The sequence below is a fragment of the Oncorhynchus gorbuscha genome, linkage group LG02, assembly GCF_021184085.1.
Source record: "Oncorhynchus gorbuscha isolate QuinsamMale2020 ecotype Even-year linkage group LG02, OgorEven_v1.0, whole genome shotgun sequence".
Lineage (NCBI taxonomy): Eukaryota > Metazoa > Chordata > Actinopteri > Salmoniformes > Salmonidae > Oncorhynchus > Oncorhynchus gorbuscha.
Window position 1 is genome coordinate 97,153,726 of NC_060174.1, and position 62,095 is coordinate 97,215,820.

Here is a 62,095-nt window from a genome sequence, read left to right on the forward strand (position 1 = left end):
AATCTGACCACAATTCTATCCTCCTGATTCCTGCTTACCAGCAAAAACTAAAGCAGGAAGTACCAGTGACTCGCTCAATACGGAAGTGGTCAGATGACGTGGATGCTACACTACAGGACTGTTTTGCTAGCACAGACTGGGATATATTCCCGGGAATCATCCAATAGCATTGAGGAATACACCACCTCAGTCATCGGCTTCATCAATAAGTGCATTGATGATGTCATCCCCACAGTGACCGTACCTTCATATCCCAACCAGAAGCCATGGACTACAGGCAACATCCGCGTCGAGTTAAAGGCTAGAGCTGCCGCTTTCAAGGAGCAGGAGATTAATCCGGTCGCTTATAAGAAATCCCGCTATGCCCTCAGATGAACCATCAAACAAGCAAAGCATCAATACAGGATTAAGATGAAATCCTACTACACCGGATCTGATGCGCATCGCAAACTATTATAGACAACAAAGGGAAACCCAGATACGAGCTGCCCAGTGACACGAGCCCACCAGACGAGCTAAATTCCTTTTATGCTCGCTTCGAGGCAAGCAACACCGAAGAATGCACGAGAGCATCAGCTGTTCTGGAGGACAGTTTGACAATGCTCTCGGTAGCCAATGTGAACAAAACCTTTAAACAGGTCAACATTCAAAAAGCCGCAGGGCCAGACGGATTACCAGGACATGTACTCAAAGCATGCGCGGACCAACTGTCAATTGTCTTCACTGTCATTTTCAACCTCTCCCTGATCGAGTCTGTAATACCTACATGTTTCAAGCAGACCACCATAGTCCCTGTGCCCAAGGAAGCAAAGGTAACCTGCCTAAATGATTACCGCTCCGTGGCACTCACGTCGGTAGCCATGAAGTGCTTAGAAAGGCTGGTCATGGCTCACATCAACAGCATACTCCCGACACCCTAGACCCACTCCAATTCGCATACCACCCCAACAGATCCACAGATTACGCAATCTCAATCACACTCCACACTGCCCTTTCTCACCTGGACAAAAGGAACACCTTTGTGAGAATGCTTTTCATCGACTACAGCTCAGCATTCAACACCATAGTGCCCATGAAGCTCATCACTAAGATAAGGACTCTGGGACTAAACACCTCCCTCTGCAATGGGATCCTGGACATCCTGACGGGCCGCCCCCAGGTGGTAAGAGTAGGTAACAACACGTCTGCCACACTGATCATTAACACTGTGGCCCCTCAGGGGTGTGTACTTAGTCCCCTCCTGTATTCCCTGTTCACCCATGACTGTGTGACCAAACACGACTCCAACACTATCATTAAGTTTGCTGATATCACAACAGTGTGTCAACGGTGAGACAGCCTATAGGGAGGTCAGAAAACTGGCAGTGTGCTCTTGATTGTGCTCAAGATGCTCTTGATGGTGCAGTCGTGAAGAGGGCGCAACAAAACCTTTTCCCCTTCAGGAGACTGAAAAGATTTGGCATGGGCCCCCAGATCCTCAAAAGCTTCTACAGCTGCACCATCAAGAGCACCTTGACCAGTTGAATCACTGCCTGGTATGGCAACTGCTCGGCATCTGACCGTAAGGCCCAGTACATCACTGGGGCCAAGGTTCCTGCCATCCAGGACCTATATAATAGGTGGTGTCAGAGGAAAGCCCGGTACCGAGCCCACTGAATCGGTACCGGTGCCCCCTGTATATAGCCTCGTTATTGTTATTCTTATTGTGATACTTTTTATTATTACTTTTTATTTCAGCCTACTTGGTAAATATTTTCTTCTTCTTGAACTGCACTGTTGGTTAAGGGCTTGTAAAGTAAGCATTTCACGGTTAAGTCTACACTTGTTGTATTTGGCGCGTGTGGCAAATAAAGTTTGATTTGATTCCAACACGTCAGTTCATCAAGTTTCAGCCCTGCTAGAGATGTCCCGGGCAACTGTAAGTGCCGTTATTGTGAAATGGAAACGTCTAGGAGCAACAACAGCTCAGCTGCGAAGTGGTAGGCAAAACAAGCTAACAGAACAGGACCACAAGTGCTGAAGCGCGTAGCGTATATATATTGTCTGTCCTCGCTTGCAACACTCACTACCGAGTTCCAAACGGCCTTTGGTAGCAATGTCAGCACAATAACTGTTGGTAGGGCTCTTCATGAAATGGGTTTTTATGGCCAAGCATCCGCTCACAAGCCTAAGATCACCATGTGCAATGCCAAGCATCTGTTGGAGTGGTGTAAAGCTCGCCGACATTAGAGTCTGGAGCAATGGAAACACGTTCTCTGGAGTGACGAAACATGCTTCACCATCTGGCAGTCCAATGGATGAATCTTGGTTTGCCAGATGCCAGGAGAACGCAACCTGCCCTAATGTATAGTAACAACTGTGAAGTTTGGTGGAGGAGGAATAATGGTCTGGGGCGTTCGGGCTAAGCCCCTTAGTTCCAGTGATGGGAAATCTTAACGCTACAGCATCCAATGACATTCTAGACGATTCTGTGCTTCCAACTTTGTGGAAACAGTTTGGGGAAGGCCCTTTCCTTTTTCAGCATGACAATATCCCTGTGCACAAAGCGAGGTCCACAAAGAAATGGTTTGTCGAGAAAGGTGTGGAAGAACTTGACTGGTCTGCACAGAGCCCTGACCTCAACCCCATCGATGAATTGGAACGTCGACTGCAAGCCAGACCTAATCGCTCAACATCAGTGCCCGACCTCATTAATGCTCTTGTGGCTGAATGGAAGCAAGTCCCCGCATTAATGTTCCAGCAAGCCTAGTGGCAAGCCTTCCCAGAAGAATGGAGGCTGTTATAGCAGCAAAGAGGGGACCAACTCCATATTAATGCCCATCTAATTTTGGAACGTGATGATCAACGAGTATGTGTCCGCATACCTTTGAGTGATGGAAGGGAATCTAGCTCTGACCCTTATTTATGGCCCTAGGCTTAAGGAATGGAAAGTATTTTGTGGCTTTAGGGGGAGTTTGCAGGAGAATGCCTTACCTTCTTTGCATAATTACTTCCAGACTATCTGCTGTTTCCTTCTCGTTAAGCTGCATACCCCTGTCAAGGAACATCAATGAGTTGATCCTTTGTGAGAGACATCCTTAACAACCTTTTATGGCTAACTTCAGCATTTCAAACAGATGAGCTTCAACAATCAGTCCACTGTACCATCATCATCTAACCCTTTGGTGAAATGCAATACTTCAATATCTGTGGAAATCTCCACTACTGCCATGCAAAGGAAATGTAATTATGGGTGCACACATGTTTTCCATTATATTCTGCTTATTTCTTCAGGTACTTTACACACCTTACCAACATAACATGACATAACATGTCTTGGTGTGTTTCATATTAGATAGCCAATGAAACAAAAGTCAAATACTCAGAAATGTATCTTTTTCTTTGATGTGTGGTGTGCAGACTTGGGTATCGCACAATTGGCCTGTCAATTAACGTATTATAATTGCATATTTGTTTTGAGTTGCAGGCCTCAAGGATTTTGTGCTGAGTGGTGGAATCTTTCACTCGGGAAGGAACTACGTTGGCTTTTTATAACATGCCGTGGTTAGAGATTTATGGTTTCTGGTCTAAATAGGATTTAGAGTGAAATGCAGAGAAGACCTGGGGGTCTGGATTCCGTCTCTAAGCTGCTCTTTGAAACACTGCCCATGCCTCCTCTCCTCTATATATTTCTATTACACCCTGAGTGTTGCTAGTCAAGCACCCTTTCCAAATGAGAATAGCCATATACACTATATATACAAGAGTATGTGGACCCCTTCAAATGAGTGGATTCAGCTATTTCAGCCACACCCATTGCTGACAGGTGTATAAAATCAAGCACACAGCCATGCTGTGAATGGCAGTAGAATGGCCTTACTGAAGAGCTCAGTAACTTTCAATGTGGCACTGTCATTGGATGCCATCTTTTCAACAAGTTAGTCAAATTTCTGCCTTGCTAGAGCTGCACCGGTCAAGTGTAAGTGTTGTTATTGTGAAGTGTAAACGTCAAGGAGCAATAACAGCTCAGCTGCGAAGTGTTAGACCACACAAACTCACAGAACTGGACCGCTGAATGCTGAAGCGTGTGGTGCATAAAAATCGCTTGTCCTTGGTTACAACACTCACTACCGAGTTCCAAACTGCCTCTGGAAGACACATCAGCACAAGAACTGTTCGTCAGGAGCTTCATGAAATTGGTTTCCATGGCCGGGCAGCTGCAGACAAGCCCAAGATCACCATGCGCAATGTCAAGCGTCGGCTGGAGTGGTGTAAAGCTTGACGCCAATGAACTCTGGAGCAGCGGAAACGAGTTCTCTGGAGTGATGGATCACGCTTCACCATCTGGCAGTCCGATGGACGAATCTGGGTTTGGCGGAACTCTACCTGCCCGAATGCATACTGCCAACTGTGAAGTTTTGTGGAGAAGGAATAATGGTCTGAGGCTGGTCTGAGGCTGGTTTTCACGGTTTGTGCTCGGCCCCTTAGTTCCAATGATGGAAAATCTTAACGCTACAGCATATTATGACATTCTAGATGATTCTGTGTGATTCCAAATTTATGACAACAGTTTGGGGAAGGCCCTTTCCTGTTTCAGCATGACAATGCTCCCGTACAAAAAGTGAGGTCCATACAGAAATGGTTTGTTGAAATCAGTGTGGAAGAATTTGACTGGCCTGCACAGTGCCCTGACCTCAACCCCATCGAACACCCTTGGGATGAATTGGAACGATCTCACTAATGCTTTTGTCCCAGTAGCAATGTTCCAACATCTAGTGGAAAGCCTTCCCATTAGACTGGAGGCTGTTACAGCAGCAAAAGGGGGACCAACTCCATATTAATGCCCATGATTTTGGAATGAGATGTTCGACAAGCAGGTGTTCACATACCTTTGGTCATATAGTGTACCATAGATGTAATTTGATGATAAAAGAGCATGTTCCAAACCTAGAGATGCTTAAAACTGTATTTTGTGGGCTCTTGGCTTAACATTGTAATAGGAAATAGTTTGACCTGATTTCAGATCTCAAAGAGGAGAGCTGTGGCATTGGCCACATGCTATCCGGATTGAAAAGCAGTTCTGCAGCAGTGTCTGTCAATCTGTCTTTCTCATTCACTGTTGTTATTGCTGAGGGAATTTCTGGGAATGCCAGAAGGGTGATTTCCAGTCCTTGTGTGGTAGATATGTAGGATCATAATTTGAGCCAGTTTGCTTCAGCAGGAAAATAATCCTGCAGTAACAGGAAATGTAAATTATTATGTGTGGACATTTTTGTAGAGGTTGATACATTTTTTGTCGGGGCAAATGAAGTCTGAATTTTCCAAGTGGAAATGACAAACTTTAGAAGCCGTTTTAAAACTAAAATACACTGCAATTTTGCATTTCCTGCCGTGCAGGAAAATTCTCAGCAACATAATAGTGTTCAATCGAAGATCCTACATCTGTACTGACGTATCGTGGACGTTTATCCCTCTAGAGATGGAGTTTCTTTAGGTTAAGTTATATTTCATCCTCATATTCTTCTTCTTATTGGGTTCCTTGCCTATGTTCTGTGCCACTATAGACCAGATTGGACCTACAGAACACTTTCACTAGAGGCCTTTGAATCAGGGGCTTGGTGCTGAGAGCTACTCCCTACTGAGAGGTGGTCCTTCTGTAGCTCAGTTGGTAGAGCATGGCGCTTGTAACGCCAGGGTAGTGGGTTCGATTCCCGGGACCACCCATACGTAGAATGTATGCACACATGACTGTAAGTCGCTTTGGATAAAAGCGTCTGCTAAATGGCATATATTATTATTATTATTATTATATATTATTATTATTATTATATATATTATTATTATTATTATTATTATTATTATTATATTATTATTATTGAGAGGTCCCTCTCTGACCTGGGTCAGTACTCAGTGGTTATTTTGGTGTAAGCCTCTCCCTTGTTTTCACCTGTATTTTACTACTGGAATGGGTGGCAACCTGCTTGTCCATCTGGCTTGGCTACTTATCCTTTCAGGAAAGAACTGAGTCAATATTAGTGAAGCCATAACTTAGTGATATGTTAAACAGTAAAGGATGCTTGAGTGACAGGGTCGTGAAGCCATAAATTGAAAAAACTTTTTTTTTTTTAATTAAACATTTATTTAACCAGGTTAAACCCATTGAGGTTAAAAAACTATTTTGCAAGGGCGACCTTGCAAGAAGGCAAAACAGGGAAATAGCAGCGTGTCCATAAAATATTACAGAAGAATACAAAATACACAAAAGACAAAGTGATATGTTAAACAGTAAGGGATGCTTGAGTGCCATTACTGACACACACACTAATAGATTTGCATGGGTGCGTACTCAAGCGACACACACACACACACACACACACACACACACACACACACACACACACACACACACACACACACACACACACACACACACACACACACACACACACACACACACACACACACACACACACACACACACACACACACACAGTGCGTAAGTACTCCAGATATAGGATCGGGATCAGAAAAGCCTGCTCACTAAATAAACGCAATCACACAAATCATACTTAATTTCTCTGCCAGAGTGATGTCACCAACTGATTGAAATGATCTACCAGCTTAACCTCAATAAAAAGACTATTAGCTCTATTGTTGGAGAATGAGCTGTAATGACAGACACGGCTTGTAACCTGATCCCTCTCGTTGAGAGATTGCCCTTGAGTCATTCCTTGGCTGGGTGGCTGGACACACTAATTCACCCAGCCTAAATCTCCTGTTCCCTGCCTTTTGTTTCTCTGTCATGTTCTGTGTTCTGGAAGCCAGGCAGAACGATCAGCTCTGGAGAAAAGGTTCTGGAGTAGTAGAGGTATACCTTCAAGTACAGTACCTTCAGATGACTGATAAAAGTTTATTATAGTTAACTTAAGTAAATTGGTGGAAGGAATGCCGTTTTTTCGAGCAATTCTGTCACTATATGCACAATACTCAGCTACCTGATGCCCGAGTAGACAAAGCCACCAACATAATCAGTACATAGTCATCAGAGTGTCAGATGATGGAACATACTATATACATTCTACAATCTATAAATATTATACATCTTCCTACAGTAACATATATTTTTAAAAGTTAACTTTAGACAGCTATGCAAGTCAGTTAAGAACAAATTCTTATTTACAATGACAGCCTACCCTGGCCAAACCCAGGGCCAATTGTGCACCGCCCTATGTGATACAGCATAGAATTAAACCAGGGACTGTAGTGACACCTCTTTCACTGAGATGCAGTGCCATAGACCACTGCACCATTTAACAGATGCTTTCATCCAAAGCAACTTAGTTACAGTGGGGCAAAAAAGTGTTTAGTCAGCCACCAATTGTGCAAGTTTTCCCACTTAAAAAAGATGAGAGAGGCCTATAATTTTCATCATAGGTACACTTCAACTATGACAGACAAAATGAGAAAAAACAATCCAGAAAATCACATTGTAGGATTTTTAATGAATTTATTTGCAAATTATGGTGGAAAATGTGTATTTGGTCACCTACAGCCAAACAAGATTTCTGGCTCTCACAGACCTGCAACTTCGTCTTTAAGAGGCTCCTCTGTCCTCCACTCGTTACCTGTATTAATGGCACCTGTTTGAACTTGTTATCAGTATAAAAGACACCTGTCCACAACCTCAAACAGTCACACTCCAAACTCCACTATGGCCAAGACCAAAGAGCTGTCAAAGGACACCAGAAACAAAATTGTAGACCTGCACCAGGCTGGGAAGACTGAATCTGCAATAGGTAAGCAGCTTGGTTTGAAGAAATCAACTGTGGGAGCAATTATTAGGAAATGGAAGACACACAAGACCACTGATAATCTCCCTCGATCTGGGGCTCCATGCAAGATCTCACCCCGTGGGGTCAAAATGATCACAAGAACGGTGAGCAAAAATCCCAGAACCACATGGGGTGACCTAGTGAATGACCTGCAGAGAGCTGGGACCAAAGTAACAAAGCCTACCATCAGTAACACACTATGCCGCCAGGGACTCAAATCCTGCAGTGCCAGACGTGTCCCCCTGCTTAAGCCAGTGCATGTCCAGGCCCATCTGAAGTTTGCTAGAGAGCATTTAGATGATCCAGAAGAAGATTGGGAGAATGTCATATGGTCAGATAAAACCAAAATATAACTTTTTGGTAAAAACTCAACTCGTCGTGTTTGGAGGACAAAGAATGCTGAGTTGCATCCAAAGAACACCATACCTACTGTGAAGCATGGGGGTGGAAACATCATGCTGTGAGGCTGTTTTTCTGCAAAGGGACCAGGACGACTGATCCGTGTAAAGGAAAGAATGAATGGGGCCATGTATCGTGAGATTTTGAGTGAAAACCTCCTTCCATCAGCAAGGGCATTGAAGATGAAACGTGGCTGGGTCTTTCAGCATGACAATGATCCCAAACACACTGCCCGGGCAACAAAGGAGTGGCTTCGTAAAAAGCATTTCAAGGTCCAGTCTCCAGATCTCACCCCCATAGAAAATCTTTGAAGGGAGTTGAAAGTCCGTGTTGCCCAGCAACAGCCCCAAAACATCACTGCTCTAGAGGAGATCTGCATGGAGGAATGGGCCAAAATACCAGCAACAGTGTGTGAAAACCTTGCGAAGACTTACAGAAAACGTTTGACCTCTGTCATTGCCAACAAAGGGTATATAACAAAGTATTGAGATAAACTTTTGTTATTGACCAAATACTTATTTTCCACCATTATTTGCTAATAAATTCATAAAAAATCCTACAATGAGATTTTCTGGATTTTTTTTCTAATTTTGTCTGTCATAGTTGAAGTGTACCTATGATGAAAATTACAGGCCTCTCTCATCTTTTTAAGTGGGAGAACTTGCACAATTGGTGACTGACTAAATACTTTTTTGCCCCACTGTATGCATGCATGCATACATTTTACATATGGGTGGTCCCAGAAAATGAACCCACTAGTCTAGTGTTGCAAACACCATGCTCTACCAACGGAGCTACATAGAGGACTATTGTCTTTGGTTTCATACCATGCCTTCCCCGCTTTACACGTAATTACTAAATCACTGTCTCAGTCAGAGCTTTCAGAGCCTCTGCTAAGGTGTAAATTACACCCAATGGCATATTATTCTTTAAAATCAACTGAGGTGACGGAATACCTTTGTGTTTAGTAGCTAAGAAAAATGACACCTGTTTGAGTCAACAAGATGTGATTCCTCATGTAGCGTCACAATGAGAAAGGTGAAAGAGAGGTGAGGCTTGACGTAAATAAACAATAGCAAAATATTGGAATATTCATACAATAAAACTGACCCAGACTACAAAACATACATATTATAGCCTACGTCGCACATGATAAATAACTACAAGTGATAAACCAATTCTATGATGGAAAGCTTTACTCTGTCATTTGATGGAGTTCAGAGTTCAGAAAGTTCTGTAGAGGGTGACATCTGCTGACCTTAGTATCTTCAACGGTATTACAATGATACGATATGTAATAATAATATAAACCTCATAATCAATGTTAGTAGCCTATTATGATACATGTATAGAGGCCCTGTAGGGCCAAGGTACAATAAGGAAAGAACATGGTCCTTTATTTGAGACATGACCATTTCAGAACATTATTCTTTTCTCACACATGGACCATTGCTGACACCCAATGGATGTAACGGAATAATGCAGCCTTGTATCTAACCAGGGGTGTATTCATTACGGAAACCGTTTACCGTTTAAGAACCAGACGGAAGCAAACAGAGCAAAATAAGAGATTATATTGGGCAGCGCCTCTTCCCCTCCAGGACGTTGAAAAGATGCAGCATGGAACCGAGGCTCTAGAGTGGCGCAGCAGTCTACGGATCTGCATCACAGTGCTGCAGGTGTCACTACAGACACCCTGGTTCAATTCCAGGCTCTATCACAACCAGCTGTGATTGGGATTCACATAGGGCTGTGCACAATTGGCCCAGCTTCATCTGGGTTTGGCTGGTGTAGGCTGTCATTGTAAATAAGAATTTGTTCTGAACTCACTTGCCTAGTAAAATAAAGGCAAAAAAATAAATGTTCTACAGCTGCACCACTGAGAGCATCTACGGCTACACCACTGAGAGCATCGACTGGCTGCATCATTGCTTTGTATGGCAACTGCACTGCCCTTGATCGCAAGGCCCTACAGAGGGTGGTGTGGATGGCCCAGTACATCACTTGGGCTGAGCTCCCTGCCATCCAGGACCTCTATACCTGTCAGAGGAAGGCTCAGAAAATTATCAATGACCCCAGCCACCCAAGCCATAGACTGTTCACTCTACTACTGCATGGCAAGCAGTACTGGAGCACCAAGTCTGAGACCAAAAGGCACCTGAACAGCTTCTACCCCCAAGCCATAAGACTGTTGAACAGTTAATCGAATGGCTGCGCGGACTATTGCCTTGACCCTTTGTTGCACTGATTCTGTGCACACTCACTGGACTAAACATATACACACACACACTAGTGGTGCGTGGGCCAACAGTCAGAGACAGTGTAATGATTTTTCGACAGGGGGTGCAGGAATGCACAAAGTAGATGTCCTAACCGACTTGTGAAAACCACAGTTTGTTAACATATATAAAGAAATTCCTGCACCCCCTGTCGAAAAATCAATACACTGTCTCTGACTGTAGCCTACAGTGCATTTTCTATAACGGGTTAGGGTTGGATGCTGGCCTCAGATTTTCACTTCATCACATATAGTCAGGTGGTTGTTTGAAATTGTGGGCGGGTGCAGGTAAACAAACTGTTGGCCCACACACCACGTGTGTATGTGTAAATTTGTGAAGTGGTTGAAAGACTCCAACCTACAGTGCCTTGCGAAAGTATTCGGCCCCCTTGAACTTTGCGACCTTTTGCCACATTTCAGGCTTCAAACATAAAGATATAAAAATGTATTTATTTGTGAAGAATCAACAACAAGTGGGACACAATCATGAAGTGGAACGACATTTATTGGATATTTCAAACTTTTTTAACAAATCAAAAACTGAAAAATTGGGCGTGCAAAATTATTCAGCCCCTTTACTTTCAGTGCAGCAAACTCTCTCCAGAAGTTCAGGGAGGATCTCTGAATGATCCAATGTTGACCTAAATGACTAATGATGATACAATCCACCTGTGTGTAATCAAGTCTCTGTATAAATGCACCTGCACTGTGATAGTCTCAGAGGTCCGTTAAAAGCGCAGAGAGCATCATGAAGAACAAGGAACACACCAGGCAGGTCCGAGATACTGTTGTGAAGAAGTTTAAAGCCGGATTTGGATACAAAAAGATTTCCCAAGCTTTGAACATCCCAAGGAGCACTGTGCAAGCGATAATATTGAAATGGAAGGAGTATCAGGCCACTGCAAATCTACCAAGACCTGGCCGTCCCTCTAAACTTTCAGCTCATACAAGGAGAAGACTGATCAGAGATGCAGCCAAGAGGCCCATGATCACCCTGGATGAACTGCAGAGATCTACAGCTGAGGTGGGAGACTCTGTCCATAGGACAACAATCAGTCATATATTGCACAAATCTGGCCTTTATGGAAGAGTGGCAAGAAAGCCATTTCTTAAAGATGTCCATAAAAAGTGTTGTTTAAAGTTTGCCACAAGCCACCTGGGAGACAAACCAAACATGTGGAAGAAGGTGCTCTGGTCAGATGAAACCAAAATTTAACTTTTTGGCAACAATGCAAAACGTTATGTTTGGCATAAAAGCAACACAGCTCATAACCCTTAACACCACATCCCCACTGTCAAACATGGTGGTGGCAGCATCATGGTTTGGGCCTGCTTTTCTTCAGCAGGGACAGGGAAGATGGTTAAAATTGATGGGAAGATGGATGGAGCCAAATACAGGACCATTCTGGAAGAAAACCTGATGGAGTCTGCAAAAGACCTGAGACTGGGACGGAGATTTGTCTTCCAACAAGAATGATCCAAAACATAAAGCAAAATCTACAATGGAATGGTTCAAAAATAAACATTGTTTAACATCCAGGTGTTAGAATGGCCAAGTAAAAGTCCAGACCTGAATCCAATTGAGAATCTGTGGAAAGAACTGAAAACTGCTGTTCACAAATGCTCTCCATCCAACCTCACTGAGCTCGAGCTGTTTTGCAAGGAAGAATGGGAAAAAATGTCAGTCTCTCGATGTGCAAAACTGATAGACATACCCCAAGCGACTTACAGCTGTAATCGCAGCAAAAGGTGGCGCTACAAAGTATTAACTTAAGGGGGCTGAATAATTTTGCACGCCCAACTTTTCAGTCTTTGATTTGTTAAAGTTTGAAATATCCAATAAATGTCGTTCCACTTCATGATTGTGTCCCACTTGTTGTTGATTCTTCACAAAAAAATACAGTTTTATATCTTTGTTTGAAGCCTGAAATGTGGCAAATGGTCGCAAAGTTCAAGGGGGCCGAATACTTTAGCAAGGCACTGTGTGTGTGTGTGTGTCTATGTATGTTGGAGTGTAATATATATATAATTTTTTTCTGCTTTTAATTTCCAACATTTTGGTAAGCTATTTGTTAGTAAATTTGTCTATAATTAGAAACATGCAGCTAATCTGTCATATGTTGCCCTAGAAGAATAAATAAACCCTTGCTCACCAGAATAATGTCATAAATCGATAGAATGAATGCTTCAATCTAGTTAAAGTTCTTTGGGATCTCTGCGTCTTTCAAGGAGCAAAGACGTTTAAGGACCAGGGAGAAAATGCAATAACCAAAAAAAAAAACTGGTAAAATTTTCTGTGCAAAATTTCCAAATGACACCATTCTGACCTGTTGAAAGGAAATGGGAATCAGTGAAAACAACCCAACATGTTTCTGATAAGATTTCAGTTTGGCTTGGATGCACATTTTATCTGGTTGAAATACTATCAGCTTTTATGATGCTGATAAAGATAGCACCTCTACAGATATCTAATTCTCTCAAGATGCTGAAAGAAATAATATTTCTCCACTAACGTTAATGTTCCCAAGTCAAAATGTAGCCTATATTTGGTGTATAATAATATAATAATATATGCCATTTAGCAGACGCTTTTATCCAAAGCGACTTACAGTCATGTGTGCATACATTCTACGTATGGGTGGTCCCGGGATCGAACCCATATTTGCCATGTGTATCATGTTACTGCAAAAAAATGCTTAATTCTGCAGGAGTTCATATTAGGATATGTCAGAGATTATGGTCCTACAGTCAGTGTCCAGATTTCAGTTTCCATTTAACCCATCTGAACAGCCGTTCCCTTGAAGTGCCATAGGCCTATTTTAAGTCCCACTCATGTGACTGTCAAATTTGTATAGTACCTCACTATCATCACACATAACAAAGTCGGCACTGCTATCATCCTCTTTTACCACAAACATTCCTTTTCTGTCCCTCCCTCCCTTCTCTTTATTTTCAAATCTCCATTTCACAGCTTTTGTCTTGTTGAATTAAACTCTGACATTGTCCTTTTTCTGTGGATCGAAGGTAACTTGTTTTCCATTTGTTTGACACTATTCCATTCCTTCCTTTCCAACCATTATTATGAGCTGTCCTCCCCTCAGTAGCCTCCACTGGCACACACACTTTTTAACTCTGCATTGTTGGGAAAGGGCTCGTAAGTAAGCATTTCATGGTAACATGTACACCTTTGTATTTGGTGCAAATTTGTGATAAATACAATTTGATTTGAGAAATTACTTAGTTGTGACTGTTGTTCACACCTGTATCTGCCCTCTCATTGGCTAGAATGGTCCCACCTGATCTGGCCTGCATTCAATCATTAAGGACATGTATTTCCATTCTTAGAGCGGTCACTCGGCTATCTTGTCAATATACTAGAGAATCTTTGATTTCTCTCAAAAATAGAGTTGACCCCTCAATTCCATGGTTGGAGAGTTGATTTGCGTTCAGAAACAATACTGTGGTTCATAAAGTAGAAAATAATGAAAATACAATATACTCATCAAAAAGTGCAGTTTGTCGTATCCATAAATAAGGATAGTATTTCATCCCAAGTAAGTGTTTATTAGGAAATAACCTAACCTGCGCAAGAAGCCTAAGCTTGGCAACAATTAATTTGAGTCTACTTTCAAATAATCTTTCTATAAACATTATAGTGTAGTTTATTTAATGCTTAATTAAATAAACATACATGCGTAAGGGCTATTGCTCATGATTAGTAGATGATTACAGGCTCTTGTAATTAATATTAACATATAGACCTATTTACTGATGTATAAGGCCTAATGTCAATATAATGAGTATGGAAACAGTCTACTAGTTTGTACGCAATTTATAGTTAAGACGGATTATATGCAACAGTGTTGCATTTTCCTTTATGGTTTTCATTCAAAATTGATCAATAGGCTTGTTGCTTGTAGGCATACAGGCTGTAGCTGCATGCACAAAACTGACCTCAAAATCGGAATCAGTTATTTGTTACCTAATTGTTAACTTCATTACTGAGTGGTCAGCAATTAATCATGAATAACAAAATGACCTAAAAGATTGGCACTTTACAGGTCTAAAATGCAAACTAGGCCGAGTGAAGCAGGAGTCCTGGTGGAATGTCTTGAGTTTCCAGAAAGATTTAGAACTTTCTGGACTGTGTCAACAGTAAACGTGCAGCTGGGCATGTATTATATTACCGTAATTACCTTCAGTCCAGACAGCAGTATGAATGTTGGTTGCATCTGTAGCCTAGTCTATATCCCAACATTTATTTTATCTTCCAAGACGTGTCGAACGGCTCGAACCAACTCATTATTTACATAACATTCCAGTTAAACTGGCTTCAGACATGTGCTGGAAAGTAGCCTACAAGAAGGAATTTGAACCATTCCACAGATGGCGTCATTTTGTGAGCTAGGTTGTAGGTGTGCTACCTTTTTATAATGTATACTTTTGGTAATAAGGACCTTCCTTCCATTAAGTGCGCCATGGTATCCACAGCCCTTCTATGACGGTTTGTCATCAGTAGCCAACTATACGAGTCTGATTTAATGCTAATACCACCGGTGGGGTTGAAGTGTCCCAGAATGAGGTGCGCATTTTGTAGGAGGTCTTTGACCTTCTCTACGGATGAGAGGAGGTTCTGTACGTGGCAGGGGTAACATCTCTGCTCGTCACACTACCGTTCTCTTGGCAGCAGGATATTATGCTCGCATTATCATCGTGGATTATAAAAAGAACAAGAGTCCCCCTGCAAAAACATGTTAAACTTTGTAATATCACAATTGTTTTGCACTCTAGTGTAGTACAACTGTTTTTCACAGCATTGAAAACACCTTTAAAAATTAAAAGGATACATTTACGTATTTAAAAAGATATATTGTAGTATTTATAACAGCATTTGAATGTTTACTCAAATACTGGTATGTTGAAAGCTATTCTTTAATGTATATATATGTCGAAATACACTTAATAAAATACAAATATAAGGTATTTGAATTACTCAATAGAGTCTGCAAAACTTAAATGGGTCTCTTGTGCTGCGTAACGGCGTTAATACAGAGTACTGGTGATTCCTTAATCCACCCAATCCATTCACTTCAATACACAGTATACGAGATGCTTATTGGCGTGTAAAGAGATAACTATTCTACCTGCCTCAGCTAAAATAGGGTGGGAAATACTCAGTAGGGTCTCTACTAACCAAATAGTTATTTTTGGAGGGGGACTGTGTCATACATACCCAGCAGCACTTCGTTCTCCACCACCCCTGTGGCCATTGATTTAAAAAGCCCTTATTAAAATGTATACAAATTCAACATAATCTGAATGAGTTGCACTGTTTAGAAATGAGGGCGTTTTATTTTGAAGGTGTCATTACCACATAAAACTGACGTCATCATTTGTGCTGCTGGCAGAATACTCGTACTAATCACTTACCCCGGGCGGTCTTGAATATATGTTCTGATGCGGTTAAAGGTGTAGGATAGTCTTGCAAGTGAAAGAAACGGTAAGATTTCATATACATTTTCATGTTCCAAATGCATACTGTCATGATATCTTACTTGATCTAATATGTAATATCCACACAGAGGCGAGCATCATGTTATTACTTTAACATGCTGTGTATGGTTGTCAATAACAACTGCCCTGTTTTATGGGACGTTCTTGATGCAAAACTTGGGATTTCTGCCGAATTATTTAATGAAATCGTGAATTGCTCGCTTTTGCGCATTTGTTTGCTTTACGTGCCTTGTTGGCAACTGTAGCATAATGCAGCAAAAATGTAACATGACTTGCAGAGAAAGTTTTACAAGTTTTAGCCAATATTGCAGAATGCCATTATAACTTCAGGTTTTTGAGGGGTAGGTAAGCTATAGGTATTTATAACATTACATATACATTCACCTTTCTCTCAACATAAAAAAAATAGAGCGAGTTCAGAACAATTTACATTCACGAGACCCAGAAGTGTTCCAGTGACGGGGATTTCTAGAAAAGTCGGTGTCTTGACTGACGTCACTGGCATTGTAACGGCGTGAAGTAGCAAGAAGATGTGATTTCCAGACGTTGAGACAGCCGGTCTGGGTTATTTTTGTCCTTATGCTGGGGAGTGTTATTGGATACTTTACTTTGATCCGTGAATCAAATATACACAACTAATTTATTTGTTTAACAGGGAAACAATAGAAAGATCCGCAATAGGCTAAGTAGCCTAGTTATAACGGTACTACAATGCATATTTGATATTGCCATAGGTGGAACCTCTTACTTTTAGTACATCTTTGTGTATTCTGGCTGCAGATATGGCAAGCAGCCATGCAGGTTACAGAACTGAGAAAACTAAGAAGCAAGCATCCCAAAACAATCAGTTTGAGAAATAAGAAATAAGAAAATGTCTACACATTTTCAGACTGAATTGAACAATTTCTGCTCTATAATCCATCAGACTCAGTAAAGTCGTCATTGACAAGTCTACATTGACGTCATTTACTCCTCTACAGCCCTACTGTCAGAGAGAACTGCTCAAATAAGACAAAGGAACAAAGTCATCATTCCCCAGAAACAAATTCGATTTAATTGGGGGAAGAAACTTGCAAATGACATTTCTTCTTTTCAATGTCATTATCTGTGTACAGAGACTCTACTACAATGTAGGTTTACATCTCAATATTCTGTTTAAAGAACATCATTACTTGTGGGAGCGTGTGAGTCTGTGTGCGTGTGCGGGCGTACGTCTGTGTGTGGTGTAAGTGTTTGCGAATGTTACTGCAATATAACACCAGAATTATTTGAGCCCATATGTGTACACAGCCAGGAGGGAGCTTGGTGTTAGATCAAGTTTGTGTAATGAGTGCCTGCACCGCTTGAGTCAAACTGTATGAACAGATATCCAGATAAATGCCAAAATAGAGGTGAGCTAGCAGTGACATCGTGAGGCTGACAAATCCTTGATTGGATGCTTTGCAGAATCATTGTGGAGCTCACATCAAAGGTTGCTCAGGCTGACAAACAACAAACAGTTGCAGTAAGACCTGGACTGTATTGAGGATCTTGATCACTTAGCCCTGACCTTGTGTCAACTCTGGACCCTTATCAAACTTACTGGATCTCAGCTCATCATACATATAGGAGAGGTCACTTGCTAGCCAATACTGCTCTGGAATAGTTCAGAGTTCTATTCTTGAACACATCTCCTTCTTTCAACTCAAGTAACACAGAGAAAACATTTTTTACTAGTGTACTGCCGAGATGGAAGGGAGTGAGCGGGTTGGCCTCCTGTTCCCTCTAAGCTTTACGGGGGCGTGCAGCTCCCTGGAGACTGCCGCCCAGAAGAATTATCAGCCTGCGCAGAGAAGCACAATATTCAACTTTTCCCCCATAGGTAACACTATCAACATTTGCTTTACTGTGGGAATTGTATCGAATCAATGCAATTTGAGCCACTTTCAATGCAACGTCCCCGAAACAACTACGCAAGACTTAGTATGCAAAACGCATCGGAGTAGGTTTCTATTGCATTGACAGGCACGACTCAGGCTTGTACTCGACACAGACCGGTGCACCATAACCAATCAGAGCTGCAGCACGCCTATATGCAAATATAGATCTGTGCCATTCACTTTGAACTTGACTGTGTTAACAGTATGAGCGGTCGTTAGTAGATGTGGTTGAGGCTTCTAAACAGCTTCTACCCCCAAGCCATAAGACTCCTGAACAGCTAATCAAATGGCATCCCAGACCTGTAGTATTCGGCGCATGTGACAAATAGCATTTGATTTGATTTGATTAGAGATCAAAGCGAGAACTGCATGTAGCAATGTGTGCACATTTGTTCATATCCTTTGCTAGTTTGTGAGTAATTAGCCCAGTTATAGATAATTTGCAGTCAGCAATGGGGGAGTGATTGCTTGTTACAAGAACCCAAAACGTGTACATTTCTAGACATCTTTGAAAGGCAAGTGGGGTAAAGAGCTTTTTTTTTGTCTTAAAGGGGGAGTGTTGAGTTTTGAGACAGGTTTGAATAAGCTAAGTAGCCAATAGGCAGGGTTGCATGATTTGTCTGATTCTCTGTAATAATGGTATGGGAAGTGTATAAACAGCCCTGCATGTTTCTTTTTTCACTCTCATGGGATGTAGAACTACATTGAACATCACACATTGGCTGCTGCTTTAGGCTGAATGATTGAACAGCTATTTCCATGTTAAGGGATGCATTTTCTCCATTGTTTTTGATGGTAGGCCACTCTGGTAGGTCTACATTATCATCATCCACAGTAATCTACTTGACCACTGTCTGAAACAGTAAAGGGGTACAGCCTCAGTTTTCACAGTAAACGCACAGAATTTTCACAACGTTGAAGTTTGCACTCAGCAGACCTGAAATTTGCTCAGCGCCCCAAAAAATTAGAGGGAAATTTTATTTTGAGGTGAAAGGTGTTGTGGGATGAATGTTTTTAGCAGTGTGTTGTGAGTAATGAGTTAATGTTAGGAAATGACAGATATCTGGAAAGGTGAAGTCTGAGGCTTGGGTGGGTTGTCTCAGCATGTTCTCAGCCTGGGGAGGGTGTGTGTGTTTATGCTTGATCAGATCATTTATCCAGATTAACTAGAGCATATCTATTTTTACACAGCAACAGTTTCACTGTGAGTTCATCCCAGCCTCTGGTCAATGTTAAGCAAAAATAAATCTAATGTACAATCAGTCAGTAAGTAGATTGGTATATAAATTAGAGCCCTACCGATATGTTTTTTGGGGGGTCCGATACCAATTCCATAATTTTGGGGGGACAAAACTTACCCATGCCGATATTTTATTATTATTTATTTTATTTAACCTTTATTTAAATCAAATCAAATCAAATTTTATTTGTCACATACACATGGTTAGCAGATGTTAAATGCGAGTGTAGCGAAATGCTTGTGCTTCTAGTTCCGACAATGCAGTGATAACCAACAAGTAATCTAACTAACAATTCCAAAACTACTGTCTTATACACAGTGTAAGGGGATAAGGAATATGTACATATTTAACTAGGCAAGTCAGTTAAGAACAAACACGACAAAAACGACGCTGGGCCAATTGTGCTCCGTTCTATGGGACTCCCAATCACAGCCGGGTGTGATACAGCCTATATCACAGATATACAGTGCTTTTGGAAAATATTCAGACCCCTTGACTTTCCACATTTTGCTACGTTACAGCCTTAATCTAAAATGTATGAAATTGTTTTTTCCCCTCATAAATCTACACACAATACCCCATAATGTCAAAGCACAACAGCTTTTTAGAAATGTTTGCTAGTAATAAAATAATAAACAGAAATATCACAGTTACATAAGTATTCGGATGCTATACTCAGTACTTTGTTGATGCACCTTTGGCATTGATTACAGCATCGAGTATTCTTGGGTATGATGCTACATGCTTGGCACACTGGTATTTGGTGAGTTTCTCCCATTCTTCTCTGCAGATCCTCTCAAGCTCTGTCAGGTTGGATGGGGAGCGTTGGTGCTCAGCCATTTTCAGGTCTCTCCAGAGATGTTCGATTGGGTTCAAGTCCGGGCTCTTTCGGCCAATTAAGGACAATTCAGAGACTTTTCCCGAAGCGACTTCTGCGTTGTCTTGGCTGTGTGCTTAGGGTCGTTGTCCTGTTGGAAGGTGAACCTTCACCCCAGTCTGAGCAATCTGGAGCAAGTTTCCATCAAGGTTCTCTCTGTAATTTGCTTCGTTCATCTTTGCCTCAATCCTGACTAGTCTTCTAGTCCCTGCGACTGAAAAACATCCCCACAGCATGTTGCTGCCACCACTATGTTTCATTGTAGGGATGGTGCCAGGTTTCCTCCAGACCTCCTTGGTATTCAGGCTAAGAGCTCAATCTTAAGAATTTGTTCTTAACTGACTTGCCTAGTTAAATAAAGGTTAAATATTATTTTTAATTTTTTTTAATTGTGGTTTCATCAGAGCAGAGAATCTTGTTTCTCATGGTCTGAGAGTCTTTAGGTGCTTTTTGGCAAACTCCAAGTGGGCTGTAATGTGCCTTTTACTGAGGAGTGGCTTCCGACTGGCCACTCTACCATACAGGCCTGATTGGTCGAGTGCTGCAGAGATGGTTGTCCTTCTGGAAGGTTCTCCCATCTCCACAGAGGACCTCTAGAGCTCTGTCAGAGTGACCATCAGGGTCGTTGTCACCTCTCTGACCAAGGCCCTTCTCCCCCGGTTGCTCAATTTGGCTGGTCGGCCAGCTCTGGGAAGAGTTTAGGAGGTTCCAAACATCTTCCATTTAAGAATGTAGCACTCGACCAATCAGGCCTGTATGTGTTCTTGTGGACCTTCAATGCTGCAGAAACGTTTTGGTGCCCTTCCCCAGATCTGTGCTTCAACACAACCCTGTCGACCTCATGGTTTGGTTTTTGCTCTGACATGCACTGTCAACTGTGGGACCTTATATATATCAGGATAAGGTAAGACCCAGATGCAGACTGTGTCGAAGTAACAATGTTTATTACAGCAACAGAGGCAACCGTACAGGATGGCAGGCAGGCTCAGGGTCAGGTCAGGCAGAGGTCAGAAATCCAGATAGAGGCAAAGGTACTGGGTCAAATTACGGTCAAATTATTTCCAAAATTTGGAAAAAGTCAAGGGGGTCAATACTTTCCGAAGGCACTGTAGGTAGTGCTTTAGCTAGAAGCCATCTCTGCTCCTCCTCTCCCTCTGCTCATAACATCACACAAATTATTATTGGACTCATCATCTGGAAAGACTCAAGGGATTGGTATAATTTTGATGAAAACAATGAATTGCAAAATGATGGCATATACTGTACGTATAAATCTATCAATTCTGCCCTCCCTTTTCAGTGTTTCACTTTTAAAAGTATAGCATAGTAATAAACAATTGGAAGCATAATGTAGAACTAGTCACAAATATTTAAGAATTTGAAATCCGTTGTCATAGCTTTCACGGTTCAATCAAAACTAGACTCAAACAGTTATTGATTAAGCTAGTTTTTTTCCCACTCCATAGAACACCTTTAGCATGCTTCAGATTCATGAGCTCTGTTTGACAATTAGATATCACACTGTATTTTACTAGACGTTGTTGGTGGTGGTAATCCCAAATTCGAGCTGGATTAAGGAGAAGAAAGGGGTCCAGACAGTTTGGAGTGAGCTGTGATTTATTAGACAAACTGTCAGTAAACAGTCATAACAGGAATTATATGGTGAAGCAGCTGGAGAGAGTTCAGAAACACTCTGCACAATGCTGCTTCACACCCTGTATAACCTCACTGGAAACTCTATCTCTCTCTCTCTGAAGTATGTCTTTTGTGTGTCTATGTCAACAGTCTTTGGGGTTTTATATAGGAGAGAGAAAGTGGAAAATGTTGTTTTGTCTTTGGTCGAATGAGTACTTCTTTCAACCAAGTAATTCCTCTGTATTTGTGAGCCAGACAGGTTTTTGGGATTCTTAACCATTAGGGAAGCAAATGAAGCAGCAGTCTAGTACACTCTGCCTGTCCCCTAACCCCATGACCCCATGAACCCAAGTTCCAGACATACTGTAAGTTGGTTACCAGACCTTTTAGCAGTCTTCTACTCCAAAGCTCCACTAGCTTCCCTCTGATGTGTTTTAGGAGGCGAGGAGAGCGTATATGATGAGTCAAGGGAAATTATTTTGAGATTCACTCTATTAGTCATCCTTTCTCATCAGGCACGTGACGGGCCAGCCCCAATGAAGGCCCTTGGTTTTGCAGCCATTTTAGACTCAGATGACAAGACGCCAGACAGCACAAGGCCTACCAAGTAACAACTGGCCAGTAATGGCTCACATATTAGGAAAAGGCCTGTTGGAAACTATTAACACACAGCATTATTGCACAGACAACTTTCAAATAATGGAAACATTGCCAGTTAAACAATTTTTCTCATATTGCATCTCTGAAAGCCTAATGTAATTTGTTGTGTGGATAATGAAAATATATGCCTGATTGACTAACTGACATGCCTTTCTTAATCGCCCCTGAGGGGATACATAACATTGAATTGAATTGAATGACTGACGTGATTGTGTAACGTCATTGCAGGTCTTGTCTACCAGTACAATGAGAAAATACCCGTCCCTCCTCTCCCTGGCTCTGGTCTGCTGCTGCTGTAGCATACAGGCTGAAGTCTTCACCTCTATAGGTAAGCCTATATGTACTGTATACCTATACCATTACGCCTCTGTAGTGTATGTCTGTACCACTATAAATCTATAAGTAGGCCTATACCATTACGCCTCTGTAGTGTATGTCTGTACCACTACAAATCTATAAGTAGGCCTATACCATTACGCCTCTGTAGTGTATGTCTGTACCACTATAAATCTATAAGTAGGCCTATACCATTACGCCTCTGTAGTGTATGTCTGTACCACTACAAATCTATAAGTAGGCCTATACCATTACGCCTCTGTAGTGTATGTCTGTACCACTACAAATCTATAAGTAGGCCTATACCATTACGCCTCTGTAGTGTATGTCTGTACCACTACAAATCTATAAGTAGGCCTATACCATTACGCCTCTGTAGTGTATGTCTGTACCACTACAAATCTATAAGTAGGCCTATACCATTACGCCTCTGTAGTGTATGTCTGTACCACTACAAATCTATAAGTAGGCCTATAGCATTACGCCTCTGTAGTGTATGCCTGTACCACTACAAATCTATAAGTAGGCCTATACCATTACGCCTCTGTAGTGTATGCCTGTACCACTACAAATCTATAAGTAGGCCTATACCATTACGCCTCTGTAGTGTATGCCTGTACCACTACAAATCTATAAGTAGGCCTATAGCATTACGCCTCTGTAGTGTATGTCTGTACCACTACAAATCTATAAGTAGGCCTATACCATTACGCCTCTGTAGTGTATGCCTGTACCACTACAAATCTATAAGTAGGCCTATACCATTACGCCTCTGTAGTGTATGCCTGTACCACTACAAATCTATAAGTAGGCCTATAGCATTACGCCTCTGTAGTGTATGTCTGTACCACTACAAATCTATAAGTAGGCCTATAGCATTACGCCTCTGTAGTGTATGTCTGTACCACTACAAATCTATAAGTAGGCCTATACCATTACACCTCTGTAGTGTATGTCTGTACCACTACAAATCTATAAGTAGGCCTATAGCATTACGCCTCTGTAGTGTATGTCTGTACCACTACAAATCTATAAGTAGGCCTATAGCATTACGCCTCTGTAGTGTATGTCTGTACCACTACAAATCTATAAGTAGGCCTATAGCATTACGCCTCTGTAGTGTATGTCTGTACCACTACAAATCTATAAGTAGGCCTATAGCATTACGCCTCTGTAGTGTATGTCTGTACCACTACAAATCTATAAGTAGGCCTATAGCATTACGCCTCTGTAGTGTATGTCTGTACCACTACAAATCTATAAGTAGGCCTATAGCATTACGCCTCTGTAGTGTATGTCTGTACCACTACAAATCTATAAATAGGCCTATACCATTACGCCTCTGTAGTGTATGTCTGTACCACTACAAATCTATAAGTAGGCCTATAGCATTACGCCTCTGTAGTGTATGTCTGTACCACTACAAATCTATAAATAGGCCTATACCATTACCCTTATATGTATGACATAACATCAGGGTTTTGTGTGTAGAAAAGTATTGAGTGGTTTGCCTAAATGTTTTTCCTGACCACCTAAATCCAAACAATAAAATCAAATTATAATACAACTTGTTCAGTGTAAACTTAAACAACTTAAACCAGATATAAAGTATTGAAAAAAATATAGTATTTAAATAAAGACTCTTTGAGAACTAACAATCACCAAATTAAAGCTAGACTGTCAGGGAGAATCTAAAATGCCAAAGATGATGCATTCAGGAGTATTTTGTCATGGCATGGGACCCACATTGATTTGGTTATAATGTTTGAGTCACTCAGATAGCATAAGAACATGGCATTAGTCAATAAAATAATTATCTCGATCACATTTTCTAAGTCTCTGAACTTTTCTCACATCTGACCCGCATAAAAGCAGCAAAGCTATCAACGGAAGGAAACGCCTGCATCAGACAAAGCTTAGGAGAGTTTACATCGTTTAAAGCAGCCTTATTAACAGATTTTCTCAATACAACAAATATTAGTAACTAAGCAAGTAGAAGTTGTTCTTATTCAGTCCAATTTCTGAAATAACATTTTGAACTTAATTTCACTCCAAGGGGCACCAGACGCCTGTATAATGTTCGTTGAAGTAGTAATTTACTTTACTTTGCTTAGTTTGGCAGCCATTAGACTAAGATACAAATGTGCCGTGAAGCTGTTTCACTGTCCTCCTGGCAACCGCATTGAGCTCACTCCTAACTGTCCAGCGTTGCTATGGAATTGTTTTCTGCATACATCGGCATCCACACCCCCTTACCTCAAAGACACATGGGTATTTATAATGCGGTGTGGTTGGACACATAATACTACACAATCTCAGCAGAGGAGGCTACGTGTTGAGCATTTTTTTGCGTTTTCACTTACTAAAGTCTGTGTCGGAAACTGTTCCGAAAATAGCTTAAATATTTCACGGACCATTAAACCAAAGCACATTCTGCATCCACTTTCTCTCAGGAAATGATGATCATGGGAAATGACTCGACCTGGTTGCCTAACACGTTTATAACATAGGTGTACAGTAGTCTGTTATAACACAAACGATTCAGGATATTGAATGAGTCATCTTCAGTTTTCAACTTCACAGAATTGCTTTTTTTCCCTTAAACCTTCTATTAGGTCAAATGACAGACCTGATATACACAGAGAAGGAGTTGGTTCAGTCCTTGAAAGAATACATCAAAGCAGAGGAATCCAAACTAGATGCTGTGAAAAGGTGAACACTACAATCTGTAACCATACAATCTGTAACCATACAATCTGTAACCATACAATCTGTAACCATACAATCTGTAACCATACAATCTGTAACCATACAATCTGTAACCATAGAATCTGTAACCATAGAATCTGTAACCATACAATCTGTAACCATACAATCTGTAACCATACAATCTGTAACCATACAATCTGTAACCATACAATCTGTAACCATACAATCTGTAACCATACAATCTGTAACCATACAATCTGTAACCATAGAATCCTTTTAGCCTTTTTCCCCAATGATGTTCATTTGCCTAACTGACAGATGGAATAGGTCAGTTTGTGAGATGATCAATGATCGGATTGTAGCACGACTGGAGATACTTTTCTACTAGCCTGAACCTGACTCTTTCCCTCCATGTGCTGTAGCTGGGCCAACAAGCTGGACGTGCTGACGCGTGCCTCCACCTTAGACCCGGAGGGCTACCTGGCCCACCCCGTCAACGCCTACAAGCTGATGAAGAGGCTCAACACGGAGTGGTCCGAGCTGGAGAGCCTGGTGCTGCAGGACCCTTCAGACGGTACGATAGGGATGGAGGGAGGGAGAGGTTACAGCTTCTATATAGCTTCTCTCTGTGTGGGTGTGTGGAGGCTTGTGGAGAAAGGGGTGTGGGGCCAATTGTGATCCATCATGCTCCAACCCCACATCTGCAGAGTAGAGTGGAGCTGAGAGAGAACACTGGCTGTGCAGCTGTAACTGTATCTGTTTACATTGGTCACGTCTTCAGTGTGTGCGTGTGTGTAATTGTCTTCTGTCTTACTTATATGTTTTGTCTTTGCATGCTGTATGCACAGCCATGCAACCGAGCATAAATGTGGACCCACCAACTTGGTGTTGTCAGATGTCTGGAAGGAGGCTAAATGGAAGGTCCAGTGTATTTGTTGATATTAGGGCTGGATCGTAACACACTCTGTGTGTTTGTAATCTAGCCATCACTAGAGGCAACAAAAATACCTGTAGATACCGTTATTATATCAGCTAGTCTCCCTTAGCCTATACGTCAGTGGTTGTCAAACCTCTCCTCAGTGACCCCAAGCCGTTCCATGTATTTGATATATTCCAGAGCTAGCACACCTGATTCATCTTGTCAACTAATCAGCAAACCCTTGATTAGGTGTATCAGGTGAGTCAACAAAATATTGAAATGTCTTGGGTTCCCTGAGGAGAGGTTTGAGAACCGCTGCTATACGTGACTAGAATCACAGTTTACATTCTCTAGTTATCTGAACCTCACACACTAGATCACATATTATATCATTGCACACCAGGCAGCTTCACTGCAGATGTTCTGTGCTTGGTGCCTTTGACTATCCCAAATAGCACCTTATTATTGCTGAGCGATTAGTGCTGTTTGAGATCGGTTTGGTTTCATTTAAAATTTACTTAAAATTAGCACTGTTTTTGATTTCAGTAATTTTTTTAGACAGTAAATGCACTATGCGTTATGTGGGGGGAATGCTCTAACAACACAGAATAAAACAATTATAAAAGTCCCATGATGCTAGTGACTGCCCATTACTGCTTATCACCTATTAACCATCATTTATTCATATAACTTTACTTTAATAAAATATTTGTTTTATTTAATGACTTTATTCCAAGTCATCATCTCATCTCTATAGAGCTGCTGCCAATGCTGTCTGACAAAATAACATTTTTAGTCATTTTTTAAAGTAAATAAGGCATACTTTTATGATCGCTGAATAGCAACTATCAATCACTTAGATTTTCAGGTAGAGATGCCTCGCGAAGCAACTGCTTTCTATCCCTCTCGCACATTCTCTCTTCTCTCCGTCTCCGTGTCTGCTCCACACAGAATGGACAAGTAAGCGGGCATGCAAAGGATTATGGTCATTGTAGTTAATTGTTGTGTTTTCTGCTCTAAACTATGTAGAATATTGGCCTGTTTGAAACTACAACTCCCTACTACATAGCACAGTTCAGGCTTGATCTGATTTATTTCTACAGAAACTTTGTATCGAGCTCACAGTCAATTTGTTATTTATGTGCCCTTGTCAATTTGTTATTTATGTGCCCTGGTCAATTTGTTATTTATGTGCCCTGGTCAATTTGTTATTTATGTGCCCTGGTCAATCTGTTATTTATGTGCCCTGGTCAATTTGTTATTTATGTGCCCTGGTCAATCTGTTATTTATGTGCCCTGGTCAATCTGTTATTTATGTGCCCTGGTCAATCTGTTATTTATGTGCCCTGGTCAATCTGTTATTTATGTGCCCTGGTCAATCTGTTATTTATGTGCCCTGGTCAATCTGTTATTTATGTGCCCTGGTCAATCTGTTATTTATGTGCCCTGGTCAAAAGTAGTCCACTATAAAATGAATAGAGTGGTACTTGGGACAAACGTTTCTATGACTCACAAGATTTGAATAATTTTAAACCGTTTCACTCTGTGTATGTATCACTGTGGTCCCTCAGGGTTCATCTCCAACATGACAGTACACAGGCAGTACTTCCCTGACCAGGAGGATGAGAAAGGTGCTGCCAAGGCACTGATGCGTCTCCAGGACACGTACAAACTGGACTCTGAGAGTTTCGCCAGGGGCAAACTGCCAGGTAAAGAAGGAGTGTTGTTATTCTCTCTCTGACTCCCTGCAGACACAGATAAAATCACTCCAACGCTGCCAGGGAAGATTCTAGAAGCCTCCATATGTGTTATCACAGTGTGTGAGCTGAGCGTATCTCAACCTGGCCCTTCCAGAACGCTTCGAACAAGCTAAGTGCTACTGCAGAGTGGTTTCTATTTCTTCCAGACAGATGTCTAACCTCTCCAGAAATGCAAGCTAAAACAGAACAGCCTTGACACCAAGAGCAGATGCTTTGGCCACACATTCACTGTGTATATTTGTTTTACGACAAATGTGCATCCGTTCTTAGTATTCTAACCCACCAAGTCTGACAACTCTGTCAGAAAAAGGATAAAAAGCAAAGTGTTTTGATATTCCCCTCTTATTGTTGCAATAGAAACATAATCTACAGTATCACAGCACCATTATGGATTTATGGAGCAATTGTATGGAGTAAACCTCATAAACAGTTCATTAACTGGTTGTAGATAGTCTTATTCATGGAAGTTGTTATGAAGTGCTAAGAACAGAATGGTGCATTAATACTACACTATACTAAGGGTGGCAACATTTCCCCAAATTCCAATACTTTGCAGAAATCCTGTTTGGAGGATTCACGGATTTCCTGCTAATTCCCTCCTGATTCCAGGAATCTTCCAACTGGGAATTCTGGAAAACCTGGTAATTTTGGGAAAGTTACTGTAATTTTGCAACCCTAACTATACTATACTATAACTGCAGGGATGCACCACAATGCCATCCTGACAGTGGATGACTGTTACGATATGGGGAAGACGGCGTACAACGAGGCAGACTACTACCACGCGGTGCTGTGGATGCAGCAGGCCCTCAGGCAGATGGATGCAGAGGAGGAGCACGTGGTGTCCAAGGCCGATGTCCTGGACTATCTCAGCTACTCCGTCTACCAGATGGGAGACCTGCCCCGCTCCATCGAGTTGACACGCCGCCTAGTGGCCATCGGTAGGACACACACGCGACATACCACTGAAACATCTTCAGAACTTGTTTCATATCCAGGAGCTTATTTTTAGGGGTGTTTGAGAACACGAGAGACATCTTTCTCTCTCACTATCTCAATTACTTATATTCTCACTCTCCCTCACACATTCTCACTATCTCAATCTCTTATACTCTCACTCTCTCACACAGATTCCTCACATAATCTAATATTCTCATGCATTCTCACATAATCACCATCTCACCAACTCTCATATACATCTTCCATAGTTCCAGGGTGTAACCAAGAGAGTGGTCATGGTTTACTATTTTGAACTGCATCAGTGATGTTGTGTGCTGAAGGCTGCAATTATGGCGATCTGGTTGCTTTGTTTGAATGTGGAGTTAAATGGACCAAACCCGAAGGCAAACAGCTAGGAAAATCTACCAGCGCTGCCATATTTACCAAGGAAAGAATCAGATGTAAGAGAGTAACATTAGCTAGTGTAGTTAGCTAAAATAACATATTGCCGGGTAGTTCCCTAGTTTTGGTATGTTTTTTGTGTTTGTGGCAGGAAAAGGGCAGGATAAGTGGCTGGAAAAGTGCTACTTTTAACCCTTTAAAGCGTTTGAAGTATATTAAGGGAAATACAGTACTAGGGAGTTGTCAGTAGATTGTTTTTGTCAAGGTAACTGTAACTGACCCAACTAAAATACAGTGCATTCAGAAAGTGTTCAGACCCTTTCAATTTATCCACATTTTGTTACGTTACAGCCTTATTTTAAAATTGATTAAATACATTTTTTCCCTCATCAATCTACACACAATACTGTATGGGATGCGTACTGGCGGCAGAGAAGTCAGGCACAGGAGAGCAAAAAGTGATTTCCAACGGCGCAGTTTAATAAACAAAACCACCATAAACAGAACCATAAATCAATTGGTAAACAAAGCCCATTACACACGAGCATAACGTGCACAAACACTACAATAAACAATTCCCTACAAGGACATGGGTGGAACAGAGCGTTAAATTCACAACATGTAATGATGGAATTGAAACCAGGTGTGTGGGAAGACAAGACAAAACAAATGGAAAATGAAAGGTGGATCAGCGATGGCAAGAAGACCGGTGACGTCGACTGCCGAACGCCACCCGAACAAGGAGAGGGACCGGCTTCAGCGGAAGTCGTGACAAATAACCCATAATGACAAATCAAAAACAGTTTTTTTGAATGTTTGCAAAAAAAAACAGAAATACCTTATTTGCATAAGTATTCAGACGCTTTTCTATGAGACTCAAAATTGAGCTCAGGATGATCCTGTTTCCATTGATAATCCTTGAGATGTTTCTACAACTTGATTGGAGTCCACCTATTCAATTGATTGGACATGATTTGGAAAGACACACAACTGTCTATGTAAAGTCCCACAGTTAAAAGTGCATGTCAGAGCAAAAACCAAGTCGAAGGAATTGTCCGTAGAGCTCCGAGAATGGATTGTGTCTAGGCACAGATCTGGGGAAGGGTACCAAAACATTTCTGCAGTATTGAAGGTCCCCAAGAACACAGTGGCCTCCATCATTCTTAAATGGAAGAAGTTTGAAACCACTAAGATTCCTCCTAGAGCTAGCCGCCCGGCCAAAATGACCAATTGGGGGAGAAGGGCCTTGATCATGGAGGTGACCAAGAACCCGATGATCACTCTGACAGAGCTCCAGAGTTCCTCTGTGGAGATTGGAGAACCTTCGAGAGGAACAACCCTCTCTGCAGCACTCTACCAATCAGCAGGCCTTTATGGTAGAGTTACCAGACGGAAGCCACTCCTCAGTAAAAGGCACATGACAGCCCGCAAAAGGCACCTAAAGGACTCTCAGACCATGAGAAACAAGATTCTCTGGTCTGATGAAACCAAGATTGAACTCTTTGGCCTGAATGCCAAGTGTCATGTCTGGAGGAAACCTGGCACCATCCCTATGGTGAAACATGGTGCTGGCAGCATCATGCTGTGGGGATGTTTTTCAGTGACAGGGACTAGGAGACTAGTAAGGAAAGATGAACGGAGTAAAGTACAGAGAGATCCTTGATGAAAACCCATTCCAGAGAGCTCAGGACCTCAGACTGGGGGGTGAAGGTTAATCTTCCAACAGGACAACGACCCTAAGCGCATAGCCAAGACAAGTACGGAGTAAAGGGTCTGAATACTTAAGTAAATGTGATATTTCTGTTTTTTTGCTTTGTCATTATGGTGTATTGATGAGGAAAAAACTATTCAATCAATTTTAGAATAAGGCTGTAATGTAACAAAATGTGGAAAAAGTCAAGGGGTCTGAGTACTTTCCGAATGCACTGTAACTGAATGCAATGTTGCCATATAATCCCTAGTCTTGCCTCTCATCTCATAACACGTAATGGCAATTATGAAATAACTGCAGTTGACTGACTCTAAAGACCACAAAAGGGCATCTTATTTCAGACATTCAATGTAAGTGTTTCTATCCTTGAAAATAAAATTAAAAAATACATGTTTTAGTAGCATGTAGAGAGAGACAGTTGTTATTCACTTCAACCAGTGATGAGAGTTACACATTGTCGAATTGTGCAATCACACAATTAATTAATGCTGATTCTAATATATTTCCCTCATATTCCCCATGTCCTGTTAGTCTGCGTAACTGCATGACCCGTGGTGTCCTTACAGACTCTAGCCACCAGAGGGCAGGAGGAAACCTGCGTTACTTTGAGAAGCTGCTGTCCAAGCAGCTGAACGAGCTGAACCAGGAGGGCCAGGAGCCAGCCACCGAGGAGCCCATCCAGCTGGGGACCTACAAGAGACCCAAAGACTACCTGCCTGAAAGGGAGATCTATGAGGCCCTGTGCAGGGGAGAGGGAGTCAAAATGGTAAGAGACTGATTGACTGACTCTTCAATGACAGTTGATTAGGGGTAATGGCCAAAAGTTAGATTTACAATCTGTATGGCTATGCCTCGATAATGTCAATCTAGAGAGAGGCCCATGATGAATAAACTGTCTGTCACGTCTAATCAAGGTGGGTGGAATCAGGCGCAGAGAGCAGATAGCGATATGAAAGTTTATTCTCCGGTGAACAAGAAACACGGTCAACCCAATACACACAAGGTAAACAATACAACACAGGATAAAAGGCGAACCGGAGAATAAGAACACAAGATACACCGACAGACATAGATGACAAATAAACAATCCCGCACAAAACAAGGGCGGGACAACCAACTATATATACAGACACTAATAAACTAAACAACACACAGGTGAAACCAATCAGACAAAACCAACAGATAAACGAAAAGGGATCGGTAGTGGCTAGTAGGACGGTGACGACGACCGCCGAGCACCGCCCGAACGGGCAGGAGAGCCAACCTCGGCGGAAGTCGTGACAGTAACCCCCCCTGACGCGCGGCTCCTGCAGCGCGCCGCCACCGTCCTCGAGGACGACCCGGAGGGCGAGGTGCTGGGCGATCCGGGTGGAGGCGGTGGAATTCTATCAGGAGAGAAGGGTCCAAAATGTCCCTCACCGGAACCCAGCATCTCTCCTCCAGGCCGTACCCCTTCCAGTCCACGAGGTACTGTAGGCCCCCCACCCGGCGTCTCGAATCCAGAATGACTCGAACTGTGTACTCCGGGGACCCCTCGATGTCCAGAGGGGGCGGAGTGACCTCAGGCACCTCACCTTCTTGCAGGGGACCAGCCACCACCGGCCTGAGGAGAGACACATGAAACAAGGGGTTAATACGGTAATACCTAGGAAGTTGTAACCTGTAACACACCTCGTTTATTCTCCTCAGGACTTTGAACGGCCCCACACACTGCGGCCCCAGCTTCCGACAGGGCAGGCGGAGGGACAGGTTTCGGGTCGAGAGCCAGACCCTGTCCCCCGGTGCAAACACGGGGGTCTCACTGCAGTGCTGGTCAGCGCACCTCTTCTGCCGTTCTTCCGCTAACCGTAATGAGTCCTGAACGGCTTTCCAGGTGTCCTTGGAGCGCTGTACCCATTCCTCCACAGCAGGAGCCTCGGTCTGACTCTGATGCCATGGAGCCAGGACCGGCTGGTAACCAAACACACACTCAAAAGGAGACAAGTTAGTAGAGGAGTGGCGTAAGGAGTTCTGGGCTAGTTCGGCCCATGGAACATACCTTGCCCACTCGACCAGGCCGGTCCCGACAATAGGACCGCAGAAACCTGCCCACATCCTGGTTTACGCACTCCACCTGCCCATTACTCTCGGGGTGAAAACCTGAGGTTAAGCTAACCGAGACCCCCAGTCTCTCCATAAACGCCCTCCACACTCTGGACGTGAATTGGGGACCCCGATCAGAGACGATGTCCTCAGGCACCCCATAGTGCCGGAAGACATGGGTAAACAAAGCCTCAGCAGTCTGCAGGGCCGTAGGGAGACCGGGCAACGGAATGAGGCGATAGGACTTAGAAAACCGATCCACAACGACCAGGATCGCAGTACTTCCCTGGGACGGGGGAAGGTCGGTAAGAAAATCCACCGATAAGTGTGTCCACGGCCGTTGTGGAACGGGGAGGGGTTGTAATTTCCCTCTAGGCAGGGGCCGAGGAGCCTTGCTCTGAGCACACACTGAGCAGGAGCAGACATAAAATCTCACGTCTTTAGCCAGTGTGGGCCACCAGTATCTCCCTCTCAGACTCTGCACTGTCCTCTTGATACCAGGATGACCCGAGGAGGGAAGAGTATGAGCCCACCGAATCAGCTTGTCCCGGAACACCCTCGGCACGTACTTGGCCCCTACTGGACAGTTAGGAGGAGCCGGCTCTGACCGTGAGGCCCTCTTTATCTCAGCGTCCACCTCCCATACCACCGGTGCCACGAGACATGACGGAGGAATGATGGGAGTTGGCTCAACTGACCGTTCCTCGGTATCATAGAGGCGAGACAGTGCGTCAGCTTTGGTGTTTTGGGAGCCTGGCCGATATGTGAGGGTAAACTGGAACCTGGTAAAAAACATGGCCCATCTAGCCTGACGTGGATTTAGTCTCTTAGCTGCCCGGATGTACTCAAGATTACGATGGTCAGTCCAGATGAGAAAAGGGTATTTAGCCCCCTCAAGCCAATGTCTCCACACCTTCAGAGCCTTGACTACAGCTAACAACTCCCGGTCCCCCACATCATAGTTTTGCTCCGCTGGGCTGAGCTTGCTCGAAAAGAAAGCACACGGGCGGAGCTTGGATGGCACGCCCGAGCGTTGGGACAGCACGGCTCCAACCCCAGCCTCGGTCGCATCCACCTCCACTATGAACGCTAAAGAGGGGTCCAGATGCGCCAACACGGGCGCATTGGTGAACAGCTCCTTCAGACGACTGAAAGCGCTGCCCGCCTCTGCTGACCAGCGCAAGCGCACCGGTCCTCCCTTCAGCAGTGAGGTGATGGGAGCAGCCACCTGACCAAAACCCCGGATAAACCTCCGGTAGTAATTGGCAAACCCTAAAAACCGCTGCACTCCTTTCACCGTGGTCGGAGTCGGCCAATTACGCACTGCTGTAACGCGATCATCCTCCATCACCACCCCGGAGGTGGAAATACGATACCCCTGGAAGGAAACGGACTGTTTGAAAAACTCACATTTCTCCGCCTTGCAATACAGGTCATGCTCCAGTAGTCGCCCAAGTACCTTACGCACCAGAGACACATGCTCCGCGCGTGTGGCAGAATAGATCAAGATGTCATCAATGTACACTACCACTCCCTGCCCGAGCAGGTCTCGGAGAATCTCATCTACGAAGGATTGGAAAACGGCTGGAGCAGTCTTCAACCCGTATGGCATGACGCTGTACTCATAATGACCAGAAGTAGTACTAAATGCGGTTTTCCACTCATCTCCTCCCCGGATACGTACCAGATTATACGCGCTCCTCAGGTCCAGTTTTGTGAAGAAGCGTGCCCTGTGAAATGATTCCATTGCCGTAGCGATGAGAGGTAGTGGGTAACTAAACCCCACTGTGATGGAATTTAGACCTCTATAATCAATACACGGACGCAGACCTCCATCCTTCTTCTTCACAAAAAATAAACTCGAGGAGACGGGTGATACGGAGGGCTGAATGTACCCCTGTCCCAGCAATTCAGAAACATATGTTTCCATCGCAACTGTCTCCTCCTGGGACAATGGATACATGTGACTCCTAGGAAGTGCAGCGTTTTCCAGAAGGTTTATCGCGCAGTCCTCTCGACGATGAGGTGGTAATTGGGTCGCCTTCCCTTTACTAAAGGTGATAGCCAAATCGGCATATTCAGAGGGAATGTGCACGGTGGAAACTTGGTCTGGACTCTCCACCGTAGTCACACCAACGGCAACTCCTATACACCTACCTGAACACTCCTCTGACCACCCCTTAAGAGCCCCCTGTCGCCAGGAAATCACCGGGTTGTGTTGAGCTAACCAGGGAACCAACTGTAGCTCAGTTGGTAGAGCATGGCGCTTGTAACGCCAGGGTAGTGGGTTCGATCCCCGGGACCACCCATACGTAGAATGCATGCACACATGACTGTAAGTCGCTTTGGATAAAAGCGTCTGCTAAATGGCATATATTAACACCATTGGAAACGCAGGTGAATCTATAAGGAACAGGCTAATCTGCTCCTTATGATCACCCTGCGTTACCATGTCCAGCGGCACCGTAGCCTCCCTAATTTCTCCTGACCCTAATGGTCGGCCATCTAAGGAGTGCACGGGGAAAGGTCGATCTAACGACACCAGGGGAATCCCTAACCTTAACGCAAGACCACGATCCATAAAATTCCCAGTTGCGCCTGAATCGACTAGCGCCTTATGCTGTAGAGAGGGGGAAAACCCAGGGAAAGAAATCAATACAAACACATGACCGACAGGAAGCTCTGAATGAGTTTGGTGCTTACTCACCTGGGGTGATCGAGCAGTGTTCCGCCTGTCCTCCCGACTCCTAGACAAGTTCCTCCAGCACCGGTCGGACGTGTGCCCTCGTCGACCACAACTGGTGCAGGAGGACACTCCTCCTCCGGTCCCCCTCGAAGCCGTACCTCCTAATTCCATAGGGATAGGGACAGGGGGGCTGGGGATAGGAAACGACAGGACCTGATCCGAACGCCCGCGAGCAGCCAGCAGGTTGTCGAGACGGAGAGCCAGATCGATAAGTCCATCCAGTGTGAATGTGGTGTCCTGACATGCCAGCTCCCTGCGGACGTCCTCCCTGAGACTACATCTAAAATGATCAATCAAGGCCCTGTCGTTCCATCCTGCTCCTGCTGCCAAAGTCCTAAACTCTAAAGCAAAATCCTGTACGCTCCTCGTTTCCTGACGCAGGTGGAACAGCCGTTCACCCGCTGCCTGACCCTCGGGTAGATGGTCAAAAACAGCTCGGAATCGGCGGGTGAACTCTGGGTAATTATCCTTAGCCGAATCCGGACCATTCCACACTGCGTTGGCCCACTCGAGGGCTTGCCCAGTCAAACAGGAGACTAGGGCGCACACACTCTCCTCTCCAGAGGGAGCAGGATGCACGGTAGCCAGGTATAGTTCCAGTTGAAGGAGGAAACCCTGGCACCCAGCCGCTGATCCGTCATACTCCCGTGGGAGTGTCAGCCGTAGAGCCCCGGAGCCAGATGTGGTCTCAGAAACAGGAGGTGCTGGAGAAGGGGTTGCTAGAGATGAGGTGGGGAGGCCACTCCTCTCCCATAGCAGAACCAATCCGGTGAATCACGCTGGTATGATGGAGGACCCTCTCCTCCATCGATGGGAGAGGAGACGCTTCTGCTCCTGCTGATTCCATGGGTGGTGCGGGATTCTGTCACGTCTAATCAAGGTGGGTGGAATCAGGTGCAGAGAGCAGATAGCGATATGAAAGTTTATTCTCCGGTGAACAAGAAACACGGTCAACCCAATACACACAGGGTGAACAATCCAACACAGGATAAAAGACGAACCGGAGAATAAGAACACAAGATACACCGACAGACATAGATGACAAATAAACAATCCCACACAAAACAAGGGCGGGACAACCTACTATATATACAGACACTAATAAACTAAACAACACACAGGTGAAACCAATCAGACAAAACCAACAGATACACGAAAAGGGATCTGTAGTGGCTAGTAGGACGGTGACGACGACCGCCGAGCACCGCCCGAACGGGCAGGAGAGCCAACCTCGGCGGAAGTCATGACACTGTCAGAGTGGTGACATGAATGAGGGATTAGTGCTTAATTTGAGCTGGATCCTGCCGGACTGTTTTGTTCCGGAAACCATTTTCCAGAACCCGGTACCTCTCGTGGTATGAAAAATAATTTTCACTATGTGCAATGTACAAATTTTTAAAAAAGCAATCAGGGTTAATTCAATTTGCCTCCTCTTTAATTATCCTGTCCCCTAAAAAACATAATGTGAAAACGTACCTGATATTCTAAGAATTGATTCGTGTTGGGCCGGCCCGGGTTTATGGTTTGAGCAACATTCTAGCCTAAAGACCAACGCGTGACCGTTGCTGTGGTAAGAGAAGCTTGCGCCTGTATCTCTCACAGAACTGGAATGAGATTCCCTTTCTATGATATCTCTCTGCTCTGATAGACATGAGCCTGCAACATTCATCTCTCCACCTTTGCATCTTCTACGACCGGTCTATCGATGTCACCGCATGAAGAGGAATAAACAGACTCACCCCATCGCAACGTCCTCCAAAGGCTAACTCTCTAGCCCTCGCTATCTCCTTGCTTGCTAACTCGGCATGCTAACTGCTAGCTTGTTTAGCTTGTTTAGCCCAGAACACACAAGAACCTCCAGAACCTAACCCAGAAGCTATTTAGCTACCAGCTAGCTAGCTACAAGCTAGCTAGCTACAAGCTACTTAGTCATTGTTAGTTCTCATTTTTAGATTACTTAACCTATCCTAGGTATTCCTTAAAGAGGTGGGGTTTCAGGTGTCTCCGGAAGGTGGTGATTGAGCGTGAGGGAGTTTGTTCCACCATTGGGGGCCAGGGCAGCAGTTTTGAGCTACAACTTCCTCAGTGGTAGGGATTTGAACGCAGTGCCCTTGTTTGGGTGTAGGGCCTGATCAGAGCTACCAGCTGCCAGCTTCAGCTGGAAGCCAGTGGAGAGAACAAGCGTGAGAGAACTTAGTCATTGTTAGGGGTTTTCTCTTAACCTGGATTAGGATGAGGCACACTCTCTTAACCTGGATAACACCCGCCAGCCCCTCTGCCCCTGGACTCTGATCACTTGGCTACATAGCTGATGCACACTGGACTGTCCATTAATCACGGTACTCGATTCTGCTCGTTTGTTTTATCTGTCGGCCCCGTTGCCTAGTCAATGCCATTTTACCTGCTGTTGTTATGCTAGCCGATTAGCTGTTGTCTCACCCACTGTTTTAGCTAGCTTTCCCAATTCAACACCTGTGATTACTGTATGCCTCGCTGTATGTCTCTCCCAAATATCAATATGCCTTGTATACTGTTGCTCAGGTTAGTTATCATTGTTTTAGTTCACTATGGAGCCCCTAGCCCCACTCCTCATACCCCTGATACCTCTTTTGTCCCTCCTCCAACATATGCGGTGACCTCACCCATTACCACCAGCATGTCCAGAGATAAAACCTCTCTCATCATCACCCAGTGCCTGGGCTTACCTCCGCCATACCCGCACCCCACCATACCCCTGTCTGCGCATTATGCCCTGAATATATTCTACCATGCCCAGAAACCTGCTCCTCTAATTCTCTGTCCCCAACGCTCTAGGCGACCAGTTTTGATAGCCCTTAGCCGCACCCTCATACTACTCCTTCTCTGTTCCGCGGGTGATGTGGAGGTAAACCCTGGCCCTGCATGTCCCCAGGCACCCTCATTTGTTGACTTCTGTGATCGAAAAAGCCTTGGTTTCATGCATGTCAACATCAGAAGCCTCCTCCCTAAGTTTGTTTTACTCACTGCTTTAGCACACTCTGCTAACCCAGATGTCCTTGCCGTGTCTGAATCCTGGCTCAGGAAGGCCACCAAAAATTCAGAGATTTCCATACCCAACTATAACATCTTCCGTCAAGATAGAACTGCTAAAGGGGGAGGAGTTGCAGTCTATTGCAGAGATAGCCTGCAAAGTAATGTTATACTTTCCAGGTCCATACCCAAACAGTTCGAACTACTAATTCTGAAAATCACTCTCTCCAGAAATAAGTCTCTCACTGTTGCCGCCTGCTACCGACCCCCCTCAGCTCCCAGCTGTGCCCTGGACACCATTTGTGAATTGATTGCCCCCCATCTAGCTTCAGAGTTTGTTCTGCTAGGTGACCTAAACTGGGATATGCTTAACACCCCGGCAGTCCTACAATCTAAGCTAGATGCCCTCAATCTCACTCAAATCATCAAGGAACCCACCAGGTACAACCCTAACTCTGTAAGCAAGGGCACCCTCATAGACGTCATCCTGACCAACTGGCCCTCCAAATACACCTCCACTGTCTTCAACCAGGATCTCAGCGACCACTGCCTCATTGCCTGTATCCGCTACGGTGCCGCAGTCAAACGACCACCCCTCATCTCTGTCAAACGCTCCCTAAAACACTTCTGTGAGCAGGCCTTTCTAATCGACCTGGCCCGGGTATCCTGGAAGGACATTGACCTCATCCCGTCAGTTGAGGATGCCTGGTCATTCTTTAAGAGTAACTTCCTCACCATTTTAGATAAGCATGCTCCGTTCAAAAAATGCAGAACTAAGAACAGATACAGCCCTTGGTTCACTCCAGACCTGACTGCCCTCGACCAGCACAAAAACATCCTGTGGCGGACTGCAATAGCATCGAACAGTCCCCGCGATATGCAACTGTTCAGGGAAGTCAGGAACCAATACACGCAGTCAGTCAGGAAAGCTAAGGCCAGCTTCTTCAGGCAGAAGTTTGCATCCTGTAGCTCCAACTCCAAAAAGTTCTGGGACACTGTGAAGTCCATGGAGAACAAGAGCACCTCCTCCCAGCTGCCCACTGCACTGAGGCTAGGGAACACGGTCACCACCGACAAATCCATGATTATCGAAAACTTCAACAAGCATTTCTCAACGGCTGGCCATGCCTTCCGCCTGGCTACTCCTACCTCGGCCAACAGCCCCGGCCCCCCCGCAGCTCCTCGCCCAAGCCTCTCCAGGTTCTCCTTTACCCAAATCCAGATAGCAGATGTTCTGAAAGAGCTGCAAAACCTGGATCCGTATAAATCAGCTGGGCTTGACAATCTGGACCCTCTATTTCTGAAACTATCCGCCGCCATTGTCGCAACCCCTATTACCAGCCTGTTCAACCTCTCTTTCATATCGTCTGAGATCCCCAAGGACTGGAAAGCTGCCGCAGTCATCCCCCTTTTCAAAGGGAGTGACACCCTGGACCCAAACTGTTACAGACCTATATCCATCCTGCCCTGCCTATCTAAGGTCTTCGAAAGGCAAGTCAACAAACAGGTGACTGACCATCTCGAATCCCACCGTACCTTCTCCGCTATGCAATCCGGTTTCCGAGCCGGTCACGGGTGCACCTCAGCCACACTCAAGGTACTAAACGACATCATAACCGCCATTGATAAAAGACAGTACTGTGCAGCCGTCTTCATCGACCTTGCCAAGGCTTTCGACTCTGTCAATCACCATATTCTTATAGGCAGACTCAGTAGCCTCGGTTTTTCGGATGACTGCCTTGCCTGGTTCACCAATTACTTTGCAGACAGAGTTCAGTGTGTCAAATCGGAGGGCATGTTGTCCGGTCCCCTGGCAGTCTCTATGGGGGTGCCACAGGGTTCAATTCTCGGGCCGACTCTTTTCTCTGTATATATCAATGATGTTGCTCTTGCTGCGGGCGATTCCCTGATCCACCTCTACGCAGACGACACCATTGTATACACTTTCGGCCCGTCATTGGACACTGTGCTATCTAACCTCCAATCGAGCTTCAATGCCATACAACACTCCTTCCGTGGCCTCCAACTGCTCTTAAACGCTAGTAAAACCAAATGCATGCTTTTCAACCGATCGCTGCCTGCACCCGCATGCCCGACTAGCATCACCACACTGGATGGCTCCGACCTTGAATATGTGGACACCTATAAGTACCTAGGTGTCTGGCTAGACTGCAAACTCTCCTTCCAGACCCATATCAAACATCTCCAATCGAAAATCAAATCAAGAATCGGCTTTCTATTCCGCAACAAAGCCTCCTTCACTCACGCTGCCAAGCTTACCCTAGTAAAACTGACTATCCTACCGATCCTCGACTTCGGCGACATCATCTACAAAATTGCTTCCAACACTCTACTCAGCAAACTGGATGCAGTTTATCACAGTGCCATCCGTTTTGTCACTAAAGCACCTTATATTACCCACCACTGCGACTTGTATGCTCTAGTCGGCTGGCCCTCGCTACATATTCGTCGCCAGAACCACTGGCTTCAGGTCATCTACAAGGCCATGCTAGGCAAAGCTCCGCCTTATCTCAGCTCACTGGTCACGATGGCAACACCCATCCGTAGCAGCGCTCCAGCAGGTGTATCTCATTGATCATCCCTAAAGCCAACACCTCATTCGGCCGCCTTTCGTTCCATTACTCTGCTGCCTGTGACTGGAACGAATTGCAAAAATCGCTGAAGTTGGAGACTTTTATCTCCCTCACCAACTTCAAACATCAGCTAGCTGAGCAGCTAACCGATCACTGCAGCTGTACATAATCTATTGGTAAATAGCACACCCATTTTCACCTACCTCATCCCCACAGTTTTTATTTATTTACTTTTCTGCTCTTTTGCACACCAATATATCTACCTGTACATGATCATTTATCACTTCAGTGTTAATCTGCAATATTGTAATTATTCGCCTACCTCCTCATGCCTTTTGCACACATTGTATATAGACTCCCCTTTTTTCTCTGTGTTATTGACTTGTTAATTGTTTACTCCATGTGTAACTCTGTGTTGTCTGTTCACACTGCTATGCTTTATCTTGGCCAGGTCGCAGTTGCAAATGAGAACCTGTTCTCAACTAGCCTACCTGGTTAAATAAAGGTGAAATAAAAATAAAAAAAAAAATTAAAAAAATTCATCAACCCTTAGTAAACCTGTGATTGACTAGATACAATGCTATTTCACAGTGCTGATGTAAAAACGTGTGTTATGGCTTACACCCCATGCTATAATGTGGATAAAGAGTTACTTGTCTAACAGAACACAGAGGGTGTTCTTTAATGGAAGCCTCTCAAATATAATCCAGTTAGAATCAAGAATTCCCCAGGGTAGCTGTTTAGGCCCCTTGCTTTTAATTTTTTTTACTAATGACATGCCACTAACTTTAAAGCCAGAGTGTCTATGTATGCGGATGACTCAACGCTATACACATCAGTTACTACAGCGACTGAAATGACTGCAACACTCAACAAAGAGCTGCAGTTAGTTTCAGAGTGGGTGGCAAGGAATAAGTTAGCCCTAAATATTTCTAAAACTAAAAGCATTGTATTTGGAACAAAACACTCACTAAACCCTAAACCTCAACTAAATCTCATAATAAATCATGTGGAAATTGAGCAAGTTGAGATGACTAAACTGCTTAGAGTAACACTAGATTGTAAACTGTCATGGTCAAAACATTTTGATGCAGTAAAAGTTGAGATGGGGAGAAGTCTGTTTTTAATAAAGCGATACTCTGCCTTCTTCACAACACTATCAACAAGGCAGGTCCTACAGGCCCAAAGTTTTGTCACACCTTGGCTACTGTTCAGTCGTGTGGTCAGGTGCTGCAAAAAAAGGACTTGCAATTGTCTCAGAACAGGGCAGCACAGCTGGACCTTGGATGTACACAGAGAGCTAATATTAATAATATGCATGTCAATCTCTCCTGGCTGAAAATGAAGTAGGGATTGACTTCATCACTACTTTTATTTATGAGAGGTATTGACATGTTGAATGCACCGAGCTGTCTGTCTAAACTACTGGCACACAGCTCTGACACCCATGCATACCCCAAAATACATGCCACCAGAGATCTCTTTACAGTCCCCAAGTCCAGAACAGACTATGGGAGGCACACAGTACTACATAGAGCCATGACTACATGGAACTTTATTCCACATCAAGTAATTCATGCCAGCAGTAAAATTAGATTTTAAAAAACAGATTTAAAAAACACCTTCTGGAACAGCGGGGACTGTGATGCAACACACACATTGGCACAGACACATGCATACACACACACACACACAATAACATACACACTATACATACACATGAATTTAGTACTGTAGATATGTGGTCCAGTAGGGGCCCGAGGGCACACAGTGTGTTTTGAAATCTGTAAATGTATTGTAATATTTTGTAAAATTGTATAAACTTCCTTCATTTTGCTGGACCCCAGGAAGAGTAGCTGTTGCTTTGGCAACAGCTAATGGGAACCATAATAAATGCAAATACAAGTAGAAACATACAGTGCCTTGAAAAAAATAATCTCTAATTTTTCCTATTTTGTTGCATTACAACCTGTAATTTAAATATATTTTTTTAAGGATTTCATGTAATGGACATACACAAAATAGTCCAAATTGGTGAAGTGGAATTTAAAAAATAACTTCTATTCTAAACGGAATAGTGGTGCGTGCATATGTATTTACCCACTTTCCTATGAAGCCCCCAAATAAGATCTGGTGCAACCAATTACTGTCAGAAGTCACATAATTAGTTAGATTGTACACAGGTGGACTTTATTTAAGTGTCACATGATCTGTCACATGATCTCAGTATATATACACCTGTTCTGAAAGGCCCCAGAGTCTGCAACACCACTAAGCAAGTGGCACCACCAAGCAAGTGGCACCATGAAGACCAAGGAGCTTTCCAAACAGGCCAGGGACAAAGTTGTGGAGAAATAAAGATCAGAGTTGGGTTATAAAAAAGATCAGAAACTTTGAACATCCCACAGAGCACCATTAAATCCATTATTAAAAATGGAAAGAATATGGCACCACAACAAACCTGTCAAGAGAGGGCCGCACACCAAAACTCACAGACCAAGCAAGGAGGGCATTAATCAGAGAGGAAACAAAGAGACCAAAGACAGCATAGCCTAGTGGTTAGAGCGTTGGAATAGTAACCGAGTTGCGAGTTCAAACCCCCGAGCTGACAAGGTACAAATCTGTCCTTCTGCCCCTGAACAGGCAGTTAACCCACTGTTCCCAGGCCGTCATTGAAAATAAGAATATGTTCTTAACTGACTTGCCTGGTTAAATAAAGGTTAAATTAAATTTAAAAACCCTGAAGGAGCTGCAAAGCCCCATAGCGGAGATTGCAGTATCTGTCCATAGGACCACTTTATGCCGTACACTCCACAGAGCTGGGCTTTACAGAAGAGTGGCCAGAAAAAAGCCATTGCTTAAAGAAAACAATAAGCAAACACATTTGGATGTTTGCCAAAAGGCATGTGGCAAACTTCCCAAACATATGACCATTTGGTCAGATGAGACTAAAATGAAGCTTTTTGGCCATCAAGGAAACGCTACGTCTGGCGCAAACCCAACACCTCTCATCACCCCGAGAATACAATCCCCACAGTGAAGCATGGTGGTGGAAGCATCATGCTGTCGGGATGTTTTTTATCGGTAAGGACTGGGAAACTAGTCAGAATTGAAGGAATGATGGAAGGCGCTAAATACAGGGAAATTCTTGAGGGAAACCTGTTTCAGTCTTCCAGAGATTTGAGACTGGGACGGAGGTTCACCTTCCAGCAGGACATTGATCCGAAGCATACTGCTAAAGCAACACTCGAGTGGTTTAAGGGGACACATTTAAATGTCTTGAAATGACCTAGTCAACGCCCAGACCTCAATCCAATTGAGAAGCTATGATATGGCTTAAATATTGCTGTAAACCAGCGGAACCCATCCAACTTGAAGGAGCTGGAGCAGTTCTGCCTTGAAGAATGGGAAAAAATTCCAGTGGCTAGATGTGCCAAGCTTATAGAGACATACCCCAAGAGAATTGCAGCTGTAATTGCTGCAAAAGGTGGCTCTACAAAGTATTGACTTTGAGGGGGGTGAATAGTTATGCACACTCAAGTTTTCTGTTTGTATCACAATAAAAATATATTGCATCTTCAAAGTGGTAGGCATGTTGTGTAAATCAAATGATACAAACCCCCAAAAAATACATTTTAATTCAAGGTTGTAAGGCACCATAGTAGGAAAAATGCCAAGGGGGATTAATACTTTCACAAGCCACTGTAGTTGCTGGAGTCAGTGGTGTAAAAAGTACCCAATTGTCATACTTGTAAAAGTTTAGATCCCTTCATAGAAAATGACTCAAGTAAAAGTGAGTCAACCAGTAAAATAATACTTTAGTAAAAGTCTAAAAGTATTTGGTTTTAAATATACTTAAGTATCAAAAGTAAATGTAATTGCTAAAATATACTTAAGTATCAAAAGTAAAAGTATAAATCATTTCAAATTCCTTATATTAAGCAAAACAGACGGCATCATTTTACTTTTTATTTAGGGATAGCCAGGGCCACACTCCAACACTTCAACATAATTTACAAACATAGCATGTGTGTTTAGTGAGTCCACCAGATCAGAAGCAATAGGAAAGACCAGGGATGTTCGCTTGACAAGTGTGTGAATTGGACCATTTTCCTGTCCTGCTAAGCATTCAAATGTAAAAAATACTTTTGCGTGTCAGGGAAAATGTATGGAGTAAAAAGTACATTGTTCTCTTTAGGATTGTAGTGATGTAAAATTTGTAAAGAAGGGAAATAATAAAGTAAAGTACAGATACCCCAAAAAACTACTTAAGTCATACTTTAAAGTATTTTTACTTAAGTACTTTACACCACTGGCTGGAGGTGCTTCAGCACCCCTGATACATTGAAATACATTTGCCAAAGTTATAGAATTACTGCTGTCTATTCAGAAATAAATTAAATAATTCAGAATACTGCACCAGGAGCAGACCTATAATTTAGCCACAGAGGATCAACAATAGCTTGTAAATTTCTTTTAAAAAGTTTTATTGCCTATCTGTGGATTGTGTGTAGCCCAATCACAAGGCATGCCTACAGTCAGGAATGCACATCTGTCAGTGAACCGCATACAGCCGCCAAAACAAGCCTTTCGCAATATTTAGAATACAATCGCGGGAAAAACACAAGTTGGAAAGCAAATGGTTCCTGCTGAAAAGAGATGACTAATCTGACTGTAGGCTTCCAAATAGTTATCAACTTCCAAATAGGCCTATTGAGTGAAGAGAATTGTTTTAGAGAGTTAAACAAGAGCAATATAAGCTTTTGGCACGAGCGCATCAGCCATCGCCAGTGAGTGAGCTACGCATCATTCGGTGAGACAGTGAAACTGGAGAGCTTTTTTAGGACTATAATTTCCTCCTCATATTGTACATTATGTGTGTCTCCACACACCTCGGTCTAGGCTACAGATGGATTCAAGACAAGGACGTTTTTATTGATCTCTGATTCTCAGTTTGTCAGTGTGAAAGTACCCTATCATTTCGATCATATGTGATGTATTAAAAAAGATTCAGCTAAAGTTACCAATTATCTAAAATTTGTAGAATTGCATGAAATGCATTCATAAATGGCCCAGTTTTTCTAAGATTCTAGGCCCCCCCCCCTGTGTGTGCAGCTTCTGAAAGTGCCTCCACTCTACTGCTCTATGCCAACACGCAAGAGCGATGATATGCATGCAATGTTTTATTATAAAGTTGTTTTTTTCTGGTGTTCCGGTACCTCAGAACCCCTCAGGTCACACCCAACTCAGCCCCATATTCGTTCCGGCACCTCCCAATTTACAAATTAAGCACTGGAGAGAAGATGTGAGGTAACTTAACAGGGTTTTGGAGAAGAGATGTGAATTCCACTTTAACTCACACTCCCAACCCATTCCACCCTCCACCCCATCCAGACCACTGAGAGGCGCAGCCGGCTGTACTGCCGCTACCATGACGGGAACAGGAACCCTCGTCTGCTGCTCCAGCCCATGAAGGAGGAGGATGAGTGGGACAGCCCACACATCGTCCGCTATCTCAACGCTCTGTCAGACCAGGAGATAGAGAAGATCAAGGAGCTGGCCAAGCCCAGGGTGAGAGGAGCAGCAGACTGGGCCAGTTCCAGTTCCACTATAACCTTAGATTGTCTCTGTTAGTAGATGGAATACTATACCGTATGTCTCAGTGGTAGTATTGAAACATCATATCATAAGAGAGAGAATGTCTCAGAAACACACTATGATGTCAATATTAATTTATACTCTATATGTCTTTGTATAGCTTGCAAGAGCTACTGTTAGAGACCCCATAACAGGCATTCTGACCACAGCAAACTACAGGGTATCCAAAAGGTGAGTCATTATGTAGATCATGTTTAGTCATGACTCATCTCTGGGTGAATGAGTCATGTTGTTGGGTTGAGTCAGTGGATGTCTTGTCCTTCAGTGCTTGGCTGGAGGGGGAAGACGACCCTGTTATTGAACGCGTCAACCAAAGGATAGAGGACATCACAGGCCTGACAACGCAGACTGCCGAACTACTTCAGGTACCGATCACATACATAAGACATACAGTCTACCCATGGCCGTGGAAGGGGGCTGGGGCGTTAATTTCAACTTATCAGATGGTGCTGCAATCCCCTCAGCACCCCTACTTCCTGCGGCGATGAGCCTACCTGGTAGACATAGATAACTATACATATAGTCGTGTTAGACAGGGGTATACTGTAGTTACACTCATATCAACATTGGGCATCATGTTAGAATACCACTCTTCACTTTGTGAAACTTAGCTGGTCATTTAATAGTCATCTGGTTTTGTGTGAGTCGTTGTAAACTTCAGGCTTCAAAAGTTATCTGATCGGATTTCGGCAATCGGATTTGATTAACTGCATAGAAATAGGATGAATAGAACAGGCATATCATTGACTTGAATGGGGACGCCCATTCTGTTAATTATATTTATACGACTTTAATCCTATCTGATTCAAGAAACCCGATCAGTTAACTTCTGAAAAATGAGGCCCAGAGGTTGTCCAATAACTTAGCTTCTACTCTTTGTCTCACTAAACAGGTTGCTAACTATGGGGTCGGAGGACAATACGAGCCACATTTTGATTTCTCCAGGGTAAGGGTAACCTCTAGACGGGGACTAAAGTGTGCTCTCTGTTGCATCTGGGAAGGGATGCAACAGTCATGTAGTCGTTTATCCTGCTGTGATCTATAGAGATGTACGCTTTCACACGTGTAGCCACACGCCACTTGCTTATGTTGTTTTTCTCCATTACAATGACAATACATGTTGACCTAAAAATAAATTAGAGCTGCACATTTAGCTGTCAACATGCAAGACAGTGTCAAAGGTCAATGTGGACCTGTAAAATTAGGGGGATTCTGGCTCTCACCGACTGCTAGAGTCTGCTTCCCAAATGGCAACCTACTCCTTAAGTAGTGCACTATCGAGTAAAGGGAATACAGTGTAATTTGTGGCACAGATAAGAGTGTTGTGTATCCAAGAGGGGCCCTGAATTCTTAAACGGCAGATTGCCAAAGGAGACCTAGATGACAGTTCAACCACGTCCATAACCCCAAGGGCATATTCCTAGAAGGAGAATAACTCAGAGGCCATATTCCTAGTAGAGTAAGAATAGTTAGGAACAGTATGTACAGATATATTGTTCTGTTTTGTTTTTACCCTGTAGGCAACTGCAACCTACCACAGGTGAAATAAATGACATCATAAACAAGAATCCTTACCTCCAACCAAATTCATTTGAATTTTGTAACATTTAGTCCAGGTCATTTTTTACTTTGAAGTGAAAAATCTCAATTTAAGTTTAGACAAATACATGTGTAAACAAATACATGTGCACACTCCAAAAGTACTCAAGTTCAATTTACTTGAGAAGAAATAGTGAATCATGCAAAAAACAAGACATTCAACACAACGTCAGAAGCTGGTTTGAAGTTGTTGGCATGCAGATCACAGCATGATGAAGATTGCATTTTGAGCCTTGGGGACCTCAGGTTTTATATTCAGTGAGTATGTTTCTTCCGGAAGATTCAGGAAGATTTCAGACTGCACGCAAGATGCTCAGGTCCTCAACCCAGTGGTAGACAGTGTCTCCACTGATTCTTAGCGGCACCCAGTTGAAGTGCACAACGTACTGTATCAATTGGACTACATGAAAATATATCCACTTAATCTAATCTATAATCAAAGGATTCAATATTAGATTATATTTCATATACTAAATATTCAATTGTTGCTCATATTTTTGTGAAATTAGTCAATTTATCCCAATGATTTTCAATAACTAAATGAAGTCAAACAGATATTAACAATCAATTTGGTCACAAAGGATTTCTTTAATGGGGGGATCCTAGAGACATTTTAGTCTGGGTTAAAAGTTATAAACATTTGTTGCAGCGTCCTCAGGACATCATGGTCGATGGAAATAGACTTGCTACCTTCCTGAACTACGTAAGTACATGTCTCTGTGTGTATTCAACTTGTGTTTTACTTCATAGAAAGAGGAACCTGATGCTTTCAAAACATTAGGCACTGGAAATCGTGTGGCTACTTTTTTAAATTACGTAAGTATGGGAATCCAGTTGCTGCTGTCAATTTACAGTAGCAACTAATGATTTAGGGCTCTATTCAACATTACAGCGTGATTGAAATTTAAAGGCAATGTTCCCGCTTTAGCGGAGTCTGCATTCACGTTGAATGCTGCATATGTCGGCTCAATCGGCAATTACCTTAACAGATTGAATAGAGCCATTAGATTCTTCTTTGTGGCTCTCTGTTTTACATAATTGTTTTTCGCACATCCATGACCTCCATTTCAATATTGGACTTCAATTGATTGCCAAATGGTTGAGAAACATGGAATGTCAATCAATGTTACCGCATACTCATAAAATCACTGGCCGTGCCCGAATACACATACTAGTGTGCTAGATACTTAAACTGCATACTACGTACTCGTCATCGCATACTATTTATCACCTACCGGTTAGTAAAAAGTATACAGCATGCCACGGCCGCAATGCAGTAGCGACTCCTGACAGGCTGAGTTGGTGGGGCGGAACTGAGTGTGGGTGTATTTTTTTTCCAAATTCAACAGACATGCATCGCATTAACCAGCCTGATAATAGTTATTTTCTCTAAACTCTGAAAATAATAGGAATGGAGTTATAGGCCTACTCAGGCTGTTTATAGCCAGACTATCACATTATAGCCAGACTATCACAGCCAACTATACCGTAGTATAGAAACTGATCGGAGTTGTGGTGGTCAACATACTTGATCTTGCTATAACTGCTGGTTTGAGTTAGGGCAATCATGGTGGTGTCCATTAAAACACAGAAATTATGTCCCAAAAAGCAGCAGCTACTCTTCCTGGGGTCCACACAAAACATGAAACATGACATAATAAAGAACATTAATAGACAAGAACAGCTCAAGGACAGAACTACATCAATTAAACATGTTTTTTTTTTAAAGACACATGTAGCCTACATATCAATACCAATACATACACAAACTATCTAGGTCAAATAAGGGAGAGGCATTGTGCCAAGAGGTGTTCATTTATCTGTTTTTTGAAACCAGGTTTTCTGTTTATTTGAAAAATATGAGATGGAACAGAGTTCCATACAATAAGGGCTCTATATAATACTGTACACTTTCTTGAATTTGTCCTGGATTTGAGGACTGTGAAAAGACCCATGGTGGCATGTCTGGTGGGGTAAGTGTGTGTGTCAGAGCTGTGTGTAAGTTGACTATGCAAACAATTTGGGATTTTCAACAATGTTTCTAATAAAAAGATGAAGTGATGCTGTCAATCTCTCCTCAACTCTTAGCCAAGAAAGACTGACATATATAGTATTTATATCAGCCCTCTGATTACAATGAAGAGCAAGACGTGCAGCTGCCCTTCTCTATAAGCATTCTGAAAATCTGTATTTGGTCAAACACAATTCTTCCCAACAGTTTGCTAAGAGCTGGCAGCAAATTTAAAGGTTTGTTGTTAGAACCAGTAAAGGCCGCTTTACCACTCTTGGTTAGCGGAATTACTTTGACTTCCCTACAGGCCTGAGGACAAATACTTTCCTCTTTCCTTAAAGATATGACAGATGGAAGTGGCTATAGAGTCAGCTACCATCCTCAGTAGCTTTCCATCTAAATTGTAAATGCCAGGAGGTTTGTCATTATTGATCATTAACAATCATCTTTCCACCTTTGCCACACTAACTTTACAAAATTCAAACTCATTATTAGTGTTTTATGCATGAATATGATGGCTCACTGTTTGCATTTCCTGCCTAAGTTTGCCCACTTTGCCAATTAAGTGATCATTAAAATAATTGGCAACATCAAATGGTTTTGTGATAAATAAACCATCTGATTCGATAAAAGATGTAGTTGAATTTGTCTTTCTCCCCTTCATTTCATTTAAAGTTTTCCATAATTTTTAATATCATTGATATTGGCTTAATAATACAGATTCTTCTTTTTTGTTATTGAGTTTGTATTTGTATTTATTATGGATCCCCATTAGCCAAAGCAGCAGCTACTCTTCCTGGGGTCCAGCAAAATTAAGGCAGTTTATACAGTTTTAAAACATTACAATACATTCACAGATTTCACAACACACTGTGTGCCCTCAGGCCCCTACTCCACCACTACCACATATCTACATGACTAAATCCATGTGTATGTACAGTGCGTATGTTATCGTATGTGTGTGTATGCATGTGTCTGTGCCAAAGTTTGTGTTGCTTCACAGTCACCGCTATTCCATAAGGTGTTTTTTAAAATCTGTTCTTTAAATCTAATTTTACTGCTTGCGTCAGTTACTTGATGTGGAATAGAGTTCCATGTCGTCATGGCTCTATGTAGTACTTTGTGCCTCCCTCTTGTGCCATGTATTGTGGGGTATGCATGGGTGTCAGAGCTGTGTGCCAGTAGTTTAGATAGACAGCTCAGTGCATTCAACATGTCAATACCTCTCATAAATAAAAGTAGTGATGAAGTCAATCTCTCCTCCACTCAGCCAGAAGAGATTGACATGTATATAATTAATATTAGTTCTCTGTGTACATCCAATGTCATGCAGGTGAAAGAGGACCCAAAAGCGACTTAACAGAAACAGAGTTTATTTAAGTCCAAAACGGAATAACAGAAATCCTCTAGACTTGTAGAGGGGAAACAACTGGAGAAGCGGCCACAGACTGCAGGTCGCTTCGGGTAGGCACAGGCCGTAGTCGACAGAGACACCTGCTCACACACAGCATCTGATGAAGGCAAAAAACACGACAGGACAGGGCGATACACAATCACGGCAAAAACACGACAGGACAGGGCGAAACGCAATCACAGCATGGTGAATACAATACAAGGAACCGACGGGACAGGAACGGATCACAAAGGAATAAATAGGGACTCTAATCAGGGGAAAGGATCGGGAACAGGTGTGGGAAGACTAAATGATGATTAGGGGAATAGGAACAGCTGGGAGCAGGAACGGAACGACAGAGAGAAGAGAGAGCGAGAGAGTGAGAGAGGGAGGGGGAGAGAGAAGGATAGAACCAAACAAGACCAGCAGAGGGAAACGAATAGCATGGGGAGCACAGGGACAAGACATGACAATAAATGACAAACATGACAGTTTCTCTGCAGCACTCCACCAATCAGGCCTTTATGGTAGTGGTCAGTAAAAGGCACATGACAGCCCTCTTGGAGTTTGCCAAAACGCACCATAAAAACTCTGTAGACTATCTTATATATATTAGGTCCAGCCTTTGGAACTTTGTTTTTCCTAGATATCGCTATTATATTGTAATCACTACATCCTATGGATTTGGATACCGCTTTAAAGCATATATCTGCAGCGTTAGTAAAAATGTGATCAATACATGTTAATGATTAGTCACATAACTTCTCTATTTGCATTAAGTCAGCTAGTCAGATGTGCAGCCATTTAGCCACTCTTTTTGCCCCATCTCTTTCAACCATACAGTTTTTCAATTTCTCATCTATCAATGGAGCCTTAACAGTTCTAAGAGTCAAAAAATAAAAAAATGCCTGTAGCTCATTTACAGTGTGGTTATTGCGGCGTAGTTTGATGTTCAAAGGGCTGTTGTCCGGTTTATTATTTCAGTTGAATTGTTGAAGATCATGAAGATGGATAAGGTTGAGTATGTAAGAATGGGATGGTTAACAAGGACAGTTAACTAGGTAACAAAAACATACATGGTAGTGATTTCACATGAACAAGATAAACAAATATACTCAATGAATCTCAATAACATATTAAATGAATATTACATTTAAATTTAAGTCATTTAGCAGACGCTCTTATCCAGAGCGACTTACAAATATTACGGTGAAGAAACGTACACAATAGGTTTAAATATGAGTAAATGCTTAAAGAAAATGAATATATCAAACAGTAAATGTTCTAAATCAAATTATAGTATAAATTAAGAAATAATAACAAAGTGACTTGTTCATATACATCCAAAATACACAAAGGAAAAGGTTACAAGAGAAAAGGTGTCTTGTAACAAAACACTTGCAAACTGAAACGGTTAGGTGTGCCACACTGATTAGTGACAAGTGTGGGTATTTAAAGATGGTGAATGAGTCCTGTCTCTGCTGGAGGGGGATTAAATATAATAATAATATAATAATATATAATAATAATAATAATTAGACAGGGGATGGTGGTTGGTGATAAGGTGAGGGCTGTAGTCAGGGTAGGGCCAATTTACCACAGTAGTCCATATACAGCCCATCTATCCTATTTAAAAAGGACTGAAGACAGAAACTTGGTTCCATTTCAACATATGTATTAGTGAAACCAAAGTGCTGTAACATATATACATTTTATCAAATTGCCTAGTACACACACCAAAACTTTCCAAATTGTCACGCCCTGACCTTAGAGAGCTTTTTATGTCTCTATTGTGGTTTGGTCAGGGTGTGATTTAATATAATAATAATAATATATGCCATTTAGCAGACGCTTTTATCCAAAGCGACTTACAGTCATGTGTGCATACATTCTACGTATGGGTGGTCCCGGGGATCGAACCCACTACCCTGGCGTTACAAGCGCCATGCTCTACCAACTGAGCTACACAGGACCGATTTGGGTGGGCAGTCTATGTTTTTGTATTTCTTTGTTTTGGCTGGGTATGGTTCTCAATCAGGAACAGCTGTCTATCGTTGTCTCTGATTGGGAACCATACTTAGGCAGCCCTTTTTCCCACCTGTGATTGTGGGAAGTTAACTTTGTTTGTGGCACTATAGCCCTTAAGCATCACGGTTGTTTTGTATTGTGTATTGTCTATTGTTTTTGTTGGCGTCACCTAAATAAAAGGAATATGTACGCTCACCACGCTGCTCTTTGGTCCACGGCCGTGACACAAATGTTCAAATAAAATTGGTTATTGCACAGAAAAACTTAGACAGTCCGGTGCATCGCAAATTCACAACCACTGGACAACAACATAATAAACTAAAGCACTGATAATTGGGAGGGAGATCAAAATGACTGCTAAGGTTTGATCCATAAATTAAATCATAAAATAGGTACCCTAGCCTACAAAACTCAAACAATCCATACTGTATGTTCCTTATCAAAAGGCCGGATTAACATGACATCTATAATGCAACCACATCCCAAGTCCCTGTTGCTGACAGATTCAGAAATCAAAAGATGGTTTAGTATTTGGTTTTACAGCTCTGAGAATGCATCATCTGCGATTGTGTTGGTTCCCACTTCTCGTTGATTTATATAATTGATCAGCTGTTGTCAAAGCCGAAATGAGTATGATATTCGGGCATTTATAGTACACTGTATGCTCGATTTTCGAAATACTGCATACTATTAAACTTAATTTTTTCGCATACCCAAACGGCCTACTATTTAGGATGCAAGTATGGGTATTTGGACACGGCCACTAACATTGTTACAGTAGATGGTGGTGGGAAAAAAGTTTGTCAAACACAGTTAATTTCTGTGTTGTGCCCAATCAGACCCTCAAGGACTGGAATTGCCCTCCCCTGCCCTAAAGTACACCATAACATGCTATCTCATTTATTGGCCCATGCTAATACTGTAAATATGATGTGAGTGTGTAAATAGAGGTAGAATGCCATGCTTTGCAGAACTGCAGCGCTTTTGAATGACTACTTTTTATACTGCACTTCTGTCTAGTTGAATGACTGGTTATTATGGATTTGGTGTTATGTTTAGTGTTATTAAACAATGTTGTCATAGTTTCAAGACTTCAAGACTTTCAAAACCATTCTTCAGATCTTCAGTAAACTTTAGAATTGCTACAGATATATTTTTACAACTTGGAAACTATAATTTGTATGATTACGCCTGTTACATTACATTTTTTAATGTAAATACAGAACACAACCCTTAGAGAAGCAGAATACAGTAAATGGTATTAGGTGGAGTACTTCAGTGTATTAGTGAAGCCAGCTCACAAGGCAGTCTTTTCCCTGACAGATGAGTGATGTTGAAGCTGGAGGAGCCACTGTGTTCCCAGACTTTGGAGCAGCTATCTATCCCAAAAAGGTGAGATATAAACAATGTGACTGCTGTCAAGCACAGCCCTCAGCACTAGGGGCCAGGAAAAACTATTGGTCAGGTCACAAGGTCAGAGAAATCTCCTAGCCGTAGCCATCATACAATGTTAGCCTTGGTTGAGAGGGCCCACACTATCTTATAGTGAGCCATTACTTTGATGCAGTGGTGACTTACATGTACTGAACAGGGTATGTCTTCCCAATGTGTGTCCACAGGGAACTGCAGTCTTCTGGTACAACCTCTTTAGGAGTGGAGAGGGAGACTACAGGACCAGACACGCTGCCTGTCCTGTGTTAGTAGGAAGTAAATGGGGTGAGTCAGATGGAGAGTTTAATCTTAACACACAAGCAGCCTCTCTAATCTCAATATGTTTATTGGTGTCAGTCATTTGATGTGTTTCTTTGACTACTTCCTAGTCAGTCTTCCTTGTGTTTCTCTAATGTATCCCTCATGTAGGCTGCAATCAAACCTTCATAGCAATGTTACGGCAGTGTTTTTGTTTACAAACTACTGATGGCACATACACTTACTTTGATAATAGGAAGCCTTTACCTGTGAGTGGAGTCTTCCTGGTAGTAGTACGTTTCAACAGAGCCCTTAACCCCATTTCCACTGGCACTTTGAATTAAGGCCAAATTAGGGATAAATTTGAGCTGGGTTGAGGCCCAGTTTCACAGCCCAGTTTTACTAAGCAACTGCCAGCTAATCACCGCTGGATGCTGACAGCACGTTTAGCCAGGTTGTCTGGGCTTGTTGCTGACTGTTAGCTATCACAATGACAAGCAGTACTGCAGTAGTCAGACATGACACGAATTACCACTATAGATGGATCCTTCATTTATTTTTGCACTGCACAATACACTTTTATGAGAACAGTCAGTCCTCGAATGATAGCTAGCTAACGTTAGCTAACATTAGCTTGCAAATCAAAGTTGAAACAAGTCCGCTAGCTAACATGAGCTAGCATTAATTTGATCTGGTGAGGTTGTATTGAAACCTGTCATCTGGTTTGCTTGGTTAGCTAGCTCTGTTCTTGTATCTGTTTATCATGTGTTTTTGTTCTACTTTACTTTATAGTACTATATATTGATTACTGCATTGTTGGGAAAAGAGTTTGCAAGAAAGGAATTTCACTGTAATCGTGCACGTGACAATAAAACTTTAAGCTTTGAGTCGTTCGGTTAGTAGTAGGTTTTAGTCTGGCACATTGGAGAGCCCTTAGTCTGGCACATTGGAGAAAATTTAGATTGGCACTGACATTTTATATTTCTCTCTGTTGCCAGTGTCCAACAAATGGATCCATGAGCGAGGTCAAGAGTTTAGGAGGCCATGTGGCCTGACAGAAGTGGACTGAACCGAACCTCTCACCACTGACCTCAGACTGGAGGTGTACACTCTACCTACAGTGCCTGAACATTTTATTGATCTCTCTCTCTCTCTCTCTCTCTCTCTCTCTCTCTCTCTCTCTCTCTCTCTCTCTCTCTCTCTCTCTCTCTCTCACTCACTCACTCACTCACTCACTCACTCACTCACTCACTCACTCACTCACTCACTCACTCACTCACTCACTCACTCACTCACTCACTCACTCACTCACTCACACACACACACACACACACACACACACACACACACACACACACACACACACACACACACACACACACACACACACACACACACACACACACACACACACACACACACACACACACACACACACACACCCTACTGTGGTATCCATTCTGGCTTTTAACATGGAGTTGAGTCTTGACTCTTCAGTACCTATGCAGATAAAAGGAGGTGGATATGTGAATATACTGTGGGTATGTAGCGTTAAAGGCTCTAATTTCTTGTTTTGTTTAGCATTATGATTTTTTGTTTAAAAAAAATGACATGCATAATCATATACTGACAGCACAACCCAATGAGAACTTACTGTTTTCTGTCCACTACATTTGCATTTACAGACTGATTAAATTATTACACCGTATCATTGTGACATTTTTAAAAATGGAAAATGTGAACCACAATAAACAGTGTCTTTTATTAATGCCCCAATTCAGTCCTTTTCATTTTATTTTTCAATCATCACTTTGTCTACTAAATCTCAGTGAGCCTCCTTGGGCCACTGAAATGTTCAGTCCGACTGTGTTGGCGTGGTGATATAAATTTGAATATATTTACATACAGGTCTGATTGGTTGATAGAATCATCTAGACCCCACCCCCTTACCCCTTCAACAACAACAACAAAAACAAAGGCACATGGTATTCAACCTGTCAGTTGGAGCTGGACCCTGAAAGACAAGACTTCCACAGGTCTGAAGGCTACTTTGTTTTGTCATCAAAACAAAAGGCTTGCATCACACATCTTAATTTGCTATATCATTGTTGTACTATTTTCTATAGGTCAGAATATGCAAAAGATGCAGGACCAGAAAGGACGAGAAATATGTCGTGTGGAGCATTTAATAAAAAAATTGTAGGCTCAATATAGTAATATTTTTGTTTTGTAATTTTCCCCCTCCCCCGGCTCAGTCTCGCGTGTCTCACTCCAGTTGTAACCAGTCACTTACCTAAGATGCAAGCAGAGATATGCTCAATTATATATGTCTATGTCATGAGTTATTCAGACTCTGGGTAAATAGGACTGCCTTCATTGCCAAAATCTTATCAGCCATGTGTACACTGTATAGGCAACAGTCTCTTGGCGCTGAGGAGCAGCCAAATGGAGCAGCCAAATGCGGCACAAGGAAATAAGCAAACTGGAAACCACTCACCCAGAGGCGGCGCTCCTAGTAGCCGGGGACTTTAATGCAGGGATTACAGGCAACATTCGCACTGAGCTAAAGGGTAGAACTGCCGCTTTCAAGGTGCGGGACTCTAACCCGGAAGCTTAAAAGAAATCCCGCTATGCCCTGCGACGAATCATCAAACAGGCAAAGTGTCAATACAGGGCTAAGATTGAATCATACTACACCGGCTCTGACACTCATCTTATGTGGCAGGGCTTGGAAACTATTACAGACTACAAAGGGAAGCACAGCCGCGAGCTGCCCAGTGACACGAGCCTACCAGACGAGCTAAATCACTTCAATGCTCGCTTTGAGGCAAGCAACACTGAGGCATGCATGAGAGCATCAGCTGTTCCGGACGACTGTGTGATCACGCTCTCCATAGCCGACGTGAGTAAGACCTTTAAACAGGTCAACATACACAAGGCTGCGGGGCCAGACAGATTACCAGGACGTGTGCTCTGGGCATGTGCTGACCAACTGGCAGGTGTCTTCATTGACATTTTCAACATGAGTTGAACACGATTGATGTTTCAAGCAGACCACCACATGTTTCAAGCAGACCACCATAGTCCCTGTGCCCAAGAACACAAAGGCAACCTGCCTAAATGACTACAGACCCGTAGCACTCACGTCCGTAGCCATGAAGTGCTTTGAAAGGTTGGTAATGGCTCACATCAACACCATTATCCTTGAAACCCAAGACTCACTCCAATTTGTATACCGCCCAAATAGATCCACAGATGATGCAATCTCCATTGCACTCCACACTGCCCTTTCCCACCTGGACAAAAGGAACACTTACGTGAGAATGCTCTTCATTGACTACAGCTCAGCGCTCAACACCATAGTAACCTCAAAGCTCATCACTAAGCTAAGGATCCTGGGACTAAACACCTCCCTCTGCAACTGAATCCTGGACTTCATGACGGGCTGCCCCCAGGTGGTGAGGATAGATAGCAACACCTCTGCCACACTGATCCTCAACACTGGAGCTCCCCAGGGGTGCGTGCTCAGCCCCCTCCTGTACTCCCTGTTCACCCACAACTGCATGGACAGGCACGACTCCAACACCATCATTATGTTTGCAGACGACACAACACCGACAACGACGAGACAGCCTATAGGGAGGAGGTCAGAGACCTGGCCGGGTAGTGCCAGAATAACAACTTATCCCTCAACGTAACCAAGACTAAGGAGATGATTGTGGACTACAGGGGCTGTAGTGGAGCAGGTTGAGAGCTTCAAGTTCCTTGGTGTCCACATCAACAACAAACTAGAATGGTCCAAGCACACCAATACAGTCGTGAAGAGGGCACGACAAAGCCTATTCCCCCTCAGGAAACTAAAAAGATTTGGCATAGGTCCTGAGATCCTCAAAAGGTTCTACAGCTGCAACATCGAGAGCATCCTGACTGGTTGCATCACTGCCTGGTACGGCAATTGCTTGGCCTCCGACCGCAAGGCACTATAGAGGGTAGTGCGTACGGCCCAGTACATCACTGGGGCTAAGCTGACTGCCATCCTGGACCTCAACAGCAGGCGGTGTCAGAGGAAGGCCCTAAAAATTGTCAAAGACCCCAGCCACAGACTGTTCTCTCTACTACCGCATGGCAAGCGGTACCGGAGTGCCAAGTCTAGGACAAAAGGGCTTCTCAACAGTTTTTACCCCCAAGCCATAAGACTCCTGAACAAGTCATCAAATGGCTATCCGGACTATTTGCATTGTGTGCTCCCCCACCCCCAACCCCTCTTTTTACACTTCTGCTACTCTCTGTTTATCATATATGCATAGTCACATTAACTATACATTAATGTACATACTACCTCAATTGTGCCGACCAACCAGTGCTCCCGCACATTGGCTAACCGGGCTGTCTGCATTGTGTTCCACCCACCACCGGACAACCTCTCTTTTACACTACTGCTACTCTCTGTTCATCATATATGCATAGTCACTTTAACCATATTTACATGTACATACTACCTCAACCAGCCTGACTAACCGGTGTCTGTATGTAGCCTCGCTACTTTTATATCCTCTCTACTGTATATAGCCTCACTACTGTATATAGCCTCGCTACTTTTATATCCTCTCTACTGTATATAGCCTCGCTACTGTATATAGCCTGTCTTTTTACTGTTGTTTTATTTCTTTACCTACCTATTGTTCACCTAATGCCTTTTTTGCACTATTGGTTAGAGCCTGTGAGTAAGCATGTCACCACTGTAAGGTCTACACATGTTGTATTCGGTGCAGGTGACAAATACACTTTGATTTGATTTGAAATGGAGCAGTTGCTATGGCTACTCACACCAGAGTAATGTAAAACATGTACTTTAAAAAATGTAGGCCTGATGTAGTTTACTTAGTAATCATTTGAACAAAAATATAAACGCGACATGTAATGTGTTGGTCCCATGTTACATGAGCTGAATTAAAAGATCCCAGAAATTGTCTATATGCAGAAAAAGCTTATTTCTCTCAAATGTTATGCACAAATGTCTTTACATCCCTGTTAGTGAGAATGTAGAGACAATACATGTACTGGTTTAGGTACCATGTTTACATCCAATGAGACAAGTACAAAACATTAGACAGTTGTCTCCATGTCTGGTCTGCATCTGGTAGAGTTGGGTTAAGGTCCCGTTCTTCCTGTTTGCTGGGGGAGGGAGGAATAGGCCCCATTGGTCATGGTCAAGTAAGGACAAACCCTAAAGCCACTGCTCACAGGCTATTAGCAGAGAGTCTACAGAGAACGTCCTTGAACACTCAGTACAGAGTTCCAAACTTCCTTTGGAAGCAATGTCAGTACAATAACTGTTCGTCGGGAGCTTCATGAAATGGGTTTCCATGACCGAGCAGCCGCCCACAAGCCTAAGATCACCATGCACAATGCCAAGCACTGGACTGTCTTGAAAAAAGACTCCTGTGCCTCTTTCATCCCAAGTCAAGCACTGGTAATATGTAAGATTTCAGATTTCCTGCAGCCTAATTGGAGTGGACTATCAGCTGTTCAGAAAGCTGCCATGGGGTGGCAGTCCGTTGTCATTGCAGGTCTGTTGAACTCTCCCTCTGTAGTGTTACAGTCACTGATGAATCAACCCATATCCTCATTATTACAGATACTGATTGGTGGTATTGACAGTGCTTTACTATGTTTACATTTGGACATATTTACATTTTTCAATGTTGTTTACACATCATTTTAATCAAATAACTGAATAAAATGACCAAAAAAAAAGGAACCAGCACACTGCTCTTAATAGTATCACTGCTCTTTAATAAGCTTTACGTATCAGCCTTCATCAGAGCTTGAAAAGCAGTGATACTATCAAGACCAGTGTGCTGGTTCCTTTTTTCTCTAATTTTATTCAACTGTTACCATGCACCTGCAGAAAAAGATAGCTCAAATGCGTGACTGCCTGTTGAATTTTGAATGAAATAACTGAACCAACGTGGAATTGATGTCTGTGCCCAGTGGGATATTGAGGAGCATACAGTACAGTAGGCTACATCTGTGTCTTGACCAGGCTACATAACCCATCATGACTTCTTGTGAATCATTACTAAATCAATGTCATATTTAGTTCATCATTGTAAGGGGAAACTCTCACATGTTCCCAGAATGTTAGGTTTTTAGCAGAATAGCAGAATCCCACC

At 43.0% G+C, this 62,095-nt stretch overlaps 1 protein-coding gene across 2 annotated transcripts; it reads left to right on the forward strand.

The window, feature by feature from the left end:
* The first annotated feature begins 15,887 nt into the window (after positions 1-15,887).
* On the forward strand, positions 15,888-57,155 carry p4ha2 (procollagen-proline, 2-oxoglutarate 4-dioxygenase (proline 4-hydroxylase), alpha polypeptide 2). Of its 2 annotated transcripts, none has more exons than XM_046328436.1 (15): positions 15,888-15,988; positions 22,563-22,662; positions 25,286-25,382; positions 25,802-25,953; positions 27,870-28,007; positions 28,760-28,999; positions 31,677-31,876; positions 46,936-47,112; positions 47,300-47,370; positions 47,465-47,564; positions 48,092-48,145; positions 49,448-49,501; positions 55,554-55,622; positions 55,850-55,946; positions 56,918-57,155. In XM_046328436.1, exons 2-15 carry the CDS (start codon positions 22,581-22,583, stop codon positions 56,986-56,988), a joined length of 1,602 nt encoding a protein of 533 aa, XP_046184392.1. In that variant the 5' UTR covers positions 15,888-15,988; positions 22,563-22,580; the 3' UTR covers positions 56,989-57,155. The 2 variants fall into 2 exon arrangements, with proteins under 2 accessions (XP_046184392.1, XP_046184385.1); XM_046328429.1 differs by lacking the exon at positions 49,448-49,501 and adding an exon at positions 49,549-49,614.
* The last annotated feature ends 4,940 nt before the right edge of the window (positions 57,156-62,095 follow it).

What these genes read in the sequence shown, in the direction of transcription:
- p4ha2 (XM_046328429.1), top strand. Translation starts at nt 22,581, where the DNA reads ATGAGAAAATACCCGTCCCTCCTCTCCCTGGCTCTGGTCTGCTGCTGC. An exon ending in GCTGCAGGACCCTTCAGACG is followed by an intron (nt 25,954 to 27,869) that starts GTACGATAGGGA and finishes GTGGTCCCTCAG; the next exon opens with GGTTCATCTCCAACATGACA. An exon ending in CGCCAGGGGCAAACTGCCAG is followed by an intron (nt 28,008 to 28,759) that starts GTAAAGAAGGAG and finishes CTATAACTGCAG; the next exon opens with GGATGCACCACAATGCCATC.